This window comes from Mixophyes fleayi, chromosome 5 (assembly GCF_038048845.1).
Source record: "Mixophyes fleayi isolate aMixFle1 chromosome 5, aMixFle1.hap1, whole genome shotgun sequence".
NCBI classification, from domain to species: domain Eukaryota; kingdom Metazoa; phylum Chordata; class Amphibia; order Anura; family Limnodynastidae; genus Mixophyes; species Mixophyes fleayi.
The window spans coordinates 221,802,359-221,874,447 of record NC_134406.1 but is presented as its reverse complement, the minus strand read 5'-3'; the positions used below and the strand labels follow the sequence as shown (position 1 = coordinate 221,874,447).

The following is a 72,089-nucleotide window of genomic DNA, read 5'->3' as shown; positions in this document are numbered from 1 at the left end:
AATATTTTGCCAGGTGTCCTATTTTATTGCATTGAAAACACTTCCTCAACTCATGTTGTTTCTTTTCTTTAACCCAGGTGTTATTACACTGTGGTCGTGTGTGCAGTCTAATGCTGGGATACTCACCATCATTAACCTATTACTCTGTGTTTTTTCCTTCTTACATTCTCTTGCTAAATGGCCTTCTTCTTTACACTTGAAACACCTGATTATTCTATGTTTCTTATTATGTGGGTTGTATGCTGGTGGTCGGGTGTGCAGACCCTCTAGTGCTGGGATACTTACCATCATTACCCTATCACTTAGTGTCTCTTTCTGTTTATTCATACTTCTATCATGTCCTATAGCTGACTCCCTGAGAGCACTTACAGTGATTCCTTTCCAGTTTGGTAATGAAGTTTGCACCCTTCTTTTCAAGTTTTCCCTGAGGCCATCCATTAGAACTGAAATAGCAACCTCCCTGTAGAATACATTATCTTTTATGTCTGATACCCCAGTATATTTGACCATCTCTATCAGAGCCCTGCAAAAATAGTCTGTTGCATTTTCACTATCCTCTTGCTTGATAGTAAAAATTTTACTCCAGTCCACAATCACTGGAAAATATATGGCCAACTGTGTGATTATATGTCTAATATTGTCCTGATTATCATCCTCGGTTAAGGATTCATCCTCCTCCAACATACAATCCTTAATGAACATTTGTATATCAGTATTAAGAGGAAGACAGGTCTTCAATAATATTCGCCAATCGTTATTAGTTGGCTCGTACACATAACCATAATATCTAATAAACTTCTGACATTTGGTCAAATCTTTCCTAGGATCAGGGAAATCAGACAAAATTTAAAATGTTTCAGACCTAGTGCATGGATCATGCTTTGCTACATGTTTTAAAGAAACTTCATCCTCTCTGTCTGCCTTCCCATTGGGAACTGCTGTTGTGCAGACAGGATGTAAGTCTACCAAATCATTATGTTCTGAACTAGTTGTTGAAATTGCTGCTGCGGTACAATGGATGTCTTCCATTGTGTTAACCTTTACAATATTCTCACCACTTTCAGCCGCTGCCCCTGCTGGTGGGATCGTTCCTCTTCTTTGTCCTGAAACATTACTTTTAACATTACTTAAAACAACATACAAGTTACTAGTTACAGTTTTCACATTTTTGGTATTGTCTGTACTATCCGCCCTGACCGAATTTGTCAGGGGCGTGTTTGCGCTCAGTTCGCCACGCTTTGCAACGCACACTTCCGGTACGCTCATTTCCGCTGTGCACGTGTTTTTCGCCACACTTACTTCCGCTGTGCATTCGCTGCTCTGCCAAGTGTTACCTTCCATTTGCCACGATTTTAAACAGTCATTATGTGCATTTCTCACTTTCGTTTACTTAATCAACAGTACTTTATCTTTTACGTTATTTAGTACCTCTGCATTAAAACTCCCTATTGTTGGGAAAGGCCTATCACAATCTTTGGTCATTTCGACCCACGTGTCACAATACACATTTGCGTATGCACCATATTTTTTACACATGACAAATCTCGCTGAATCAATAAGGCCTTCTTTAGGCAGTACATTGGCCATCTCTAGCGTATGCTTAGCACCCATGTTGAACAGTATCTTCTATGCGGAACACAGATACACCGCAATGCTCTGTTCCTTCCAGCAAACAATACCTTCTATGCGGAACACAGATATACCACAATACTCTGTTCCTTCCAGCAAACAATCTCAACCTTGTTGCTATAATCACCGCTAGAGATCTCTAATGCCCAGTGGATGTATTTCCATTAGCCGCGTCCACTGGCTTCTTTTTCGCACCAGGCGAGGACCCCTAATACAGAAATATCACTGTGGGCCCCAAGGGCTATCAGCACCTCGATACCCTGGCTCACCACAAAATCTGCTGAGTTTATTATCGCTGGGAGCGCAAGTTGATACAATCAACCTACCTTTCCAGTATAATTCATCCTAGCTGCTTCACCAATTCGCACTAACGGTTGTTGTGCGGTTAGATTGCACTACCTACCAATACTAGTTATTAGCAAACCTTGCAATCTATTGGTAGCGCTTTGCGAAAATCCAGTTTTCGCATTCAGTATACCTGCCCTGTATACCGTCCTTCAGTTGGGCAACCCGCCTCGTCAGACAGCAACTGAGCACAATGAATAATAAACAGTGTATCTATGTTACAAAATCACACACTATACACCTTTTCTGCGCAGAAAATTAAAAGTTCCCAACAATAGTAATAATGTCTCAGAGGCTTTCACAAGTAATTATACTATGCACATATAATAACTATCAAAACGATTGTTTAACCACGTGGAAATATTACCGGAAGTTCACATACGCAAGGCAGGAAGTACACATACCCTATGCAATGCAATACACTTTAAAACGTAAAACAACAATAAAAAGAAATATTTTTCTTTCTTGTCCCTAGATTCTAGTTAGCGTTCCTTCAGTTTACGCAACTGCGGACATTCGGCTTCTCAACACAAAATGGACAACAGGTTTTGAACACATTGAGTTCTTTCCCATATGAGTCGCGTCCGTCAATATCCACCCTTTGTTGAGCGACCGAAGTCCGCAAGCGTTGCGTACCTTCAGATAACGTAACCTCCTAAACTCACGAGCCCCCAAATTATTAAAGTAATTTTATTGTTTTCAAATAAGCATTGCCCAATCAATTGTATGTGTTTCCAAAGCACAAAGTGATTTATTTTAGCAGATGTAAATAGTCAACAATTCAATACATTATTATATTATGATACAGTACAGTACAGTCAATACCAAAAGATAAATACATACCGCTTGCGCTAACCACGGGCACCCCTGGACAGTGATTCACCTTAGAATACTGTGAACAGTGAAGTTTGAGAGCTGGGTGCACAGATATGATCATATATACACAGTCAGTGTTACAGAGAACAATAGAGATGACGTAGATTGTTTCTATAGGTCCAGACGTTGGGTGGGTCCAGGGTAAACAGGTCATAGGCTGATTCAATCTAAGGAATCCAAAGGTGGGGGGTAATCTCTCCAGGGGATCTGCTCCTTTCTTCCCGCCAATGCTCCAGTTACAACTAAGTCAATTGGCATTTCATTGCCAACATCATACAAAGGTTTATTCCCTAATATCAATAACTAAAGTATGCAATGTGCGATCTCTTCGCCGACTGCACCGGACAGCTGCTGATGAATAGGGCTTTAATATGACACTAGGCATGATACCTTTCCTATAACCTGAACCTTGAATATCACTGAAGTGTACGTATAATCATTATATATATATATATATATATATATATATATATATATATATATACTACTAATAAACCAAATACTATCTGCTCATAAATTACAGTGTAACGGAACCAATATGAATATGAATTATATAAATAACTAAATGTTGTAATGCGAGTGTGTGCGTGCGTATTTTACCGTGCGATCGCACCACGCCACGTGTTACATGGCGTACGGATCGCAATCGCACGGCAAAACGATATTAAACCAATATACTTTCGTTCATCCAATTATACGACTTAGACAGCTAAAACAAAGCAGGAAGGGGTACATACACACAACTAGAACATATTCCCACATTAAAAGTAAAATCTAATATAATAATAAAGCATATCAGATTTATTTATTAATAATGTAAAAACTTTATGATGAGATGAGTGCTCATATCAGCAAATACATATAGACATAGATGTTATCCATTCTCATAGAAAATGAAGGAACCAAATCAGTCCCTCTCGGGTGAAAGTGAAAGGTCCTCCATAGGACAAGGTCTTATAGCAAAATTAACCAGCCAGTTTATTAACTGGTACTGGTGGTCAAACTTCAGTTATGCACTAGTAATTACTAAATCCTGAATATGGGGCCAAATCTCTGAACATTCACAAATCAGGCTCTAGTATGTGGCACCAAGTTTACATACACGCTTAAATAAATTACCATCCATAAATCAGGACTGAGTGGGATGGATGTGGGGATTATCTTTTGTTCTACATAGCTGCTCAAACCTTCAGTTGCATAGACTGCATGTTTGTATTCTGTGAATTAGCAGCTCCACCATTTTGTGACTGACAGCAACGTCACTCCATGATAGTGCTGAATCTACAGCTAACCACAGGATGTTATGTCTTACCATGTCTGCATTGCGCAAGGAACCATTAAGGCTTTTGCCTTAATCAACATAATTTGCTTATTGTAATTTAAATTTAAGAGTTTCAATAGTTTTCTTAAATTTTAGACTGTGTGTAAGTGTAAGGAACCTTAAACAGACATGTTAACCATAAGGTTTTTTGTCTAATGAATAATACTATAATGTTATATAGTATTATTATTATTATTATTATTATTATTAATAATAATATTTTTAGTATACTATTTAAACATATTAATATTATAACACTATAATATTTTATGGTATTATTATACTATTATGTTTAGTGATAGGCCATTTTATACAATTGTAAATAAATGTTGTAGGTTTGCAAGTGAGAAGGCTCTGACTTTAGGCAATTTGCTATTTATGGATTGTACAGTGGCACCTACTTGGTTAAATTAGAAGGATTCATATTTACTACAGCTTTGACATCAATTATGCAATTGTTTAGAAGGAATAAAATAATGTAAATCATTTGGGTATGGTGTAGAGCTATGACTAAAGGCTTTAACAAGCCTGAAACACGCATATGTATATGATGTGCTTTAATAGAAAAATGGTTTAATGAATATTGAAGATTTTAAGTGCTGTTTCAGGAAGTGGATTATTAACTGGTTGTGTAAAAAAACTACATATGGTATATATCCTGTCACTTAAAAAGGGGGAAGTATCACTCAAGCATGAGGTAAGGGTTCCTTAAAAGCTAGAAATAAGTGATAAAGTTATGTTTGTTTGAATACCATGTGACTTTGGCAGCTTCCTCATTGTACTGAGGATGGTAACAGAACCTCTGCCATTATAAGAAAAAGTACATCTTGTGCAGTTGAAATCCTTCAGAGAAAGTGGTTTAAGTGTGCACTAGAAAAAGACTATTCTCTATTAATGTATAGAGTATCTAATTGATACTTTAAATTCTAATAAAGTGGGTGCTCTTCCAACGTTATAATATAACCACTAGACTAGAGTTGAGCAAAAATAAGGCACTCTTGTCCACTAAAGTATTTAAATATTATACACGTCTCTACATTTATTAGATCTATGACGGCAAAATATAAAAAGCAGATTAAGAATTAAGTGAAAAGAAAGAAAAATCTGCTCAATTACTAGAAGATAGGTATAAGCAGTTTAAATCCTATGTCTGTCTTCTTTATCTTGCTAGTATCTGTGCCTTTTGCTACAATAAGGAGGTGAAACATGGCCAACAGTGTATTTGAATCGGAACAAATGCATAAAAAAATAAAGGGAGTGCGATGAACCCAATTCGGGAACTAGACAGCAAAATTAAGTGGTCCCACATTGACATACAGCCCTACAGGGCCTGACTGGAACTAAAAATCAGCCCTGGCATTTAAAGTACACATGCCCACCTCAATTAAAGCAGGCAGGAAATTGTGTGCCTCCACGGAGCGGCATTGCCAAACAGGGCGTGACCACATTTTGTTGTGGGCGTGGCCAACATGGGGCATTGATACATACATTATAATAAAACATTACATTTATCACGTCTTCCCAGCCACATGACGCCATATTCCCAGGAACATTATGACACCCTCAGCCCACTGTACTTATCTATGCTTGTGGTGCTGCTGACATCCATCAGTGTGGGAACTTCCTGTAGAGTGAGCAGGGAATCTCTTAGTCTCACAAGATTACCAAATCTTGTGAGACTTAGAGCTCCTCGGCTTGCTCTGCAAGCTGTGTCCTATTCAGGGACTGGAAGCAGCTATTCGCTCCCTCCTGCTAACCAGAGCTGGATTAACGCTTGGGGGCCCTGTGGTATTTAAGACAGGAGTCCCCTATTATGTAACATGATTATCATTTTAGACAAATGTTAGACAAATACACAGGCAATACTGTGTGCACTACTGTTAGTTGCACGCAGCTCTGCCTTCACAAACAGTACAGTGTGAAGTGGGACATACCTCTCAACTATCCTTGTAGTGTGACCAAATCTCACTAAACGAAATAGTCACCAAAATTTGAGACTTCCCCACCAGATTATGGACAGTTGACAGACCATCCTGCTCTATCCTACCTGTGCTTGTCACTCACCACCTGTGGCTGCTGGTGTCTTTAGTTGCTGTTTGTCTGGATCCTGGAATGTTGGAGGCCCTATTTTGAAAAAAAATTGTTACAAGTAATTTAGAAAACTCCAACCAGCCCTGCTGCTTAATCAATACAACCCATATTTTATAATTAGGCCTCCCTCCAGCCTCAACATTAAAATACTAGTATTCAAATTTAAAAAATAAACCTATTTCCCTCCCTCTAAACAACCCCATTAATAAATTAAATAGCATTTACGTTTAAGAAATATAGCTATTTCCCACGACCATCACTGCCATTAAATAATTTATATTCACATTTAATAAATAAATGTTATTTTTTCCCAAACTGCCCCACTTTCAATTAATAGCCCCCAAAACAACCCCAGCATTCAATTAAAGATCCAATCACCCCTTATTAAATTGCTAGGCCCCAATATTAAATTAAAGTGACCCACATCACCCAACAAAAAAAATAGAACTAATTAAATAATTTGCCCCCACCTAAACTCTACCATTAAATTAATAGCCTACCTCCCACATTATATTAACACTCTTCCCCTTTCCTCATGCCTGACTACGTGCCCCCAATTGATATTAAGCCACCATAGAGCACACAAATCATATTATGCATACAGTAGTGCCTCCAAATCATATTATGTCACAATAGTGCCCAGTTCATATTATAACACAATAGTGCCCCCAAATCATATCATGCCACAATAGTGCCCCCAAATCATATTATATACAATACTGCCCAAGTTGATATTATGCCACAATAGTGCCCGCAAATCATATTATGCCATACAGTAGTGAAACAAATCATATTATGCCACACAGTAGTGCTCCAAATCATATTATGCCATACAGTAGTTCCCCCAAATCATATTATGCTATACAGTAGTGCCCCCAAATCATATTATGCTATACAGTAGTGCCCCCAAATCATATTATGCTATACAGTAGTGCCCCCAAATCATATTATGGGATACAGTAGTGCCCCCAAATCATATTATGCCACAATAGTGCCCCAGATCATATTATAACACAATAGTGCCCCCAAATCATATTATATACAATACTGCCCAAGTTGATATTATGCCACAATAGTGTCCGCAAATCATATTATCCCATACAGTAGTGCCCCAAAATCATATTATACAGTAGTGCCCCAGTTCATATTATGCCACAATAGTGCCCCCAAATCATATTATGCCACAATAGTGCCCGCAAATCCTATTATGCCATACAGTAGTGAAACAAATCATATTATGCCACACAGTAGTGCTCCAAATCATATTATGCCATACAGTAGTGCCCCCAAAACATGTTATGCCACAGAGTGAACATATTAACACCACTAAATTATATTTGCAACTGTGAGTTTATATAAATATTCATTAGGAAAATTATGGACTATACAACAGCCTTCCACTCTTACCCTCCCCCTCCATGTGGCATCCTTTTTCTTCTCGACCTGTGTGCAGGGGAGGGCTGGCAAATTTTAGCCCGGGGGCAAGACTCAACTCAGCAGCCTATTTTAATGGGTAAAAAATGCAGGTGGTCCAGTGACCCAGCCTATGATAGCGCACTATGGGACTGAACCAGGGGGCAGGTGCCCGGCTGCCCCCCAGCCCAGCCTGCCCCTGCCCATGTGGCATCCTTTCTCTTCTCCCCCCCTCCTGTGTGGCATCCTTACTCTTCTCCCCCCGCCTCCTGTGTGGCATCCTTTCTCTTCTCTCACCCTCCTGTGTGGCATCCTTTCTCTTCTCTCCCCCTCCTGTGTGGCATCCTTTCTCTTCTCCCCCCCTGTGTGGCATCCTTTCTCCTGCCCCCTCCCCCCCCCGTGTGGCATCCTTTCTCTTCTGCCCACCCCAGTGTGGCATCCTATCTCTCCCCCCCCCGTGTGGCATCCTCTCTCCCCCCCCACCTTGTGGCATTCTTTCTCTCCCCTCACCCTTTTTGGGCATCCTTCCTCTTCACTGTCACAGGATACCTGCACGTCTTTGCCAAAAAGTTTCACTGTTTCATGGAACCAATGTATTCATCTGTCTGTAGCCACTTATTCATATGCCACTCTGCACCTAGTGAAGTGGTAAACCTCACAATTAGAATTTGTTGGTTCAGGATTCAGGATAGTCCAGTGTAATGCAGGTCATAGGTCAGTTCAAAGGATTTCTCTGGGAAGAGGTGATCACCTTCCCCCAACAGCTGAAAACATGTGCTTCTCAAGGAAACTGATCCAAACCAGTCTAAACAACTTAAAACACAATGCCATTTTGATCATTCAATCTTTTATCTTCCATAACTATTGACTGCAGGGAGCGATCACAAAGCTGAAATTAGCAGATGAGAGATGGTAATGTGCAGATCAAAATGACACTAAACATACATTTCCTAAATCCTGAGCCATAGATACTTTTAAAGTGCTTTTAACATTATTATATTTAACTGTAAACTCTATTACATTTGATTATAAACAACTGTGTGTTGGAACTATTTTAATGTGAACTATTTACAAGTGAATGTGTAAGTGTATGTGTGCGTTATTTATTGTGCGATTGCGTCATAATACTTGGCGTACTGATCGCAATCGCACGGTAAAACAATATCAATCAATATAGTTTATTTCATCCAATTATTCAACTTTGGCAATAACAATACACATTCATAAGCAATAATGCAATGATACTTGTACAAATGCAATGTAATAACAGTAAGTGACAACCTGTATCAAAATAAAACTAACAGTGCAGCGTGTCTGAGAATGTCTTTGAGAATATTTAAAACATGGAAATTAAGAAGACTTCACAATTGTGGTTTATTTGCTGACAAAATTGAGAAATGTGATTTTGCTAAGCTGACGCCATCTTGTTGCCTAATAGCCATTTTGTTCTCTTATAGCTTAAAGACAGATTAGATACAGCAAATTTGTCTGAGTTATTCATTGTTTGCAAGAAATTATGCCCATGACCTTGGATATAGCAGAAGGAGATAAAATAACTCCCCCCTGGGGAGTATTCCTGTGTGAAGATGTAGCAAGATCTGTTTAAAGGAAGCATAAGTGGTTAAAACTATTTGGGCCGTAGTTTTCTGTAATACGTGATTTTGTGCTATATAGATATGGACTTGAAACTAATAAAGCAGAGCTAATTGTTTGAGGTGGCACAGGAAGTTAAAAGATCTGAAAAGTCGCAATATATGTGGATATGCTAAATGTATCACAAGTTAAATCATATAATGACTAAAATAATGACTCAAGTAGGTTGTGTACTAAAAATGTATGTTTGATGCTGCGCAGCTGAAAGAGTGAATTGTGCCCCTCCCTTATTCTATGTAGAAGACTTCAGTGTGTTGAGATAAAAAGACTCTGTATTTTGTTATCTGGCAATGTATGTAACATTGAAAAAAAGGTTCTTCAAGTATGCTTCAATATTTCAAGAGTAAAAAATATGTCTGGAGTGCTGAGTAATAATAGCATATTGAAGCCGAATTGTATTTAATTTAATGCTGGGAATTGTAGTTCCACAGCAGTAGGCTGGAAGATACCAGTTAATTATTCTCTCTCTGTATGTGAGTTTTGCCTCCGTCTTACTACGTGTGAGAGATATCCGTGTTTGTCTGTCATGACCGTTTTACAAGAGACATGTTTCAAGGTCGGAAAAGTTGTATATTTGTAAATGTAATGCCTGCATTGCTTAATTGTAAGCTTTTGAAGAGATGCAAAATAAGTTTTAAAATCTTTGGTTCGTCACTGCACAATTCAGTGGACAGCCAAGACTGTAAATAATGTACAAATGTTAGAAGAAAACTGGCTGGGGTCCAACAAGCCGTTTCTGTATTTGAACAAAATAATTTTGTTTCTGAAGTTGAGAAAAATAACTTTCTCTTTAATGAAGTTGAGAATTGTGGGAGTGAGCTTTTATAAGTAGATATAACAAGCGGTTTTAATCTGTGTAAAAATGGCGCTGATGAACGATTTTAGAAATCAGGAGGGTTTGTTATGCCGATAAAGAAATGTTACGAGATAAAATGCCGTCAGTGAACGAGACTTGCGTAAATGAATACATTTGTACTTTCAACATGGAAATCACAGAATCTGGAAATATGTGTGAATATTTGGTGACGGGAGATTTTGTTGAGTGATTTGCAGACACAATTTGAGGTTGATTTATGAGAGGAGCAGTGTTGCTTTCAAATGGCAGAAAGCCTGGAACCAAGATTACAGACTGAATGTTTGTAAACCCGGAAACATATTAGTGTCATTCAAGGGGGCTGTACTAGGTGATGATGAGAAAGGAGTGGCTTTGAACACTTGCCCAGGTCACTTCACTTTGACATCCCCTGTTTGTGATATTGGGGACTGCCCCTTTGAGGAAATCATGTTTTCATGGCATGGAATGCATAGCGTCACAGTTAAGTTACACAGAGAAACATTTATACAAGTGTCTTATTAGCAGCTGTTCACTGCACAAAAATGTTTACTGGTTATCTGATAACGGTGTACTGATACTGACATGATGGTTACTGTAATCTCTAATGAATCAATGTTAATCTCTATGCAAAAGTTTTTTTTCTTCACAGAAGGTCTCCAGCTACCGACAAATCCAGATTGAATTTATCCAACTTCCAATGAATAGAAGTTTGCAATATATTTTAGGCCACAGCCACAACAAACATAAGTAAAAACTTAAATAATGTAGACTCTGCTGAGCAATGACTACTGTGTTTTTAAAGAGAAAAGGAGAAATGGACTAATGAAATAATGTTTGGATTTGTTTTTGCTTTTTTTAACCAAATTTTATATCAGATGGTTTGAAAGAAAGTAATGCAATGTAATGTCAAATTATGGTAGATAACGAAAGGTTTATATTTTTATCCTCATAATAGTTTTGAGTTAATCAGTGTTATAAAGACATTCTCTGCCCTTATTTACTGTGCTATAATTGTCATATACTGTAAACACCTCTTTATATGATGGGTATGGTTATGCATTGACGGGAATTCAATGTTTGTACATAAATGAAAAAGCCTTAAGACTTTATGAGCTATTATCTGTGCTCCTGCATTAGCACTTCTGGATGATAGCAAGCCATTTATACTCTCCTCTGAGGAGAATCAAATGTTTAACCAATTTTAAGCTGAAGTAACTTCATCTCCAGCACTGACTTTGCCAGATGACAAGTCTTTCACATTAATTTGTCATGAAGTCGGTGCACACACACAGGGAGTACTGACACAGATACATCATCATCATCAATTTAGATAGCTCCACTAATTCAGCAGCACTGTACATGTAAATGTAACTGTTGTCCTTAGAAGTGACGTAAATTTCACTGCCGGTATGTTTCTTTCTCTGAATGTTTTTTATTTTTTTTACAAATTATAGTAAATCATCATCAGCTATTTAAATAGCGCCACTAACTCCGCAACGCTGTACAGAGAACTGACTCACATCAGTCCCTGCCCCATTGGGGATTACAGTCTAAATTCCCTAACATACACACACACACAGACAGACAGACACACAGACTACGGTCAATTTGATAGCAGCCAATTAACCTACCAGTATGTTTTTGGAGTGTGGGAGACCAGAGCACCCGGAGGAAACCGACACAAACACGGGGAGAACATACAAACTCCTTACACATAAGGCTTTGGTTGGGAATTGAACTCATGAACCCAGTTCTGTAGGGCAGAAGTGCTAATCACTACGCCACTGTGCTGCCCCAAGATACATGGTCGTAAGCTAAGGTCACTTGCATACTACTCTGCACAATTAGACCCAGTCATATGAGCAGCACCTACATGTATTAAAGCAGTGGCTGCATCGCCCAAAGTACAGATATTGTGCTAGGGCACCCAGTAACCCTAATGGTGCCACATGCCGTACACTTCTCAGCAGCCAGACTTACCAAATATGAAGTAGCACTGCTAACACCCTGTAACGTTACACTTAAGTTGTGTACAATGTTGAATCCTGCTGCCTTATTGCAGCGAGTTTCAAAAGATGGGAGAAGTACATGTATATATCAGGGTTCCCCTAGGGGTTTAGGGGAATCCCATCCCAGCTTGAACAGGAAGAAAAAAATGCAAACACACATATTTCTGAATATGATTGTGTAGAACTAATGAGACAAGGATCTTTGGTTTTATCTGACATTAAAGATACACCGCTACCAAATGCAGACATCTTACGCTACCACATAGATGGTGTTTCTTATACAGGGTGTGCTGTAACCACACACACACAGAAAGAGTGATTCAACTGACTCTACCGAGTCACATGTCAACGCAAGAAGCTGAATTAAAGGCCCTGACACTTGCATGTATATATGCAGAAGGACAAAGAGTAAACATTTACACTGATTCAAGTTATGATTATGGCCCTATATAGAAAAGTGGGGACTTTATGGGTTCAGCAAGCAAACCAGTCAACATCCTGCACATACCAGGGCACTGTTCATTGCATTCCAGCTGCCGCAAAACTCAGTGATAAAGGTGAAGGCACACACAGAGACACTACCCCCGAAGCCAGGGGCGGGCTGGCCGGGGGGCAGGGGTCCCCCGGGCCGCTCTGTCAGTCCGCTATTAGGGCTGGGGGGTAGGCCGGCCGGCCGCCCCCCGGATGCAACATTACAACATTTTCCCCTGGCCGCATCCCCTGTCATGTGATGCGGCCGCCTGTGTGCCCCCCGGGCTTCCCTCTCCCAGCCCGCGCCTGCCCGAAGCTAAGGGAAATAGACTGGTAGACCAGGCTGCACGAGAAGCCGCGAGAGCCCCAGTACCACAAGGGGAGTCTATTTACACAGTGACCCCCTGACCGTAAGTTTGACCGTACCACACTCCAACTTATGCAGAGACAAGCAACAGAAAATGAGAAAAAGACTTGGGTAAAACAGGGAGTACTATAAGTGCAAGGAGAGTGGTATAAAGGTCAGTGTCTGTGTCTGCCAAAAGCACTTTATCCCATTATGGCCAATATAGCACACAGGAAGATGCATCTGGGGAAAGATGCTATGGAGGGTAAGGATAGCCCAAGAAGCACAGGCATTAGTGGCAGGATGCCTAATCTGTGCACAGAATAACCTGGGTAAGTCTGTCCCAACTCTATGTAAAAGCACACCCCAGAGACAGTGTCCCTATAAGATGATACAGATAGACTTTATACAACTTCCCAAATGCTCAGGATTTGAGAATGTGCTAGTCTGTATCGACTTCTTTAGTCACTGGCTGGAAGCATGGCTGTATAGGAAAGCAAATGCTAAAACAGGAGCCAAGAAAATTACGAGTGAGTAATCTGCTGATATGGGGTACCAGAGGTCATTGAAATTGACAGAGGGACACACTTTATGGGGCAAGGATTCCAGGAACTGTTAAAAGACATGGGAATCATATCTGCCATTCACACCCCTTACAGACCCAAAAGTTTGGGATGTGTGGAGCACCTTAATGGTACTCTGAAATTGAAAATGCAGAAAATAATGGCTGAAACAGGTCTGCCATGGATCTCATGTTTACCTATGGCCCTGCACTCAGTAAGAAACACTCCTAGGAAAGACACAGGTTTAGCATCAAATGAGATACTATTTGGCACAGAACAGGCTATTACTTTCCATAACAGCTACAGCATGTACATGGTGATTTGTTGAACTATGTTGCTTTATTATAGAAACAACTAACTGAAATACATAGTCAAGTGTTCTCTTCCATTCCAGGCACTAATTTTGATGCAGGTACTCATAAACTGCAACCAGGAGACTGGGTGGTCGTGACAAAGCACGTCAGGAAGAGTTTTGAACCCAGATATGAGAGTCCTTTCCAGGTCTATTGACGACTCCCATGGCAGTGGAAGTACAGGAAAATGACACCTGAATACATGCGTCCCACTGCAAGATTTTCAGACAAGGGGAGTCTGAGTAAAATGTATTTTACAAGTTTTTTAAAGGTCCAAGGGACACCAGAGAGTGGTGTTCATTGATATTAGCAGGAGGAATATTGATTACACGTTATTTTACTTTGCTGTAGGCTGTAGATGTGTACTAGTCTAGAAAGGAAAGCTAGGTCTGGAAGAACCAGACTCACGCCATTAGTAATGTAGAGATCATTATATATAATGAGAAACATTCTAATGTGAAAGTTTAAAACAACCGAATAAAGAAAAGAGCAACCCATGACTGTAGGGGTTTACACCCAATACAGAAATGTATGTGTGAGTATTGTTGCCCAACACATTACATTTACACAAAACAACAGGTTAATATTGGACTACCTGACAGCTTAGTCTGGAGGGTACTGCCTGACCCTAAATATTTAAATTGAAGCCCAGGGTTGCACCTTTTTAACTAGTCACGCAGGTGATCCAGAGAAAAAGAAGACATGAAATATAAATTTTTAGAGGAGCACACTGGACATGCTTATCTAGAAGGAATATTTTTCATGGCTGTACCTGGCCGATTGGTTCAAGGGTATAGGAGGATGGTTATCAGGTTTTATACATGTTGTACTTCAAGGACTGTTACTAATCATTATTATTATATATATGCTAATAAAACTGATGTTGTGGCTTATTAAAATGTGTATTAAAGCTAAGTGTTTCTCTTCCAGAAAAATTAAAGTTACCACACCTGTCTTAACCGCTGTACTGTACACCCCATCTAATGAGTGTGAACCTTGTGGAACTCTCAGTACTACTGCCATCTGTGATCAGTGCAGAAACCAATAACCTTTTCCTTGGAATCCACATACTCGTTACTGAAGCTTATCCTTATGAAGATATACAGCACAATGGACAATCCCTTCTATTGTGAAATAAATGACATATAACATTTGCCGAGCGCACTGTGTATTTTCTCCTTCCCTTTCCTTTTTCCTTCCCTAAGAAATCCATAGTTAGAAGACAAAAGGGAAGCACAAGAGGCCCCAGAGCCTCTCATGTTCACTGATATATGTGAAGATCTGACATCAGGACATGTAGCGGGTGCAAGATGGTTGTCGACTCATTGACCATCTATTAATATCAGCTAGAAGAGGGATCATGGACTTGCTACTGGTAGGGGATGAGTTGTTATGTGTATCCAGTTCCTCTATTCATATGTTCTGTTAGAAGGGTATGTGTGTATAAGTACCCATTAAAAGCGACAGCAAGAATGTGATCTCTGATAGGTAGTGTTAGGGCAAATAATGAATAAAAAGATGGGAAATGAGAAATGTAATTTTGCTAAGCTGACACCATCTTGTTGCCTTATATCCATTTTGTTCTCCTATAGCTTAAAGACAGAATAGATACAGCAAGTTTGTCTGAGTTATTCATTGTTTGCAAGAAACTATGCCCATGACTTTGGATAGAGCAGAAGGAGATAAAACAACTCCCTCCTGGGGAGTATTCCTGTGAGAAAATGAGAGAATGTAGCAAGATCTGTTTAAAGGAAGCATGAGTGGTTAAAACATTTTGGAATGTAGTTTTCTGTAATACATGTGTAACTGGATCACTATTAAATAACTTTTGGCAAAAATGTATTTTAAAGCAAATAGCGCAGGGCACTTATTTATGTAATTGCACATGCACTTATTTTTGATATTATGTATATTGTGAGATAGGAAATCGTTATTTCTGAGACCAGGGGAAGAAATTTGTCTCTTGTTTAACCTTGTTATAGGATATGCCTATTTCTGATGTATATATCTGAAACAATGAGCCTTTCTTTACAAAGCCTCTTGTGTATTGTGATGTGGGAAACTAGCTTGTTTTTGGCTTTTGTTGTTCTGTGTGAATATGTATTCCGAACGGTCTGATGAAAGGCCACATGTTAATTAGATCTTTTGATGTGTGAAGGTCCAACATTGAAAGCAGGAACTTTTAATTAAGACTGGCTCCTGGATCCTCTGCATCTGAAAACCAGGTTTAGGACATCACAGCGTTTCTAGAATTTCATAGATAAGTGTAAATTTTGTTAGCCTTGAAATGGATGTAAATCTATGTTTTGGGAAGCAAGGTACTTCCTGATTCTAAAAATAGACTATTTCTGAACGGTATAAAAGATGGGCTGTATGAGCATGTAAGTGTTCTTCTGATTTCAACATCTGACTTGATCACTGATACCTCAAACCAGTGTGAGCAAATAAACCATCTTGCTTCAAAGACCTGCTTGGAAATATCTTCAATATTGCTGTATTCCTGTGATCTACAGATTAGACCCTAAATCTAATCTGTTCTCCGGCTGTCTCTGAGGTTTGGACGCAAGCGTTTCCAGTACCACCGCTCTGCCTGCTACCCAGCAGCCCTGGTCAATGTGATAAGCCAGGGGGGGGGATCCATTCACAGCAACCCGGATCCATAGTAAGAGGTTTGGAGTTCCAGCCCAGGTACACCAGCAACGAGATACGCTAGCAGCGTCATTTACCCAGAAGAAACCCGGCACTGGATGCCTGTAAGGAGACCAGTGGTGGCAGCTCATGTAAGCCCCCCCCTACTGCAGCAAGAGGGCGCATTTGTGATAACGAAAGGGAACTGTAAAAGTAAGCCCAGCCGGTTCCCAGCAACAACAGACAGGGTGGCATAGGCGGTCCATCCTGTCACAACGTCATTTTATATATAAAGATATGAAATTGTAACTAATAAAGCAGAGCTAATCGTACACGCAAAACATGCAGTGCATTTAATTCTCTCCAGCTGATGAGCTCATAACTGATAAACTGACACTTACAGGTGAACAATCTGATTTAGATTCGACAAAGTCGAAAAGTACATTAATCCATTTCATCCAATCAATAAATAGCTTTTAACCATCGAGTGTGTTATCCAGAGAAAGCAAATGTCTGTATCCTATAGGTTAATGTACCTTTTATCTTCATTATTAAATAACCCTCACTGTGTATTCCCCCAAGACCATCCCTCCAAACTTAAACTTCATTTGAGCTATGTCACAAGCAGCCGGAAGTGACAGGAGAGCCATGTAGAACAATAGCAGTCAGTAGTGTATAACATAATACACAAGGGTTCCAGCACACACGATGTATTATATATGCTGCCAGATGTGATATACAGTGTACATGTTACATGTACACTTTCCAGACCTCCCCTCCAACGTCACTAACTATAGACCTTAAATACATCATTACATAAAGTCACCTCCTACATCACTGACGTGCAGCATTCAGACGATTCTGATTGGTCAGCGCTGTAGCCGGTCACGTTGCTACACTGTTTACATCCTCTCAGCTGTTCACCCCCCATCTTCTCCCAGAATGCACCGCATACATCAAAACAAATAACGAGTCCGGGCACACAGGCCTGTCTGTGCGCTGAAGTACCGTGCTCCTTGTCCCCTGTCCCGCACCGCCACTCAGCCGCTGCTAGAAAACAGGCCGCACAAGGACACGGCGTGCTGCAGTCTGCTGCCACGTTGCCCGGCCTCTCATGGTGAGTTGGTGGGGGAGTCGTTGGGTCGATCCCGAATTAGGAGGATAAAGAGGTGTTTATAACCCCTTGCTGGCCCGGTCATCGTTCTCTCAGCCGCACCTTACACGGCCGTTATTGTTAGCGTCATAACACGCAGTTTGCGCCGTGTCCATGCACATACCACACAGGCAGAGTGATGCCACCTCCCCATACCCGCACATAGACCCAACTGTCACTAACTCCATATGGTACAGTGATGGCCTCTTTATGGCCAAGTCTTTAATAACCGCTGTTCAAATAAAATGACCGTCGCCCTGGTTGTGGCTTTATTACGTAGGCTCCTTGGTGTTAGCAGTCTTACCACGGTGTGGGCCGCTCTGACGTAGCATGTAATACAATCACATACGTCTCCACAAAGACTGACACCCGGATGAAAGAAAGTCGTACGGTTTTGGGTCACATAACTTTCTTCTTTCCAGTGTTACTTTTTCTGCTCCTGTCTTTGTAATTATGCAATTTGTCGCCATGTACTGTACACACATATAAATATATATATATAGATATATATATATCTATATCTATATATAGATATATATCTATATCGTACGTCACGAAATAAGAGTATACCCCAAATACAAGAGATGCTGGAACACTGACAGAGTCATGCGCTGTAATAGGACGACATTAGAGCACAAAGTAAGCAGTCTTTTGTTTGAGCAGGAAGGGGAACAGTGAATGATTGGAAAAGAACATTTCAGAGCTCCATCTGCTGGCAGAATAGCTGTAAGAAAGATAAATTATAAATTGAGCTGTAAATAGTGAAATATACATTACATTTCATTATACAGGATAGGTGGTAGAGCCCCCTTTATGCTACTCTCAGGTAAGCCCTACCTTGATACCTCTTGGAGGCTATATTGTAAGATGCTGAAAACCAGGTGTGTCCTAAAATTGTTATGGATGTTTCACATTTTAGATATAGCTGACTTTAATTTTTACATTGACCACACAGAAGATCATACATAGGTACATAGGTAGGTAGGTACACAATTGTCTTTCTCAAACCATGTTCTGACAGCTGATGATTTCCAAAGTTTCTTGTGATAATATTTAATATAAAGTATGGTAGTTTATCAGGCGCCATAATGAATTTCCTAGACTGTTTTTTGTTTAGAAATGTATTATACAAAGTGCATTTGCTTTACTAAACAGTAAAACATGTTGGTAAATATCGCTTCCTTTTTATTTGACTGATGAACTGCAAAACATGGAAAGGAGTTAACTGTTGGCTACTATGACATACATCATCATCACCATCAACATTTATTTATATAGTGCCAGCAAATTCCGTAGCGCTTCATACATTGGATTTATTTTTATAAATCCATTTCATTCTGGGCATAGGGCTCCACCGGAACCCCTCCCCTCCGCGAAGATCTGGGGCTAAACCGTGCCCCTACATAGCGGCACTGTACTGTACAGCAGCTGCGGCGCTGTCAAAGAAGCGTCTTGTAGTACAATACAGCACCGCCACGGACGCTTCTATGACAGCGTATTCTACAATGCTGCCGAAATGGAGCAGCTCTCTCTTTATTTATTTTTTCAGGGGGGGAACCCCCCTTTTAAAATCCTGCGTGCAACCCTGCTCCATGTGTTTTTTTTTCCCCCATACCTTTCCTCATTTTTCCCATGCAAAATTTTAGCAATACAAATTTTTGATAATCATCATCATCAACATTTATTTATATAGCGCCAGCAAATTCCGTAGCGCTTTACAATTGGGAACTCCTGAAGAACCCATATTAAAGCAACACTGCTAGAAAAAGTGGTGAACGTTTTCATTCACTACTTTAAATATAGCTGCAGGAGTGGTAAGATCAATGAGAAGCTTTAGTGTCCATTATTTTGGTTTGTCACTGGTATTCCAATTCACAACTTAGTCCAAACCTGACATAGGAATGTTTTTTAGCCAGAGCTCTGATATTAACCACGGAGACCTGGGAAAGAATAGCTGCACGGAGCAACGGCATACTTGCCAACTCTCCCGGAATGTCCGGTAGACTCCTGCATTTCGCGCAAGTCTCCCGGACGCCCGGGAGAGTGTGGAATTCTCCCTGATCTGCCCACTTCCTAGTGAAGTGGGCAGAATTCGGTTCAAACGCCGCAATTCACCCAGAATCGCAGCGTTTGGCTGTAAAATGATGCGTTTTGCGTCATTACGTCACGGGGGCGGGGCCAAAATGACACGATTTTCGGAGCCCTGCCCCATGCACGCCCACCTCCTCCCGGCAGCTCCCGGAAGCCCAGTCGAAAATGTTGGTAAGTATGAGCAACAGTCGTGCCATCGGCTATAATGCTCCAGCTTTAGCAGTACAAGTTTAAATAGGTTCCTGTAACTGTTTTAACTTTTTATGGACTTAAAATACAGAGTGGATTTTATCACATTGCAAACTTGGTCACTTAAGTGTCCCAATTTTTATTTCAAAATTATGGGAGGCCTCACCCTGTGATACTTGGTGGAGGCTGCTTTCCCTATGACAGTTCAGTGTCATGATGTGAGAAAGGGAATTGAAGCATACGGGAGCCTACAGACTGGGAGCTAAAGGAATAGGGTTCCAGAAAAACAGTGTAGGAATGACCGCCGTCAAATTGATACAGAAAGAGTGTTGTGCAAAACATACTTCTATATAAAAAAAAGTTCATTCATCCAACTTGTTCTTTCCTGAGGTTAAGCACAACATAAATGTTTTGAGAATTGTGAATGAATGTCAACATCCATATATGAGATTTAAAAATAATAAAAAAAAATAAATGTGGCATAGTTTCCCTTTAATTATTCATATTTCCGCAAGGACAACTTCATTTAGGTGATTATATATAGTATTATATAGGTTGTTTGTACAGATTATATGTTGTTTGTGTACACACACAAGTCTGGGCACTTTTAGGGTTCTACTATCAATAGGATGCGGTGCACCTAAATATGCATCGCTAAGTTGCATCATGCCGGGGCAACTCTAGGATGCCATCCTGAGATTTCGTCAGTGGCGGATCAGGGGGGCGATTTCCCCCCCCCCCCCCCCCCCCCTTACCAGGGGCTTGCTGCCAACAGCTGCACACTGTGCAGGTCCGTTCAGCAGTGACAATGTGCTGCCTGGCAGCTCTGATTGTGTTTTAAACACAATCAGAGCAGCGGGACAGCACACTGCCACTGCTGAACGGACCTGCACATACTGTCCAGCCGCCGGCAGCATTAGACATCACAAAGGGGGTGGGGCCTAAATCGCCCCGGGTAGGACAAATGTCCAGATCCGCCCCTGGATGGTGTTACCTGTCTGCACAATGTAAAGCTTCATGCATTGCAGAACATCGCAGTCCCCATAGTAATTTATGGGGACTGCGATGCTGAACGGTATTTGCCTAAATGGAGGAGATTTCTGTGAAATCTTCTCCGATGGTCAGTTAATGCATAGCAAACATACTTAAAAGACGCGGAAACAGTAGTTTCCGCTTCTTTTAAGTGTCAAAAAAGGTTGATGCATAGACCCCTTAGTAGGAGTTTTTATGGTTAATTCTGTTTATTAAATTAAGATGTGTTGCCTAGAAATAACCCATCACCGGGACTCTGCACATCTAACAATGAATATCACCTCTGGTGTTCTAATCATGTTATTGTGGAATGTGATGTATCTGCACTATGTAGTCGTACAAGCGTATATATGTTTAAAAAAATTCGCACAAGCACTCCTCTTCTTTTGAAATTGAAACTCAAAAATTCTTAAAAAACTCATCCTGTGTTTTAGATGTGATGCACACAAATTTTCTCACAGTGGAGCGTGTTTTATGGATTTTCGCAGTACTGCTATTATATCGCACCATGACTCAGAGGAGTTCTGTAGCACCATTCCTTGCTTTCAATCTGTAACCAATCAGATTATCAGAATTCTTATAGCAACACATAGTATTTCAGGAGATGAGTGATTGTGTAATTATGCTAGTGAAGGCAGCGCTGCATGTGACAGGGTAAGTGTTATGATGTGTGAAGGGGAATGGAGGCAAGCCGGAAGCCATAGACCTAGAATTATATATGTGTGTGCTTGTGTTAGGGTTATTTAGACTGTAAGCTTCAATGGAGCAGGGACTGATGTGAGTGAGTTCTCTCTACAGCGCTGCGGTATTAGTGGCACTATATAAATAAATGGTGATGATAATATAGTGCAAGTTGCAAGGTTATCCAACAGTACAGTAGTAATTTTGTGAGGCTCTGATCAAACGGATGCACGAAGATTGTGTGGTTGTATTATCTTTCATAAATAACAAAACATTTGTATACAAATATGTTAAAATAATATGAAAATAATGCATTTTTAATTTAATTACTAGAAAAAGGTCTTCTAATAAGGTTTTCCAATAAAAATGGTACCCCATGTTTGTGTTTCTGGCACATCCTACGGTCTTGCCACTTTCTTTTGTGATTTTGTTTTATTTTTGTTTTTTTCAGATATGAGTGCAATGTAACTGGGGAAAGGCATACCATTTAGGAAAGTAGACTACATACAGCACCAAAGGAGGGGTGAATTATTCCTATGATTCAGAGCATGACTCTCAACTGTTATTTGAAAACAGGTGAATTTGGAAGAGTTTCTAGTAGCTTTTTAAACCCATCCTCAAAAATCCAAGGGGTAAATTTATCAAGCTGCGTATTTGAAGAAGTGGAGAAGTTGCCTATAGTAACCAATCAGATTCTAGTTATCATTTATTTAGTACATTCCACAAAATGACAGCTAGAATCTGGTTACTATAAGCAACATCTCCACTTTTTAAAACCCGCAGCTTGATAAATTTACCCCCAGGTTTTTTCGGCCAGGCAGGGGCTATGGTAGACAAATTGAAAGAGGCTATTTTAGACAAAATTTGAAAGCTAATAGAACTTGATTATGTATATGTGTTATGTTTGTGCTGGTATTTAATACACTTCTGTAATTTTACTAATATTACTTGTTACCATGTATTAGCTTGTAACTGGTTATTTGTATTTTGTATATTCATTCTTTTTAGTCATTAAAAGCTTTAAAAGCTAGCTTTGTTTAACTAAATAATATATGTCAACTTGAATTTAGGTTCACAGATTTTTTTATTAAAGTTCTTGTCCTCTGTTTTATTTTACTGCTGTTCTATTTATATCATTGAAACTCAAAGCCTTTGCACTTTGTTTCTTCCACAGGATGTATGTATTGCGGGTGAACTGATGACCTGCTAGAAGTGAACAGACCCCAGTTGGTGAAATTTTGTTACTTTCTATTTTCCTTGGCGAATGTATTACCAAATAGTTTAAAACCTTTCACATATCATGGGAGGAGCAGTGAGTGCTGGGGAAGACAATGATGATTTAATTGATAATCTAAAGGAGGCACAATACATTCGTACTGAAAAGGTAGAACAGGCATTCAGAGCAATTGATCGAGGGGAATATTACCTGGAAGGATACAGGGACAATGCCTATAAAGACTTGGCTTGGAAACATGGGAATATACATTTGTCTGCACCTTGCATCTATTCAGAAGTTATGGAGGCATTAAAACTTCAACCAGGATTGTCTTTTCTTAATCTTGGAAGCGGAACAGGATATTTAAGTACAATGGTGGGCTTAATTTTAGGTAAATAATTTGTTTCTTTAAATGTATAAGGCAAACATTGTGCTGTGATTGTTATCTGGCTATTTGTCACAAACTTATAGTAGAGCATTTTATAGAGACTGTTTCAAAAACAATAGTCTATTATATTATTGAAATACAGTTGTGTTGTTTAAATTAATAACAAAGCCGTATTTAATGTAAACCCTAGTAAATGTTTGTTTACTTTGTGTATATGTTTACATATTCTATTTAATTAAGGGTGGCGTAAATGTTCTTAACAAGGTGCACACCTACTTTCTGCATTTGGAAGTGCCTTCGAGCATACACTTTGGGATTAAGTAAAGACCGGAATGCACAAGTTGGAAAATGTGAACTCATTTCAACAGCCTGCTTATTAACACTTTTGATCACCCGGTTACAACTTAATTATCCCCCTAAAATAGTGCTTGATGAACCCCCATTTATGTCTTAAATAATTCATGACAGGTTACACCTGGGCTCTTTTGTTTCATTGATCAGATTCGTACTTTTAATGGTTACATTGGTATCCAGAGCCACCAAGAGGAGTTTTGGGCCTTAGTACAGCAACTTCTTGCCCCTTTCATAGCTGCCAGAGGGGGCATGGCCACACCAGGTTGATGACACCTCCAATTACAAAGGCACGTCAGGGCTCCCAGGAGGGCCCGGCCTCATATTTTTTTTTTCTTCCTTTCTGGGATAAGTGCGAGTCTAGAAGGACAGGCTGCCACGAATCGCGTCGTCTTAGTCCCACTCTCAGGACACAATGATGCATTGCATAAGTTTGTCACGGGCGGCAGGGCCAAAAGGATATGATTTGCTACCGAATCGCGTCATGGTGGTCTCCATCCCACCACTCCATGCCCCACTCTAGATAGCGGGGCATTCAGGGAAAGTGGGCAATTATGAATATATATATATATATATATATATATATATATATATATATATATATATACATACACACACACACACTGTATGTATTATACATTTCCTATAATTTTGTAAGGGCAAAAAGACTTTGTGGCTACTTGCTAGAGTGGAAATACATCTTTTAATATTTTGAGCTTATTTTATTCTCTCGCCAAGTAACGTGAGTTTTGTGTGTGTGTGTGTGTGTGTGTGTGTGTGTGTGTGTGTAAAACACCTTTCTGTGGCTAGACTGATTTGCAACCTTTTGCACTCACACAGTTGATGCCATCTTGATGCACAAAGCCGTGTTCCCCTCCCATACAAGCATGCACATAAATATATGCAATACATCTTCTCACTGCAGGCCCACATTGTTCTGCAGCATCAAAAATGACCCTTGAAATAGCCTAAAAAAAAACCTCTACAGCAATCCACTTCTTAACACTTCTTCCAGCACTAAATATTTCAGATCTAAACATACACTGGTTTAGTACATATACAGAAATGCAAAACAAAGTTAGAAATTCCTTCAAGCGCAATCAATATCCCCTTATTGGATCGAAAAAAAGAAATAAGGAATATACTTATATTTAGATATGATGGTTTCTCTTATAGTAATGGCGTTTCTCTTAATAGATGTCACCTCCAGTCCGATTCACATGTAAAATAAAAAAGAATTTATTGATTTTATTTTTTTTATATGTCAATCGGATTGGAGGTGACATCTATTAAGAGAAACACCATAGCGGTAATAGAAACCATCATATCTGAATATAAGTATAATTCATATTTCTTTTTATGCTATAATAAGGGGATATTTATTGCGCTTGAAGGAATTTCTAATTTTGTTTTGCAAAAGACCCTTAGTTTAATAATAAAAAAAAAATATATATACACATGACCGAAAAGAGGTGTTATTTGGAAGGAAAGAGGGACTAGATTTTCAGTTTTGGGTGGATTTATGTTTTAAGAGCCGGAGAATCATCATTTATTTATATAGTGCCAACATTTTCCTTAGCGCTTTACAATTGGGGATACAAAATAGTAATAAACAAACTGGGTAAAACAGACAACGTGGTGAGAGAGCCCTGCTCGCAAGCTTATAATATATGGGACAATGGGAGTTGGATACATGAGGTTAAGTCTACATATTGAATTATGGGCCAGCCAGATTGCAAAGGTAAAAAAAAGACAAAAAGGGATTAGTATGCTATATGATCCAGTCACACAGCAATGTTTGTCAGAGGATTGTTGTCTTGTGTGAATTGTGTTAGGTGGTAATAGGGTAATCTAGTGAGGTTAAGAGGGTAGTTGAGGAATATTATAAGATTGTCTGAAGAGGTGGGTTTTCAGAGAACACTTGAAAGTTTGTAGACCAGAGGAAAGTCTTATTGCGCGAGGAAGGAATTTCATAGAGTGGGTGCAGCCTGAACAAAATCCTGGGAATGGGAGGATGTAATGAGAGTGGATGAGAGATGCAGATCTTGTGCAGAACGGAGTTGTCGAATTGGGAGATATTTTGAGACAAGTGAGGAGATGTATGTTGGTGCAGCTTTGTTGATGGCCTTGTAGGTAAGTAAAAGTATTTTGTTCTGGATTCGGTAGAAAACAGGCAACCAGTGTAGAGAGAGTGTTTCAGCAGAGGAATAATGATTTGCAAGAAGTATCAATCTAGCAGCTGAGTAAGCGGTGGAAGCGATCTGTGGCAGCGTGATTATTTGTATCTCAAGGATTTTTTCTAATTTATACTGGCATAGATTGCTCCATTGACTGTTTGTAGTTCCCTAAGTGGTTTATTTTATTAGAGAAGTATGAAGTCGCTGAAGCCACTTGATCAAGGGCTGTTACTATGGGAAAAATTAGGTACTGCCATCTTAGGGGAGGAGAATGTAGAGGGAAGGTGTTGGGGAGAGGTGGAAAACTGTAGAAGATTAATAGAGTTAGGATTTCTGCAGGTATAAGGAGGGTTGGTGAATCAATAAATTTAAGTGAAAAAATAAGCAAACTGGATTCTGGCATGTGATCAGGGTTCAGGAGTAGGAGAAACAAACATATTTTATTTCATTTTTGACTTCCCCATAAGTCTTTAAAGTAGTGTTTTTTGATTTGTGAAAGTCACTAACTGGTCCCAAATTTGTGTTAAACATTTAATATGTAGGAAAGTGTTAAATAATGTAGTATACAGCATATGAAAATTACATTTTTGGGGGGTGGAAGAGAAGGAATAGGAATTTAAAATTCTCTTACCTTGAGCTCACACGAAATGCTACATGTCGACTTTAAGACACTCTAATTTTCAAGCAGCTAAATCATTTAACTGAATTCCACATATTTCAAAGGACAGAATACGTTTTATTATAGCTACAGCAGACTGACATATGAATTAGTATTGCACCACAGGGTTGTGTTTTGTATTACAGAAAGCTGTATGTTCTGTTTACTACCATTGAACCTACTGATACAGATGGACTGACCTATTAATTCAGATAATTGCAACAAATGCTACAGAATACCAATGTGTTTGTAACATCCCTATATTCTGGCTTATGACTGATAGTGCAGGCACATAAGAGAACACGGAGGCTCCAACAGAACTAGAGTGCACACATGAAGTGTTGAGTCCTACACAAAACTGCTATTTCACTGTTACTATTTCCACACAACACCCTAGTAATGTCCCCCACCAGAAATACATTTCTATACCTGACAGCACTATACTTAGTAGTATAGGTATAGAGGATGTCTAAGTCCTCATTGAAGTATAGTATCCTGTACTTTCTATTGTAAATGCATACCTGCTAATAGTGCTGATTTTCACAGTTGAAAGGGGGCCCTGATACTTAAAAAGGTTTGTGGCATCATAAAATTGAGCTGGAGATGGACTAATTTGACCTGATTTTCCAATCCTATAATCCACTGCTTGTGGGAGGACTTATGGCTCCAGTAGTGTTATATTCAAGAAGATAAATAGAGTCAGCCTCAGTGTGAAATCCAGTCTACCCAGATACAATTAAATTTGTTTGGTAATTCATGAATAATATTGGTAATACGTTCAAAATGGTGGACTGACTTTATAAATAACTGTTGATCGAGGTAGGGGGTCCCTCTTTTTCATGGATTTTCTATTGAGCATCTATCTGCCTGCAAGATATGAGTAACAAGTGCCATTGTGTTTTGGGATGGCTGGAATGTCACATGAAAGGAGGGAAAAAAAAAAATCGTATATCGGAAGTCTGTTACTTCCAGACTTAGTTTATGAACCTCACGCCTTAGAATGCAGTAACTACACTCCCATTGCTGCATCCTCTCCAGCAATCACCAGATGTTTTGTAGTAAATCTTGTGGAGGTGGGAGTGGTCGAAATACCACCTATAAAGCAATTTGTATGAATTTTCTTTTACCCGCACATTTATGCATGTTTTGGCTGCATTCCCCCTTGTTTGGTTCTAGGGTCTACCCCATGTCTTTTTCCCAGTTAGTTTGGGTAGGTCTTTTGGGGTCTGGCCATGGGAAACCAGAAATATGTAAAGGGACAAGATTAGGTTCTTTGAGTCTGCTTGAGAGTGGCGAAAGGTTTCCAGTAGGGAGGATGGGGTTGAGGCATGCATCGGCACCAACGCATGTATCGTGTTTAAGTGTCTACTTTATTGAAACTTGTGAAATCTGCTATCTTTGAATCTGGAAGTGGTCTTGTATTTCAGCAAAAACTGGAACTATGCAAGCAGCTTGAGGATTACATTCAAAAGCAAGATTGGTGTGTAGCTGGTGCAGATTGACGGGTCACGGCCTTCTTTGGCAATATCTAGTATATCTGTCTTGGTAGTAGACCTGTCAACCTTTTTGTCCTATAGTATAATGTGCTACAACCCTAGGGGCATAGATGTCAGGCAGATGAATATTGTTGTAGAATGTCGCTGTTTATCCATCAGGCCCAGGTGCTGATGCATTTTTAAGAGACTTAACTGTTTGGGGCAATTCTTTAACCACAATTTCTTTAAGACAGCCATCTGCGCTTTGGAGAGGCGTGGTTGGTGACACAAGCTAAAATTTTAGCCGTAAGTTGTGAGGAACTTAGGTCATACAGCTCAGCGTAGTAATCTCTAAAACGTTCCACTATTTTCTTCTGGTGAAACAGAGCTCCAGTAGACTTCTATGTATTCACCTCTTTTGACATAACCTACTTCCTAGCAGATTAGGTCACCTTAATCCACGCAAGCCACGACCCTGTGACCATGTCATGCCCACTTCGCATGAAGACTCACCACTTATGACATTCAAAAGCACTCCTGCTGGAAGGTATGATACCACAGCATTTATTGATCAGTGCAGAAGGTTTAGTAGTCTAAATATATAGTATGGCAATTGTTAAAGGGTTACTCTGCTCACCCCTAACTCTGTTTTGAAAGGCCATTGAAAAAGTGCAGATATCTGTCTTGTATACCACAAATGCCGCTTATTTAGTTCACATTTGTCCAATTATAGGTAATGCACATGAAATTTGCATATGAAAAGGACTGCATCTGGTAGGGTGCAAAGTTTTCATATTCTTATCGTAAGAGCTTGGCAGATTGGGGTCACTGACATTTATGTGTGGCTAGGTGCACTTGTGCATTTTATTTTACACAGATGCAAAAAAAAAAAAAAGATTGTGTTCTATAGGAGAGAGATAATTATGAGATATCAGTGGTGGGTAGAGAGCATTTAATGTGGCTCTTCCTGGCTTTGGTATTCACCCAGTCCCTTCTACCACAAAAGGACTTGGTTTTTCCTTTGTCCTTTGAATTGAACACATTTTATGGTGCAATTAAAATAGAAAATTTAATTTCTAATAAATGGATATATTTAATAAAAACATTCAAATATAAATAGTGAAACATACTAAAGACAGTCACGTTGTCCCCTGTTTCTCATCAGTTGTTTAAGACCTGAGGCTGGTGTTCATTGTTGCTTTTGCCACTTCTAAAATATTCTAACTACTGTTATTAAATGGAAAATATGTCCTTCATTAATGAACTGGCTTCTACATTTCAATGACATTTGTCAAAGCCTGTAATATGAGAATTAGACACTTAAAAAGATTGGTTATATGTGGTTATATAAAAAGATTTATATAATAACTTCAGTATACTTGAGGATGCTGTTCATCTTACTTTTAGGCTACATACAGATCAGTGTATTTTTTAAAAAAAAAAAAATATATATATATATATATATATATATATATATATATATATATATATATATATATATATATATATATATATATATATATATATATATATATATATATATATATATAATTTTTTTTTTTTTTTTTTTTTTTTTTTTTTTTCTTCATGTCGCCATATGCATCAGTGTGTAAAATAATGTAGTCCCATTTTCCACACTTGTACCCAATAGTGTCTCTGAAACACACTCCACATAAGCATCTAAGGTATTGGGGTGTTCAAATATATCTCAAGTATGAAAATGCTTCACATATGCTAAAACAATGCTGGTGTGAATGTGAAAATGTCAATTAAATATGCTGTAATGCTTTTGGCTGCTGCTTCTAGACTACCCTGTGTTAACCCGACTGTTTCTTTTTATTTTAGGTCCATTTGGCATAAATCATGGAGTTGAGCTTCATTCTGATGTGGTGGAATATGCCAAAGAGAAATTGGAGGCATTCATTAAGTATAGTGATAGCTTTGACAAGTGAGTTTAATTAAACTCAAGCAATTTAATAATGTATCCCTGTTGCCCCAAGGAACTACCGGCCTTTGTTCACATGACCTCACTCGTTTATAGGGATCCAGTGATCTCTGATTGCTCTTAAGTACTGTAGAGTGTCTATAAACTGAACCAATATAGAATAGTGCCTCCACTCAATTGATTCACCAGAGTATTGTCTCTCTTTGCCCTCAGACATACAGTATAGTTGGCTTTATAGAAAATATTTTGGGGAAAGAAATAACATTAAACATGGGCATAAATTGAGTAACCAGCAACATTTCAGCTGTATATCATAACTGTATTTATAATTCTCCAAAGTACCTTCTTTCAAAAATTCTAATCCCGTAATTTATCTTGTCGGACAGATACTCTTTCAGGTTCTCTTTGCAGCAGAGCAGGACCAAGGATGCAACAGCAAACATATGTGACATACCTTCACTTCCACATTCCTTGAAAGTAGCAGCTTTTTGAGCTGTGATCTTGGTTTACCTACTGGAATAAATCAGTATTGGCAACTTCCTGTACTTCTGGAATGCCCAAAATGTATTTAGATGCATTTTAGATATTCGGTAAATTACTAAAATCTACTGAGATTAGTACTCAAAATGGTGTAGACCGTTCCACAGTACATTTTAATTACATGGCCAACTGGTGCCTGAATGGGTTGCATAGCCTCCCAACAAGTGCATCTAGTGATATTTAAGCCTATTAGACCACTTTCCTTTATATCCACAGACTACTTTTCTCAGCTTTCCTGTTCCAATTCATTTTCATTCTATTTAAAGACAAAGTAGACTATGGGTAGGTTTGAAGATGCAGAGGACCTCTTTACCCTGACCTAGGAGACTGACTTACAGCATTTGGTGTTGCTTGGCAAAACCGTCCTTTTTAGTTTTGGTATGACAGCCAGTATATGTTTGTTTTTCTCAAGGCTATCATTCTGGATGCAAGAACAAACATTTTTGCTCTGGCTGGTCATAAAAGGAAGCATTTATTTCTATGGAGAAATGCAGGGAAAGTGCACATGACCTACTTGCTAACACTGTTGATGAACAGGCATGGGGGAAATAGCACATGCTTTACTAGACTGAATACAGGATGCCTATGGGCACATAGCCCATGAAGGAAATATACCATAAGAACCCAAAGTGAGGCTGTAAATAAAAATAAAATACAGCACAATTTTGGATACAGACTTCTATTCTTTCTATATTTTTATCATAATGTAGGCCATTTTTACAGATTGGACCACCTGTTTATCTTTTTTTGTAGTTTATTATGCTTCAGTTACATTAGTCTTTCAAAGGCAAATACATGAGATAATTTGGTCATAGCTAAGGTGAACTTTTACTCTAACTCTGGAGACCACAACAGTGTGTGTGTGTGTGTGTGTGTGTGTGTGTGTGTGTGTGTGTGTATATATATATATATATATATATATGTATGTATATATGATGGGGACAACGATAAATAAAATTCATGAATTGCACCTTCCTTGCTGAGTTTGAAAATAAATATATTCTTTTTTTTGCAAACCTTCATATGGAGAGTGCCATTCATCAATCTTGTCTGTATGTATATGTGTGTGTATATGTATGTGTGTGTGTATGTGTGTGTATAATTATATATATATATATATATATATATATATATATATATATATATATATATATATATATATAATTATACACACACATACACACACTATATGGACAAACATAATTGGCCACACCTGTCATTGAATTGGGGTGTTTCAATTGGACCTGTTGCCAGAGGTGTATAACATTAAGCACCTAGCCATGTAGTCTCCATTTGCAAACATTTGTGACACAAAATGGGTCGTTCTGAAGAGCTCAGTGACTACAAGCGTGGTACTGTGATAGGATGCCACCTTTGCAAGAAGACGGTTAGTGAAATTTCATCCCTGCTGGATACTTCACGCTCAACTGTAAGTGATATTATTAGAAAGTGGAAGTGTTTAGGAACAAGTGCAACTCCGCCACAAAGTGGAAGACCAAGTAAAATCACAGAGCGGAAGGTCAACAACTGCTAAGACGCATGGTACGTAAAAGTTGCCATTGCTCTGCTGATTCCATAGCTTAAGTGGTCCCACCTTCCACTGGCATTAATGTAAGCACAAAAACAGTGCGGAGAGAGCTTAATGGAATGGGTTTCCGTGGCTGAACAGCTGCATGCAAACCTCACATCACCAAGACCAATGCCAATCGTCCGATGGAGTGGTGTAAAGCACACCGACACTGGACTGTGGAGCAGTGGAAACGTGTTCATTGGAGTGACGAATTGGGCATTTCTGGCAGTCAGATGTATGAGTCTGGGTTTGGCGGATGCCAGGAGAATGTTACCTGCCTGACTGCATTATGCCAACTATGAAATTTGGTGGATGGGGATAATGGTTTGGGCTAGGCCCCTTCTCTCCAGTAAAGGGCACAGAGCCCTGACCTCAACCCTATCAACCTTTGGGATGAACTGGAACGGAGATTGCGAGCCAGGCCTTCTCATCCAACACCAATTCCTGATCTCATAAATGCTGTACAGAATGAATGGGCACAAATTTCAGCAGAAACACTCCAAAATTTTGTGCAAAGCCTTCCAAGAAGAGTGGAAGCTGTTATCGTTGTAAAGGGGGGACCCACTCTATATTAAAGTATATGTATTTGAATACAATGTCATTACAGTCCCTGTTGGTGTAATGGTCAAGCGTCCAAATACTTTTATCCATATAGTGTGTGTGTGTGTAGCTGTTTAAATAAATGCTTAATGCAGATACCTTTGTACAATAGCTTGAGTGCCACTTCATTTGGACCTGTATGTATTTTATCTGTGTGTGTGTGTGTGTGTGTGTGTGTGTGTGTTTGTGTGTGTTTATACCAAATCTGGCTGAACATTGTATTTGTTAATTTGTCAAATGCAATTTTGTTTTTCAGATTTGAATTTTGTGAGCCTGCTTTCGTAGTTGGCAATTGTTTGGAGATAGCATCAGACAGTCCGCAATATGATCGGATTTATTGTGGTGCTGGCGTACAGAAGGACCATGAAAACTACATGAAAATTTTACTGAAAATTGGGGGGCTTTTAGTAATGCCTATTGAAGACCAGGTGATAATTTGTTGATTTCTGCAATATATTTATATATAATATATATCTTGAAATATATATATTCAAACATAAAACGAAAACAATTATAGATATTTACCTTGTATAAAGGCACATACTACCATTATATTTATTCTGAATTCTGAGTGGATTATGTTAAATGCTTCCACATTAGGATCAAGGAGGCAGATGCTGGGAATTGGAGACCGGTGCATAGCACTGGGAATAAGAGACAGAAATGTTATAAAGAATTCCATGGTCAGTTGAGAGCAGAGTTCAAGAAGTGGTGCAAGGCACATGAAGCAGGAGAACTGGCTCCAGGAGCAATGTCAGGGTCACTAAGAAATAACAAAGTCTAGACAGGCCTTGGTCATTGTTACAGGAAACAAGCAGATTCTGAGAAGCAAGCTGAAGTTGGTATCAGAAATGCAGATCCGATGCTCAGTGTTCAGCTTCACAAAGTTCACTTTGTCTTCCCCAGCAAAGAGACAGTGAAAACCATATTCTAAAGATGGTCACACACTGAGAAATTGCTGGTGAAATGGTCTGATGTTGCTGCAGGTGTAGCACCAAAACATGCTGATGTCTTAAGGGTGCTGGGAATTGTTCTGCACATATTTACAAATGCATTTGTGTACTATACATATGGATGGGCATGAATTCGCACATTCACATTGTGGAAATGTAGAAGAACCCGGCTTCTGTGAATAAATCTTATTGTTAAATAATGGTTATATTTATCACGAATAGTAGGTGGTACAGTTTAAATGAAGTTATGTTGTAATTTTAAACCGTTAAAATGTATTCTTGTACATCAGTGAACGGCAACCTGATACATTTCATGGACTGCATGGGTGGCCCTCGAACCTTCAAAAGGGCCACACATTACCTTTTAATCTCAGTAAACAGTTAAAACAATACATTTCATTAAAGAAAGAGACACTTTGTAAAAGGGTATCTATTTTGCCTCTAAAAGAGTTGCTATTTCCCTCTGTTTTTATCAGGAGGGTCATTGATGAGGCAAATATACTATTAATGCTAATATCGTAATGACCATTTAATAACTACCTTCGTTATCACAAACAAAGTGTAGGTTCCAGTTTAAACCCAGATTTTAGAAAGATCTTTCTGTTTTATTGTCTGCTCTATTTACTCTATTACTATAGTATAATACAGGCGATAATGATAATCATATCAAGAAAGGATTTCCACAAAGTCTCATGTAAGATATGTATTCTTCTTAACATTAGGTATTTTCAGTATCAGTCTTTACACATATAATAGTGTAGAAAGCATAATACATTTTACTTAAAATACAATGCATTCCCTACTTCAGCTGTACACAGGAGCCATTTTGTCCACTCAATTTATCCAGCACTAAACTATATGTGCAGAACTTAGTACAAAATCTCCTTTATCTCAACTATTTCACTTTATCATCTTCTATTCAACAGTCTTTCTAATCTAAGTCCTAATCTCAGCTATATTCTTTAACAAACAATTTATGCAAAACTTTCCCAAAATCACACAATATGTTTCTATGTAGTCACTTTCTGCAAAACTTCCTCAAAACAACCATTCTAATCTTCCAGGTCAGATACTTTCTAAGTCACTTTCTAAGTACACTAACAATATCACATACATCATGTTACAACAATTACAGTTTATTCCTATTTATGCAACATAATCTAAACTGTACTTATCATTCTTACTCAACCTAACTTTTGCAAACTTAAGCCTTTTCATTCAAACACAAGCTCCATACTATCTGCACTCAAAAGCCACTTCCATTCAATCTCCACATCATTCCTGACCAAATGTGATATCTCCAAGATACCAGCCTCCTATGCCGTCCCAATACAGCTCTCATAGTTTACAGACCTAACATCAAAACACTGAACATGAACACTGGGTCTAAACACTGTACATATTTAACCAGTATATATTCCCACATGATCACATATTAAAACAGTGCAGGATGGGCCCATGTATACTTCTCTTTTCCTGTGTCCAAATGGGAAATCCTATGTGTGGCTGTTTCTCAGTCCAGAAAGCAAGAGAGAAAAGAAACGTGTTTCTCTTACTCGAACCCCAATTGTGGGTGGAGTCCCAGTATAGGAATACGTAGGCATGTTAATTACCTGAGGCTTGACCTAAGCAGTTCCAAATTCTACACTAGAAATCAGGTTTCTGAAGAGGAGGGGCAAGTACAGTTTTGCTGTTGTCCTCGAAATCTGTGATGCCTCGTACCCAGACAGATACTATTGCCGCACCTTTAGTACTGTGTAGGTACAATCTTGGTCTAAACACAGTGGGCATCATGTAATTAGCTACTGTGTGCGTGTCAATGTGCGCAGCAATTCCCCCGCCCCGCAATTACATCATCGCACCGCAATGACATCGATCGCTCCTTCACAGTCCCCCTGTTTGTCAATGTCTGATATTACTGTTGAGCTGCCCAAATCCATCATTTTCCATGTTGGTGTAATACTGTTTCAGAGTGTGTTTGTGTATGTGAACAGGTGGTACGGTATTCAGTTTGGAATTATTATTGCAATGCAGTTTCTAGTACAAAGTATCAAGTAATAAAGAGGAGAGGTGCTAAGGGACCTCAAATTGCTATGGCAGGCAGGATGAAAAAACCTGTGTCTCTTACTGACTGCACAATGTCAGCAAAACCTCATTTTAAATCATCCCTCAACAATTAAATATAATATCTGAGCGTTGTTTCGTCTTTGCTATATCTTCATGATGTCATCATCTTCGCCAAATAGGATGGGGGATAATCTTGTGAGATACAATCATCTTTTACATCTGGTTTGGGTTTTATCTGTGTCCAGGTCCTGCCATTCTGTGTTCTTAGCGACCATCTTAGGATCTCTTGTGTCATCTGTCAAGGATATCATCTGCTTTAATTCTCATTTTCTAGTATGGAAGAAAAAAAAAATATCGTCATTTTGAAATTTTTACTTTCCCTCACCCATCTGTCTCCATTGCTGCCGCTTGTAGAGTTCTGATATTCTGTCGTTGTCCACTTCTGGCTACTAATATGAGAGAATAAAAGCATCCTCTGGAAACACTCCCTTCTGAGCGTAATTAATTGTCCCATCCTGCCCTCTCTGTTTGTTATAATTCCAGGTGTTAGCACCATTCTGGAATTGTAAAATCATATTTTACTATCCTTTGCGAGTATTAAGTACTGAACTTCACATAATTCCAACTAAGTACAATACCATAACATTTTTTCCAAAGTTTTCCTGTATCTGGGAAATTCTCTAACCAGTTGAGGAGGAGAAAATAGAGGAATCTTGTTCTGTGTAACCTGTGGAGACAGAAGGAAATGTTAGTATACCTAATACTTGTATTCACATAATGTCATCTCACCAACTCATATCTCCAAGGACACACAATGTTTAGAGAATTACCCATTTAGTATATTGTTAAGAACAGTTTCCCCCTGAAGAACCTGTTTAAACTTAGTGAAAAACATTAGTACTTTTTAATTTTGTGCATTACCGCCTTTGCGGATCGGTATATCCACTACTGATTCTTCTAAAATCCTAATTTATTCATACTAGTGGTCAACAAAGGTTAATACAACAAAACCACTAAACTGAGATTTTGTTTTATTTATTTAGTTCTTAAAAACTTGTATTGCAGCTGTTTCAACTATTACTGTTACAGATTAAAATAATTTGATCCACATCTGTCCCCCTGATCCTGGTGAATAAAAACATCACACCAGGGGTTATTTTTTATTTAATTTTTAATTATTTCAGTTTAATTAGGTTTTACAGGTATTTATAAACACAAACTATGAACATTTATGTCTGCTATCAACAAACATTATTTTACTACACTGGGGTTTTCCATGACTCTAATTAACCATGTTACATACAATTGTGGGATTTTCTGCTTTTCTATCCATGTGTAGTGTTTCAACAGTTCTGATGGCATTTATCAGATCCTGTGTAACCTTACTCAAGTGGGAATTTCCATGTCCTATTTCTGTGTGACATATTCCATTGTCCTTTATTATCCCCATTTATAAACTCATTACCAATTTCCAGGGGTTTCATTAATTATAATGCTACATGAAATCAAACATCTCCAAAATAATGACATGCAGAGTTACCAGATCTATATTATCCTCCCCATTTCAGGATTACCCAAAATTTGATCAAGGGGCTGCAATACATACCTGTGACCACTAGGCAGCTTTCCTGTTACTATTGTTAATACTTCCCTCACAATATACCATTTTAAAATTACCTGTATATACCTGGGTTTTTAAAAGGAGTAGGATTTTGAATACCATCTCTCCATTTATACAATATCCTTTATATGCATTTTTAAAATGACAAAAACTAGATTAATATTTACCTGTTCCATGTTCTGAATACATATATTACATTATTTGTTAATATGTATAATTTATGTGTATAGCTGTCTAAAATCATGTATTTTTGCAGTCATGTATACTAAAATACAAAACTGCGATCTGCTTTACCAAAGAACCCTGATTTAGACATACTAACATTTGTGACATCTTGAATAATATAATATAATCATATTTTCCTGCATTTGATAAAGGACTCATCGCTATCCTGCGATCCGGTCTTCTTAATTACATCCAGCCAATTAATACATAACCTGATTATAAGCTCTCTAATGGTGATTATTATAAATTTTAGCAGAACTTACATGACTGTGTCAAACATTGAATTTTTTTAAAAATATTTCAGAACATCAATTTTTTCCTGTAAAGTTATGATTTCTTGACTGTGTCAACAACCTATGTTAATATCTTCACTGTCTGTTGCATGGGAATGAAGTCTATAATCCTTTAAGGTTTGGCGTATTCTTCTTGCAGGCCTGATTCCACTAAGCCAAAATCGCTAAAATTCGCTTTCCCAGGCGACCAGTGCCCCTGGCCGACTCAAAATTCTTAATGCGTTATCTGCTAGACAGCTCTCAAAGACGTGTTTCTGGGTTGTGGATGTATTAGCATACAGCATCGCCCACTAATTCTCAAGTTAGAAGGAGTCAAACGCCATCTACTCCTCAATGTAGGGCTCCTTTCCTCCAGAGTAACCAACTGCCTAATGGAAGTGACCCCACTGGCATTATGGGGGTCTTTTCAAGGTGGCTCTACACAGGGTCTCATCAACATACCCTCCAATTGTGAGTTTCTTACCACTCACTAAAAAAAAATTCCAGTCTATACCCACCATAGGCAGATTGTCACTAGCTTTCCTCTTGAGGATATATTTTAATCTCATTAATTATGGATTATACAATTTGCAATATATAGCTAATACAGTAAATATCTAACCCATGACCCCTCAGCTCCTTTCTTCAGTACCTTAACACTTTATTACTCATGACATCTCATAGGCAATTCCGTCAATATCTAAGGAATACCCATGACCCTAGGTCATTTCGTCAATATCTAATAATTCGTTGTACATCTTATGACCATTTTTGGCAATATCTATGTGCTACCCAAGATATCTCTGATGTTAGGTGGCATCTCTATACAACTCCATAAACTTTCATCTTGTACAATGACCAATCGTAGATGGTGTAGTTCCAGCTATAAAGCTACTGCATTCTAGCTAAAAATCCGGGAGCACTATTCTGCGCAATTCTTTTGTTTGACTGGCCCCTCACCCAGATATAAACACATGCTTGTACATTCCTGCCAAGTAATCCACAAATACGGGTCAAATCGTTATTCTAATACGAGCCTTATCAATATCTTCATCACAGTATAATAAGTATAGACAAAACTATACACTTATTCTTTCTCTGTTATCATGATTTAATTTTGAGATCGTATATACCTTGCAAATTATTACATACAACCTATAATACACTATGATTGAACAGGTATTATTACATCACCAAAGAAAAAAGATTTTTCAGATATTAAACATCACTGTGCAGACTGGTTTGATTAAAGCGTTTTGTAGTGACTTATGCTGGAGCAATATTTTATGGCATTTTGTTGCCTTAACTTTGCCCCTAGCAAAATTGAGGACTATTCTAGGAAGATTAGAAATGATCCACATTAGCCTCATAGCATACACATATGCCCTATTATTCCCTTATAAAAAATCTAAATGCATATTGTCTGCAATACAAAACAAGCTAATCGAATCCCAAAAAATCTTAAACAAATCACACTTGTTTACAGCTGCTAGATAACTTTTCTTAGAATCTAGACGGTCAGCCTAAAAACGTAGGCATATTTTTAAACATTTTTATATGGTATATACCATTTGGTAGTAGACCATACACTTAGTCCACACCCTTTTTACACACACCTCTTAGATACACTTCACCCCTTTCAATCAACTTCATAACCCTACGCCCATACCAATCCTCTTCCTCTTACTCCAGTATTCCCCTAATATTCATTCTAAGTTTCCCTTCCACTCCTCAAACCCATTCACATCTCTCCTTAGCATCATCACTGTCCATTCAATCCCCTTCAATCCATTGCACCAGCATTATCATCCTCTTTGCATAATGCCCCTACCAAAATGTTCCATTAATCACTATTGCCATTCTGTCCCGTTTACCAACATCACCCAGCCCCCAACATGTCCCCTTTATCGTTGTAATCATAATAATCTTCAACCCCTTAATCCTCATTCATCATTAACCCCTACTTCTTGCATCATCATTAAATCAAATCATCTGCCATTGACACCTACATCCACTTGGCATCATTATTAACCCTTATTAATCTGTTATCCTATCATTAATTTCCTAACCCTTCCATCATGAGCCCCTAACTTATGATGTTCTTCCTTGTTTTCCCAGAGAGAAACTGTGTGAATCCGTTTCCCTATGAGAGCTTGCAAAGTGAAAAATAGGAAAGAAAACCAGTTATTGCAGGGTTGTTAAACCACCACATTGGGCATTGATTGTTGACAGGCAGCCCTAATTCCAGCTCCTACCTGCTTTATTGACAGATTTGTTTGTTATAGCTTGTAACACTTCTTTACAATGCCTGCTAATGTGTTATTACAGATGTGTCTCTTTCTTTGATTAAATGTATTGTTTTAATTTATTACTGAGATTAAGAGTTGTGTGTAACTCTTTTGAAAGTTAGAGGGCCACACCATGCAACCACTGAAGTGTATCAGGTTGTCTACCCATGATCTAGGATGATATGTAATGAATGATCTTCATCAGTTGTCACGGAATGGGCTTTCTCTGTCACCCTGCTCCACCAATTTTATAGGGTTTTGGTGGGTGTCCGCAACAAGTCATCAGTGGCTACTTCTACTGGCACTGCTTTATCATATTAGCCAATTACCGACTGTGAGTGTCAACTGCGCACCAACCTGTTGCCTCCAATTTAAAGAGGATAATTGCTCCACAGGCACCATGAGCTGCTTATGCTTCTAAGGTAATATGTTGCTGCAAGTGAATAATTTCTGATTACTTGCTATGCATCAGGATCGTTGGTGGAGCACTGATGCAGGATGCTGAGCTTAAAACAGGACAGCTGGAGGCTTGATTAAAAGAGCGTTTTTATCTTTTGGTCATAGGAACACAACTGGGACAGGCGTTTCATAGGAGCAAACAGGATTTTGGTAGTAATGATGTTTATTGAGTTTATATAACTTATCCTTTAAGTACATACACTATTATAAGGTAGTGATTCTAAGCCCTTTTATACAGTTATAAACATGTCTTGGGGGCGGAGGGGATTAAAGCAGCTCTCAAGCCTTTTAACCAATCCCGGCTGACCCCCTTATCGGGGCGCAATGTTGAGCCTGGTCACTTTATATTTACTTTCGAGATAGTGTGGCATGTGCCTGCCTTCCTGTCCACATGTAGGCAGCTTGTATGTGTCTGCCCCACTCTTGGCACTGATTAAGTATGAAACTCTAAATCTACCAATTTCACCCTTCCAAAAATTTGTCTCAATGAAATTCTGCTCTAGACATCCTCTGAGTTCCACTACAGAGCTTAGTCTCCTGGCACACCCAGGCATCAATGCTCCTTCTGGGTTTCTTAGAACCCTTCCACAGTTGCTGCAGGGCCTTCCTTCCCTACCCCCTTCATACCTAGGCAGTGTTGTTCCTTGTGTGTGTTACACAGTGTAACGAAAAAGGTGCGAATGTCAGTGTGATCAATACCCCCAAATTATGCCAGCACCCCAATATTTGTCTTTCTAATGCCAATTCAGTCCCAACTTTCCCCAAAATAATTTGTGTGTTCATACCCATGTGTATATTGTAGGGATAAAAAAATTAAGCCCAATAACTGTGTTAAACCTCATATAAAGTACTCATACAGCAGGCTTCAAATGGGTGATTCTGCTGCTATTGCACAATCTGTGCAATTTCATTTCTACACATGTAATGTTAATAAAAAACCTCTCATACGTTTTACTTGCACTAACATGCCTTGCTAAATGGTTGCTGTTGAATCATTGAAATATATACGTTTGCGATGAGAACCTCAGTTCGAATGACAGATGCTGAAGATAATAATTAAAGCACTTCATTTTAAATGAATGGATCAGCAGCATCTGTCTTTTGAGCAGAGGTAACAGCGAGTCAGAGGCCACAAAATACATGGTGAAAAGTGCCGGAACTCACCCCCAACCCCCTTCGGCCCCTCAGTGATGCCAGTATAATGGACGAGGCTGCCCATTCTACCAAAAGGCTAAATATATAATAAACATAATTGAAAAATCACTGCTCTCTAAAACCATTGGCCACAACAAATATAAAATAAAATCCCTCTTTCTGGATCTGACACATTACAAATCAGGGTGGGTGGAGATCCCCATAAGAAAAGCCTCTCATCATGCTAAGTGGATAGCACTTTTGCCTCACAGCGCTGGGGCCATGAGTTCAATTCCCGACCATGGCCTTATCTGTGTGGAGTTTGTATGTTCTCCCCGTGTTTGCGTGGGTTTCCTCCCACACTCCAAAAACATACTAGTAGGTTAATTGGCTGCTATCAAAATTGACCCTAGTCTCTCTCTCTCTGTGTGTGTGTCTGTCTGTGTGTGTATGTTAGGGAATTTAGACTGTAAGCTCCAATAGGGCAGGGACTGATGAGTGACTGAATGAGTTCTCTGTACAGCGCTGCGGAATCATTGGCGCTATATAAATAAATGGTGATGATGATGATGAGAGTTGCAAAATAACTGAGGATGTGCTGTCATTTATTTAAATTTTTCCTATTAAGCAGTGTAGTATTTATTTTCTGTGTGGAGGCAACTCAAATATTTGTTTGTGACAGTAATTTGACAGTTACCTTTGCTTAGACCACAGAAGCTGGAAAGTCACTAATTTAAGCGGACATACGATATTAATAGTTTTTTTTTAACAAAACACAGTATGCATGTGCTGTGTGATTTTCATCCACCTGCCATGCGTACTACAGTTCTGTCAAGGTGCCATATGATGTGAGAATAATGTATTGCAGGGAGTTTTAGTATTGCACTTTGGGAAACATATTTGCCACAAACAAGGTATTTCCTTAGAGTCAATGCTCTTTGCAAGTTCTGTCATGTTGATTGATTTGCGTTACCTGTATTGGGTATACCTATATCCAAAATAATTAGTTGATCAAATCTTAGGGTGAATATCAAGAGTTTTTGTAATTATGTGAAATTAACTATGGCAGATTTGTAGAAAATAACATACATATTTGAACTCATTTTTCCCTATACAATGCCCATACAATAGAAATATATTTTACTATTAAAAGAAAGCACTATTTGTCTTACAGAAAAAAAGTAATATTTACTTGTGTGGGCTAAGTAATAACAAAAATTGTGACAATTTGAATCACCATAAAGCCTAACAGTCTTGAAGATGTTAAAATGTGTAATAGCAGCAATCTGTTCTGTTTCACTGCTTTAGCTTACTCAGATCCAGAGAACAGGACAAAATACATGGGAAAGCAAGAACATCTTAGCTGTTTCCTTTGCCCCCTTGATGCAACCAAGTAAGAATGACAACCACAAATCTGAAATTGTGAGATTGCGTAAGTATTTATATGTACTTTGTATTCTGTGTGTGTTCTCCTCATAGCATATTTTGAATTGCCTATACAATTGCTTGTTACTTATACAGAGATGATCAACACTAGAGAAAATGCTGTTTAGTTATAAATCAATAGTCTACAATTTACCTGAATGTATACAATAACTCAAAGTATGTTTGTACTTGTGATCTATAGCTTATAAAATGCTTGTATCAAAGACAAGTTCTCACTAGGGGTTAATTTATCAAGCTGCTGGTTTGAAAAGGTGGAGATGTTGCCTATAGCAACCAATCAGATTCTAGGGGGCATATTCATTTGGCCGCATTACTGTCAAAAGTAACATGGCTTGCGCACTATTACCGTTATTACTGTAATAGTGCGCGGAATTACCGTTATTACGGTACCTTTAACACCGGGTTTCTGCTCGCAGCTCAGGGAGCTGCAAGCTGACATCCGGGTTAGAATTACCGTAATAACGGTAATACTTTTAATGCCACGTTACTTTTGCAAGTAACGTGGCTAATTGAATATGCCCCAAGTGTCATTTTGTAGAATGTACTAAATAAATGATAGATAGAATCTGATTGGTTGTTATAGGTAACATCTCCACTTTTTCAAACCCGCAATTTAGTAAATATACCCCCATGTCTCGTTTCCAGACATGTTAAGATTATCTAAGTAGGACTTGGTTGCAGGCTAAAACTAGTTAGATCACAATGAAGCATCTTACCACTAACTTTGCAAGATCTGATTGCAAGCTCTATTTAAGGTAGTAAATTGCTGCATGTACTGGGCTAAAAGACAGCAAATTGCAGTCCTCATTTGGTCAGTATCTTTCACATGGCGGTCAAGGCTTGTTCGTAGTCTAACTAAGAGAACTGTGTATCCAAAATTGACAGGCTCTTGGCACTCAGGCAGCCAGACCTGCCTAATAATGGGCATTAAAAGGTCCCCGTCAGGCAAAGCCATTAGCCAAGAAAGATTTCATTTAACCTTTTACTAGCCTTTGTCTTTTCTAAATAACTGTCTCTCAGTACCAGTAAGAGTTTTTTTTGTTTTCTTTGTTTTGAATTGTTTTTTTGTCAGAATAAAGCGCTCTGTTATGTCAGACTTTTCTGACACTAAATAATTTTTACAGCCATTTTCTCAAATAAAATAGATTTCCTTACTGCTCAACAGCTTAAGTATTTCCATTATTAACTCAATATAACTCTTTCTTTATCCAGCACCATATTTTACTGGTTATCGATCTATCTATTTATCATAACATTCCTATGTAGTCTCTGACAAATAATACATGCACAATGGTGCTTTCACACTTTTTCTGTCAGGTTAATTGTTTCTCTAACACCTTGGCTTTGCTGGTTACTGGCATAACTGTTTCTATAGTCATTGAAATATAACATAATAGTATATGATGCATTATAATACAGTGTTCCTGTCAAATGGGGAGTAACACAAATGGCCGAATTTTACTGGTTATTTAAGTATTTGTGTGGACATATATTGTGAAGCATCGCCACAGAATACAGCTTAATTTAACTATTGGAACTTGGCACAGACACAATAGCACACTCTTTCCTTCAAACCTTTGTGATGTCAGCCACATATGCCCTAAGCTATGACGCTATTAACACTGGGTGAGCCACTTCACTACTCTCTTCACAAGTTTCATATCTGGCACACACATCTTATACAAATAAAGTACAGTATATACATCTTATGATTTTGTTGTTACTGGACTCCCACTTTCCATAATAACTAGGGGTCCAGTGATGGATTTGAGAACGGTTTTGTTAATTTACTGGTCGCTTAAAAAGGTCACTCACTGTTCAGATACTTGCATTAAAGGAAACCCTTTCTGTTCTGATAAAGTTATTCCCAGTGAAATGCAAAAATAACTATTGTGGTAATTTGTTTTTTTTTTTTTTTTACAACATTTTATTGCTGCCCTGATCAATGGTTAAGTTTCTCCACCCGTTTGTAAGAATTATTTTGCTCATCTCTACATTTTAAAAATTAATTTCTAGCCTGAAATAAACAAGAGGAAAAATGTATGGTTTGCTAGATCCATGTAAATTCTGCAACCCCTTAAGAAAAAGCCATCCAAAACTTTAGATCAGCTCTTGATACAGAATACTTCACAAAATAAAATTTGTAGTGCTAGGTGATTACCCGATATTAAGTGATTAGAAAAATGAAATTAATAAACAAATAAAATTAATAGCATACAGTAGGCTGCTCTTTCCTTAGACACCTGTTATAGGTATACATCTACAAAAACCATGCAAGAAAAAGCTCCAGACACAGTGTACTATTATCAAACAAATTTGAGTAATCAGTGAGGTGGTTTAATCAATATCCCCGTACCAAGTTTCTCTTCATAAACATGTTTTTCACTCGCAAAAAAATATAATTTCATACTGTATATATTTAAAAATATGATGAATATTCAAATTTTGCAGTTTATACAAAATAAACTGTATAATGAAACATTATCAATCTGTGGTCCACATCCCAATACTTCAAATATATTAAATAAGCATAAAATAATAGTACTTTAAGCGTACATTCAAGTTAAACCATCAAGCTTATCTGCAAGGAGTCCAAGCAAGATCTTATGAACAATGGTCTAGCCAGATTCAATGTGGAGACCTCCAAACAAGCAGCAAAGTTTCAAGTATGGGCCAAATGTGTTTCATTGGATGACTTCCTAACGGAGAGCATTCCAAATGACTGAAAATTGTGGTTATATCCTGGCACTAGGCGTATCCAATCCACTTCCTGTATCAGAAAACACTATTATGGAGGGTATCCATCACTTCCACCTTTCATGATGTCATTTCGCTTTTTTATGACGTAATTTCTGCCCTGCACAGATGCGGAAATGGAGCATTGAAATTCACAAAATAGGAACAAATATTAGATACAAGAGGATTATACAGAGCAATCAAATGTAGCTATTAATATAGACAATGTGACATTTGTTTAGCTTTTTATCTTGTATGACTTTTTTGCTTCAATCAGAATATTTAAATGTATGCCCTAAAAGATGTCAAATACCAATGTGCTACTTTAGCAAACTTATCTCAAATATAAAAAAAAAAATCTATAGTATAAATTTAGATCTAATATGAACTGCCAATAATATATAGCTGTTTAAATGATATTCCAAAAGTTACATTTTATCTATAAGTGTCATAACTCTATAGTGTCTGCTCTCATAGTGAGACCTACATAAATTAATTTAACATCTCATATCCAAATCCCTAAGTTATACAGTTGTAACGTGTAGTTATTAGATACTCAGGTATTCTCTCATGAAAGTCTTAGTGTGCAAAAATAAACTGTAAAGTCTTATTTATAATGAAAAACAAATAATTCAATAAACTGTTTCTTAATTCCGATATATAGGCAGAAACCGAACGTTATTCATAAAATGTCCTAATGTACACAAAACTGTGATTAATATATGCCCTATCTGGAACAAATCCGTGTTCATAAATAAGTTAGTATTAATACACGTAACGATGACCATTAATTCTATTTCACAAAGCTACAAGATAAGGTTTAGAAAAAAAAAAAAAACTTGGTAATTAAAATCCATAAACAAGTTGTTTAGTTAATATATTATCAGACTTATATCAGAGAGAGTCATGCTGATATATAGGGCATATTGTGACTTCAGTGGCCTTGATAGTTTGAGCTTACCATGATTATCTGAATCTAAGCCATGAAGGCTATAGGGAATCTTCTCTCCAAGCTGCACATTGTTCCCGATTTGTAGACCTTTAGTCTCTTCTTGATTTGTCCATATAAGTACAATATAATATACCCTTCTGGCAAAACTTTCTTTGGGGAGGGAAACACTTCATATAATTTGTATCAGTATGTCATCTGAGACATTTTTACATTGCTGGAATATACTCTCATTGTTTATGTCAGTATTGTTTTTCTTCAGAAGAAATCACACTGAGTGGATAAACATGTCAGTTGGTCACAATAATGCGATTCTTTCTGATACAAGTGCATTATGGATTTTAACCACAAAGCTTTTCTTGAAACCTCATCTGGTATCTTTGGGAAAGTGATACTTTTTACACTACTGGAATACACATTTTCACTTTTACTTATATCAATATTATTTTATGCATGAACAACGATACATTCCAGATAAGGTATATATGAATCACAATTTACTCCTGTGCATATTAGGACTTTTATGAATAACATACTGTTTCTGAATATTTGTGAATTAAGGTACTGTTTGTTGAATTACTTATTTTCAGTTATAAGTAAGATATTATGTACAATTTCTGCATATAGGGTCTTTTCATGAGAGAATACCTGAGAGTTTCTAATTATTTAAAGTTTCAGCTGTATGACTTACGGATTTAAATATGGGATTCTAAATTAGTTTATGTATGTCTTACTATGTGAACTGATATTATGGAATTATGAAAAGTAAAGACAGATTTTAACCTTGTGAATATAATTTAAAAAACTGTATTATTGATGGTTTATTTTAACATATAAATGTGTATAAATATCATTTTTATGTTCAAGGCAAGTTTGTTATAGTTGTGCATTTCCATTAAACACCTTATATCGTATATATTTAAATATTCTGGCTAAATCGCTGATCTATTGTTTTGATTAGATTAGTCTGCAATATAGTCCTTACCTTATCTTTTGATTTTATTTAATTTATATATTTGACAAATAAAACCCATCTGATAAGACAACTGATTTTAATAATCGGTGCTTTACTAAATGGTATTTAATTATTATTAGTTGTACAACTACATAACTACATAGTTTAAAAAGTTAACTTGAAAATAATTTAATTTGTTTACATTCATAGTATACAGCTTTGTGTTTAATTCAGGACACAACAGTTTAAATATTTTTTTGGGAAATGCTGAAAGTTCTGTACTAAAATGTGGGGGAAATTTTAAACTTCCTACTGTACTTTTTCTTTTTAACAGCTCCCTGTACTGTAAGGAGCCTTCAGGACTTGGCTCGCATCTATATACGCCGCACGCTTAGGAACTGCATAAATGATGAGATGCAGGCCAAAGGTGTTCCTCCCAAACCACCTCAGAAGCGGAAAAGAAGGCGATGTCGTAGACGACGCATTAACACCTATGTATTTGTAGGAAACCAACTAATTCCTCAAGCCTTAGATAGTGATGATGAAGAAAAAAATGAGGAGGACAGCAAAGAAGAAGAGAAAGAGCATAATGAAGCTTTGAAAGCTGAGGAGCCTCCACAGAACCTTCTTCGAGAGAAAATTTTGAGCTTACCTCTTCCTGAATCTTTAAAGGCATACTTGACCTATTACAGAGAAAAATGATGATGCACTTGAATCTGAAACTTTATTGCCTGCTGATATTTCATTTTTTTCTTGGAAATGTAGCATTTGTTAATTGGAAAAAAAAAGTCAGTTATAACTTTCATCAACAGGCCAGGGGACACCTACAATTGTCTTAACTCCATTTATCAGTTGAGTTTATTTTGTAAAACCTGTATATTTTCTCTCCATTTTGAGATACAAAGTACACAAGTTTTTAGCTGTAATAAGTTACCACTTGACGGTATAACTTGCAGTTTGGAAAATATAGTTCTAAGTCTATATAATATAATATATATATATATATATATATATATATATATATATATATATATATATATATATATATATATATATATATATATATATATTATAATTACAGGCCACAGCATATTTGAGACTGCTCTAGATGAATAACTGTTGTATTATTAAAGTCCATTTCAATCATTCAGTCACAATGGAACATTCCATTCTGTTTTTCATTTCTAGTTTATATATACCAGTTCGAAGGAATGAAAAGTGCAAGGGTAGCATTTTGTGATATCTAAGAAACGGTTTTTAAATATAGATCATGTTGAGCTTAGAAGAAATGTTGCTTTGTTACAATCCTATTTAAAATCTTCAAACTTGTATGTGTTCTGTGTTATACCTGATGTGTTTAAAAGTGTTTGAATCTGTTGGATATCTAAAAAAAAACTGCTTTATAGTGATAAAATCTGAGCAATTCACTGTAATTGAGGAGCCTTTCATAATCACAAGAGAAGATAATGATGTGCTCCGTCGAAATTATAATTTGTTGGTATTCCATACAGTTGTTATACTACCTTTGTTATTTTATTATCATGTTTTGGAATACCTATGTTAATGAAGTACCATATATGCCTGTACTTCATTTCCACTCACTATTCCATTGAACAGCCAGCTTGTAGATCATTGGATCCTTTGTACTAATGACACTTTTTTCTGTTTTACAATAGAATACCCCCAAAAAAACAAAACAACTAACTAATGCATTCTTTAAACATTTGTTCAGTTACATTCATTTTTAACTTCTATATATGGTAGCACAATTGCTGCTTTTCTGCAGTTGGTGTTTCTTTCTTATGTGTGTGGCTATATTACGGTAGGCAATTTACCATAATACAAGTTGCAAATTTGAGGTCTCTTCATACAAAAATGTTAGCCATCTCCTGTTATCAAATCACCAGCGTAATATCTATTACTGGATGGTTATTCTTATTAGGAATGTGAAGACATCACCATCCCATCTTGGATTACTTAACTACGAAAGCTGTATTAATTCACCTTGGACTTTCTTAAGTCACAATTAGTTTAAAGACTGTATAAAAGTTCCACCTGACATCATCCAGTTATATAACCTAATATTGACTTGCTTTATAGCCCAGAATTAATTGTTAAATGGTCTCTAAACAACTAAACTAAATAGTCACCTTCCAAAATAGGTTACTTTGTTCTCAAATGTTTTGCACTTGATGAAAGTGGCATCCATTTAATTTAGTGTATGAAATAAGCACGTATAATTAAGAGTGTATTTGATTTTCAGGTACAAACATGGACTTTGGTAAAGGCTTTTTTTGCTGGGCACAAATGTCAAACATTCCTTCTAAAATAGCATCACCAGCTAAGATAAGATAGATAATCGTTCTAATTCTGCAGAAGAAATAGAAACTGTTAGATAAAATATTTTGACAAAATTATCAGAAAAAATATATTTCATACATTAAAGAAAAATGCATGAAGCAATATTTGTCAATTCATCATATATTTTGAGATGATTTTAACTGTAAATACCCATTGTTTCCAACACCCCTGTGGCCCATTTTGAATAAAAACACTATTGTGGAGAAAAAAAAATCTATTTAAAAGTTTTACAGCATCTAAAATAGAGCTTCATTTAAAGTCACTTTTATAATGTATGGTGTGCAGAGGTCTGCATAGCTGCTATAGGTTCCTTATTACCTATATTATTATGTTATTTGATATTTCTGCAGAAAAAAATTGTAAAGGTTAAAGACAGACTCAGTTGTTAAGTGTGAGTTGTGTTATATATATTTTTTTTTTTATCAAGCATTTTCAAAAACTAGTGATGTTTCTAATGTGTGGTTCTTTTGGCCTATTGGACATCTGAGGTAGTTGGTAAATTGTACATGTAAAATGCTTTTGTAGAAAGACTGAATGAAATTTTTGATTGTACTCTTTGGAAGCGGTTAATAGATATGTTTGGTTTATATATGTATTTTCATGAAATGCTTGTCCCATGTTTTTCATCAACTAGATGGTTACAGTAACTGAAAATAGAAAAGCAAGTAAAAAAAGTTATTTGAACATTTTGCATATGCTGTTGACAGGGATTATTGCAATAAAAAAATAAAAAAAATGTTTTTCTTTATTGTAAGGCTATAGGTACAAATGAATACATATTATAGTCTCCCAAATCATATACCTGTGTATGTACATTATGTTTGGAAAATATATTTTCTCAAACCATCTACATCATTCTACTTCACCTGTATATCTGATGCTTATTCCCCCTCACACCACCACAACGTGTTTTCGGGCCTCATTCAGACAGTGTTTTGGCAGAATTCATGGGAACACTATGGAAGCAAACTGCTGTAACAATAATGCAGGTACACTGGTGATCGATCCTGGTGCCAGTGTCCTCAGTGGGAAAAGTAGGATTTTCCTATGCCTCTGATGGGAACAGTGGAGGTGAGCAGATGCCAAGATTAATAATCCCAGTCTCAGAGCCCAGCAGGATTTTTAGACTTGTCTGCTCTTGTTGCATTACATTTGGAAATCAATGTGTCTAATTTATATCCGCTGCATTTGAATGAGCCCTTATACTGGTGGCTTTATACTTTGTTGATGGCTGCTTTTGACAGAAGTTTGAAAAAGTTTTAGGACTGGTCAGTGCAATAAAGCGAGCAATCTCTTTAATGGCACATAATATAAGGAAGCCGCATCAGCTTTCATCTGGAACAAAAGTCAACTATTTTTACTTGCAATCTGCCCCAACAATTACTGAAGACCAGAAATGTAAATGTGTATGGAGAGACTGGGGAAAAATGAGAGAAAAGGGGACTGATATAAGATAATAATTAAATATATATATTCTAAAAAATACTCCTGCATATAACACATGGCATTGATTGCGGAGATTAAACGTGTTGCTCATTCTGATGTAATGGATGGGGCAGCTCAGAGTGTTTCTTGCTTGTTGAATGCAGGATACCAACTGTAGAGAGCTCTGCAATGCACCTACATGATAGACTAATTTATGTGGCACAGTATTTGATATTTATATGAACTTCACTAGATGGAGATGGCTTATGTAGGGGGATGTTCCTGGATGAATGCATTGACCATTTGTACAATCAAAACTCAATTTCTATGGGAAGGAAAATGCATAGGTGCACAAATAAAAACGTAATAAAAGCATTAAACTGTACAGATGTAAATGAAACATATTAAGTAGTACTTGCGGTAACCCACTATTTGTGATTTTGCTAGGAAGTTATCCAAGCATTTTTTGAGTCTGTCTACAGTGTTTGTCATATCCCTTTAATATCTTTTCCTCTAGTGTATATAAACCTAGTTCAATAATGACATCTGCCACAATTGTTTTTTTTATTTTGTTGTCCTCTAAAATTGTACTGTATATTAAAAATAGGGCCACACCAGGGCTTTATGCAGGATTAGATTTACACTTTTCTCTGAAGTCTCTTTTAATGCAACTTAATATCCAGCTGCCCCTAGATGCCACAGTTTGCCATCTTGTGACCATCTTTATCCTTTTTTTTAGTTGCTCATTTTTCAGATAATCTATTCTTCAAATTTACTTGTACAAGAGAAATAATTTAATTCTTCGTACAGTGACATTTATAGCCATGAATCAGCTGTAAGTCAATAATACAATATCCTTTCAGGTGTAGCTCAAAGCTGGACAACTTGTAATAATATTAGGGCTGTTCCTGACTTAGAGCAATAAACATTTGTAGTTAGATTTGGTATTCTAAAATGTAACTAGATTTTGTATTTGCCTAAAAGAAGGCATAAGGATCATTTTCTTTCATAGTTGGTATAAGGTATATTTAAAAAATTTGAATCACACCTGTGATATTTATTATAGTGAAACATGACATGACTAAAAGACAAGTTTGCCAATAATAATAAAAAAAATTACCCCAGTTTGTATAATGTAAACTAAACTGAAAAGGATATTAAACGTTAAAGGTAAAAACTGTAGAAAATTATATATTAAGGTACAAGGTTCTGTTAACCTAAATAAAGGAGTTGACCATGTGTGCCTGAATGTTTGAAACACATTTTGCCAGTGTCTCTGGCTCCTTCTGTGGGCAAATGTCGTATTTGAGGTGACAGCTCTAAGAAACTCAAAACCAACCAGCTATGCCGAAGCTACAGACTGAAGAGCCGCTTGCCTGGTATTGTTTGGTCTCTGTTGTTCACTACATAAAGGATGTATTTTTCAATCAATATTTATCCTAAATGGATTACTACAAATTCAGTGACATAGTTCTGAAATTTGTTGGCTACTCTCAGCTCTTGATGCATGATATGAATTTGAGGCTCAACCATGTGGCATAATATAAAGTGGGGGCACTAATCTCTGTGGCATAACATGAGCGTTTGTACCATTACTATTAATATATTTTAGCATCATAACATAAGACATAATAAATGTATGTGTGTGTATATATATATATATACACACACACACACACACACACACACACACACACACACACACACACACACACACACACGCCCAACTGGCACACCTGGGTTTGACTAGATTTTAGCCGACCCACTGATAGAGAAAGGTTGCCAACCCCTGATCTAAACCAAGGAAGTTTATTCTGCGTAATATTAAATCTGTAAAGAATTGCATTATGACACTCTCTAAAGTAAAATATATTTCTTATGTTCTAAAACATTACTGTAATGTCCAACATCTACATTATTGTTATCATTTATAAACCACCAATATATTAGGTAATGCTGTACATTGAGAGGATCAGAATACAAGTAAATAACATGAAACGGAAGGTAATGATGTCCCTGCCCAAATGAGCATACATATCTAAGAGTTGTGGGGAATTGCTGCAGAAGATAGGGGCATAACACTTGTAGCTGTTGTTGGGGAGAGTGTGTGGCTAATGTAAAGTAGAAGTATTGTCAGACACCAATATTTAAGTTGCTATTGACAGCTACAAATGGTGCGGTATGGGTGGAATGAAGAGAGACAGTGACTCCCCTTCCCTCTTTTCTTGGGTGTTCAGTTACCTCTCTACCATCTCCTCCTGGATGTCCTTACGCTTAATAAAACTTTACATGGCCAAACCTGATCACAGTGACTTCCCTCCATCAACAGTCTCCTGCCCTCCCATCCTCTCTATCAGTTTTAACAACACCACTATCTCTTCTGTTCCCCAACCATTACCTGCATATTATATGGGATTACTCTCTCTCGTTCGGCCATCACATTCAATCTCTTGCCAATCCTAACACTTCTAGCTCCGCAACATTGCCCGTATGCGACCCTTCCTCTCCCAGGGTGTCACCAAAACTCCTAGCCACTCAGTGAAAATAAAAAATAAATTGTAGATTAGGGAAAGTCTTACAGCCTGCATTATATATCTCTTGCTAAAATTTAGTAACTAGATAGCATTTTAAGAGGGAAAGTCGCTGTGGTTACTTGGTCATCTTGGGAAAGGAGTCTACCAGGCTACAGCACATAAAAACTGTATATGTCTGCCCATGACAGGTACATTTTAAGGGCATGATCACATCTTCTATTTATATTTAGTTTTTTTGCTTTGATTTGAATTTGAAAATAATTATTGTGTACGGGCCAGATAATATGTCATTGCTGAAATTTACTTGTGTGTCTCTATAGTTTATTTACACACTGCTTGCTGCAGTTTTGAGCTAATATGTGCTTTTCCATTTATTCATTTAAAGAGATCTGCTAGCTGCATGTCTGCATATTTGTTAATGCGTTTCTGGTGTGGTTTTTTTTAAATACAAATTGCATGGATGTCAACAAGTCTTAAATCGTTTTTGAGTATATAATTTACCCACTAGATGGCAGCATAGTATCACATCTAATAGAGTTTCCAGCTTTATGTCTTCTTTTAATTGCATTAGAGTATAGTTCAGTCACTTCTGTTGCTGTGTTACTAAATTTCTTTCTGCCATTTTTTCTTGGATGTCCTCTCAGCACCTTAAATTCAATCTTTCAGAAACTGAGCTAATAATATTCCCACCAGTCAAGTAGAAGCTGCCTACCTGATATCTCTCTCCGTTGACAACATGAAAATAAACACTACCTCTCAAGTTCTTTACATAGATGTCATCCTAAGCTCAGAACTGTCCTTTGTTCCCCACAACAAGACTATATCCAAATCCTGTTGCATGCAAGTAAGAAACATTTACAGAATACACACATTTCTCACACACTTTACTGCAAAAACTGTAATTCATTCATTCATAGGAGGGAATTCAATTAGCTGCACCTTGATGTTGTCAAATCTCCGCTCATTTTCCCTCATGTCCCATGAAGATGTGAGGAGAATATGAACGGAGATTCTGTGCTGTATTGGCCAGCAATATAACATTACGGCAATGTCCGGCATCAGGGGCGAACGGAGGATTGTCGGGGGGGGGGGGGTTCCCCCCCGACCCCTCAAAAAAAACACCCCCGGCGAGAGCTGCTGCAGCAGCTCTGTTTCTTCAACGCTGTCCTATACAGCAGCCGCGGCGCTGTCTAAGAAGCGTCCGCGGCGGTGCTGTATACACTACAGCACCGCCGTGGACGCTTCTTTGACAGCGCCGCGGCTGCTGTATAGGACAGTGCAGCTATAGCGGCCACTTAGTTAGCGCAGGGGGGGGGGGGTTTCTGGAGACTCAGAAACCCCCCCTGCGTGCGCCACTGGGCATACCTCACGACTAATCAAATTCCAACCATAATCTTCCAAATTGATTATTGCAATTCTCTTCATACTGGTCTTCTCCTAACCAGACTTTTACTCCTACAATCTATTGTGAATGCAGCTGCTTGTCTAATTTTCCTTGCAAAACGCTTTTCTACTGCTGCTCTGGTCTGTCAATCTCTATATCGGTTGCCTGTATTTTATTGAATCCAATATAAAATACTTTTACTAACATGTTTTTATCTCAAACTATCTCCCAACACAACTCTGCTCTGCCAAACATCTGTGCTTCTTATCCACACTTATTACCTGCTCCCTTTCCTGGTTGCAAGACTTTTTTTGGGCTGCACCCACTCTGTGGCATTTCCTCCCTTGTACAACAATAATTTTCTCTAGCCTCCAAACCTATTTAGGCAAAGTTATTAAATTACCAAGCCATTGCCTTAAGCTTCCTAGACCATTCTTTAGAGTATTATGAGTCTGTGAGAGATCAGCAGCGCTTAATTCTTTTTTTTTAAATCTTTATTGTTATTGCTATTCTATCAACTTATGCATAGTTGTTATAAGGTTGTTCTTCAAAACCCATCTTTGCATTTGAATATGTGGCGCTTAACCTCATGTATCAAACTTCTATTTTCCTACACATTGTAAGGTCGTGAGCAGGGCCCTCTTACTACTTTATCTGTCTTTTTAAAAAATAATGAAAATGTTTCATAAAAAGATACAGAAACATAAACTGTTAGGTTAACAAGAAAATATCTAATTCTGTTTACATTATCAAATAAAGCAGAATATTTATTATTAAGCATCAATAGGACTAGTCTTATATAACTGCTTATCACAATTTATCAATCAATTAAAGCGCCAGCATATTCTGTTGCACTTTACAAATGGGATCAAACATAGTAATAAAACAAGACTGGGTATTACAGACAAACAGAGAGGTAAGAAGACCCTGCTAGCAAGTTTACAAAATGTATTCCTAAAACCTTGTAGAGTTAATGTACAGCTTTGTATGCGTGCGTGACCAAGCTGACGAGTTCATAAATGCCATTGCAGTAGGAATAGTATTAAGAATTACTTCACAAATGGTTTCTTCATTACTATACTCAAACAGTGAATCCTAAGGGGGTGCTCTTTCCAAATATCAGACGGAAAATAGAAAAAGAAAAAGAATGGAGAGAAACGAGCACTTTTATTGAAATTTAATTAAAACGTTTGTAGTGTCCGATACCTCTTCAAGGCAAATGGTGAAATATAAAAACAAAGTGTTATATGTGAAGTGATAAACTGACATAAAACAACATAAATTATTTTTGTTTGTTTTTTTGTATATATATATATATATATATATAATGATTTTAAAACAAAAGGTTGGGACCCGGCTTGTAGAAAATATATAGGCATAAGTTATAACTAGTGTAACCCAAAATAAGGTATTCACTTTATTCCATCACTTTGACGGAATAACTGGAATAAGAGTATTTATTCTCACATCAGTCTCTGCCCCATTGGAGCTTGCAATCTAAATTTCCTACCACACACATTTGTCAGAAGTCAATTAGTCTACCATTATGTTTTTGGACTGTAGGAGGAAACCAGAGCCCCCCAACACAAACATACAAACTCCTTACAGATAGGGCCCTGGAATCAAACTGATGACCCCAGGGCTGTGAGGCATCAGTGCTTTCCTGGATGTAATTATGTAAAGTTACAATTGGAATTGTTTTTAAAATGATTTTATCTGTCAATTCTGGAAATACAAATAATGGCATGTATTCCATTTTTTAAACTGACATACTGAAAAATTGTTAATTTTAAGAACAATATGCATTTTTATATCAGTCTTGCACAGAAAAACGTGTAACATCCATTCATAGATATGCTTCTTACAAAAGTTATTGCTTAGAAATGCTAATTTTTCATGACCAATTGGCCACGGCTGTGGTACTCTTATTAATCTGTATTAGTGAATCGTTTTACCTAGGCAACATAAGTAATATACGATTCACGGCACTGTAATTAATGTGAGATTCAAGTAGGTTTATCTGTTGAGAATAAATTGCGGACATATATAAACATTTAGCAGACTAATTAAATGGGATGCACACCTTCCCTCTCTTAAATGCCAATCCCTGTCTTTAATCAATGGCAGAACTTTAAAAGGCCATAGAGGGATGCATAAAATTGGTTTTGAGCTGCTCACAATCAATTATATGCCACCCTCTGCAACAATGAATGTTCTCTTTCCCTTTTCAAAGCTCTGCCGCTGATCTCTGTTAAAAGCAAACACCAGTGTATACAGAGGGGAAGATGTACAAACCCTTTAAGGTGTAAATGCATTCTACTATTACATAAGACACACCAAGGGTCATTTTTTTTTATTTTTCATACCTGAAAATAATTTATTGAAATTAAATGTTCACCATACAGCTTATGGTTTAGGGTAAGGAGGCAGCCCACATGGAATCAAAGGGTTATCTCACAATCCTTTAGTATCAAGTCTTTACATAAGTCCCACATTAGCTACTGTTAGTGTTCTGGAAGTAATTTGGCCAGATTGTTAATTAGTATAACATTATAACTGTTTTGTACTGCGGGTCTGGACCTGCCAGCATTACTAGTCTAATGTCAGCATTGTGACAGATACAATGTCTACATTTAAAGCATGTGAACAGAATGAAGCTGTTGACATTTACCCTATCACCATTGTGATGTCGACAGTATAAGTGTCGACAGATTCACCCCTGGAAAATACCCAACCCAAATAAATGTACATTTATAATTTAATTTTAATTATGTAGACTTTCACTTTAATCTCTGCAACTGGTAAAGATAACCTCCTGGCACTGTAGACTGCGCTGAAGAGGTATCGCTCACTGGGCCCGGTTACAGCTATCAACTACTGTCTGGAGCACATAGTGGGGCTGCAGGTATTCATTCCTCCCAGGACACACTCTAAATACAGTAGTCCATGTCCTAATCTGCACAGGCCATGCTCCTGATCAGACAGCCACCCCCACATTTGACAGCAGCCTAATCCACAAGTTTTTTTTTATCACACAGCAATTTCAAGTTGTAATGAACTGCAGAAGTAGGTGACATAAATACACGTGTTCAACTGCCATCATGGGCTTTTCTGGCAGTACCAGCATCATGGAAAAGGCTGGTAGAAAAAGGGAGAGTCTGTCCTATTGGCCAAGAAACCAGGAAAGCCACAGTAGGCTAAACTACAATGCTAGCTAGTCCAGTTTGTCAGGCTAGTATGTGTCTTCAGCACAAAGCTCCAGGACTTAGTGAATGCAGAGAGGAGCTGTTAGCAGTCCGCCGCGACTCTCTGTTCCCTCCTTTGGGCGTCCCGGTCGTCGCTATGATGACCGGGACGTCACTTCCTGCATCTTCGTCCCGGTTGCCTGGGCATGCGCATAGTGTAAGACAGGGCCAGTCGTTCAAGGCTGGGTTTGATCAGCCAATCAAGTCTGATTAAGGGATTAAGTTTACCGCTGGTACTCTGTGTATTCCATTGGCTGCAGGCTCTGCATATTTATTATACTGCAGCTGGGGACACATTCTGGACTGTGTCCTGATAGGCCATCTCTACTATTTAAGGCAGTGAGGACTGAGCCTCACTGCCGGTTATAGCGTCCTGTACCAGTACTGCTGCCTGCTATTTGTTCCTGTGTTTGGTGTTTAACCTGAGATTGATTACCCGTGTATGACCTTTGCCTGTTCCTGGACTCTGAACCTGTGCTTCTGACCCTGATCTATTCCCTGAACCCGGATTCTGAAACTCTGCTAGTGACCCTGATCTTACGCCTGTGCCTGGATCCTGAACCTGTGCCTGTGACCTTGACCTTTCTGCATATACCTGACATATACTCTGGTGCCCTGCCCAGTCCACTGACATCTGGCCTGTCGCTACTCCGTGTGCAACCTCCTATACCTGTGCGCCACCGTGTAAGCATAAACTCATACTACTCTGAGCATAAGACCTGGGGGCATCTGAGTACCTGTGAGCACAACCAGTCTCTACGGGAAAGGCGGCTGCTAAAGGTGAAGACCTCTTCTTCCTGTTCTATGAGTTTTTGCCGCACTGGTGGCCATAAGAGGAGCAGGATCAAACAATTGGAGAACCTACAGATTCCAGCAGTATGGCACTAAAGCAATGGGTTGTGAATAAAGCTGATTCCTGTATCTATTATGCAGAGTTTCACAGTATCAGTTACTCAGGAGAGATAAACTGTCACTTGTTACATTTAATACAAGCTGGTTACATAATGAGGAAAGACTGAGTTAAGAAAAGTATTACTTGCAAATTGCATCAAGACATGCAATTCAGACACACCATATTACTACCACTATAGTGCACCAACGAAAGAATGGTTATAACGTTAGGAACTGCATAAATTTCTAGTTAGGGAGAGTTACACTATTAGTAATAAGCCATTGTAAGCGTGAGATAAGGCATACTGGAAGAGTTATATTGAGAAGAGTATTAGATTTGAATTTGTTTACTGATTACATTTTGCAACAACTATGCTAGTTGATTATACTTAGAAACATTGTTTCAAACCAATAATGTAATCATAGCGCACAGGATTGTGTTTACATTTTTTTTACCCTGATACCTTCCAAGTCCATTCCTACATCACTCCTCCACATTACCCTTTACCAAGAAATAATGTGCCCCATTGGCTTTTCCCCTGCTTACACATTTGAGCTTTCATGCAACATAAGATCAAAATACATTATTATTATGAAATACCATCAAACCTATGTTAAAAAGTAAAACTTAAATAAGCGTCCTAGGATTAGCTTCATTAAACTCCAACAATCCAAAACAAATGGGGGTATAAATTTCCCTGATATAGTGCTATGTAGCCATGCAGCTCACCTGCGCTATCTTAAGGACTAGCTGATGGATCAGAGTACATACACTAACCTAGCAGTGGAGAAACAATTCCTTCCTTATATCCATATAAAGGCCTTCCTTCATTTGCATGACCAGGAATTACCTTCCCATATTCTTGAAAATCCCCTTGTCCTTTCTGTAAGGAAAATTTGGCATATATTACGACATAAATTTCACCTTAACCCATATAAATCTATACATTTACCGTTTGTTAAAAATCCTAACGGCATGGCGACTCGCCCCTTCACTGTGTGGGAGTGGAAGGGACTGCGCACAGTTGGACAACTATTGGATAAGACCAGGAAAAAACCACACTGCCACATTGTGGCGCAGATGTTATTCCCCTTTTTAGGGCCACGTGTCCTTTCTTTTATCCAAGCCCAACATTATGCCTGAGATGTGATATCCCTTTTCACAGCAGTCGACTGGGAAAACCTCCTTGATGTTTTATTACTAGCCACTCCTTCTAAGCAAGGAGCCATATCCTCTAACTATGCCTTTCTGAGAACTATTATAGATCACACTAAAATTAGTTCTGGTCTGAGTGGGTGGTTACGTCATTTCCCTCGATTAACAGAACAGATGTTGTTGAAGGAATTGGCTACCTCGATAAAACATTTTCCAGCTTCCATGTAAGCCGAAATGTTCCTCAACATCGTTCACAGAGGCTATCTCTCATACCATTGGTCATTGGTCTCTCAGTTGACTCTAGATGCCACAAGTGTGGTGACCCCCAGGCGGATTTATATCATTGTCTATGGGCTTGTCCCGTAATTAAGACCTTCTGGACCCGTGTATGGAGATTCGCAGCTGCAGATTTAGTAAATTACTTACTATTCACTCCTGAGTGGGCAATTTTGGGCACTCTGCCTCCCGATACGCGGACCTCCGCGCGGGGGGGGGGAGAAGGTTACTTATGGTAATATCTGCCGCGGCTAGGAAGTCCGTTCTTCATATGTGGGTTCAGAATTCTCCTCCAACACTCGATTTGTTTAAGGAGAAAATGTATTTCCTCCTACGGATGGATTGGCTGGAGGCTTCCTACCAGAAGGGTACATTAACTTGTAAGTTTTTTGAAACCTGTTATATTAATATCCGACCCAACCCGCTGTGAGTACAGCTCCGTGATTGTTTCTACCAGACGCTTTGGTTTGAAACTAGAGTATTTCTCCAAGACTCTCCAATCTCCATATAGGAGATTAATGTAAGCCTATCTTTTTTCTCTGGTTCTCTGCACCTTGATGTCTGATGTTTTTTTTTTGGTAGTTATTTGGTATGGGACGAAGAAAAATGTTTTTATTTGTCTGTTTTCGTCCCTGGGGGATACTACAATTACAATGTCCTTTAAGTTAATTTTTCAAAAAAATGTATAACTTATTTATGCTGGGAATATTTGTATTTGAGAACGTTAAGATGTTATCTATGTAGACAAGAACTAGACCCAACATCGATGAGTCTCCCTGACCATGCTCACAAAATATGTAATACTATATATGTACAAGTCTGTTGATCGTACCTGAAATGATTGTCAATATATAATATATAACAGCTAGTACTATGTTATATGTATCCGAACTTCTACAATAAAAACGTTTTTTTTTAAAAAAAAGTAAAACTTAATAGAGTGTTGCCCACTCCATTACAGACAGATGAAGCCACATCCTGCAGGTTTAGAGCACTATCCTAATTGGACCTAGTGCAAGTAAAAAAAAAATGCAGATATCTGCAACATCACTTCCTTTGCATTGTGTATTAATACAGTGTATTTCTGCAGAACCCATCGCTCACACTCTGCTGGATGAGATGAGATAAACACCCTCCTCTTAATGTGATAACCTACTGCAAAATGATACAAGAGCACATGAGTATATTAAGCTATATGTAAACACTTTAGATATTTCAAGCATTCAGCTCAGTAATACCATGTGTAACATAAACAATAACCACTTAGTAATTTCCTTTAACAAGTAATATGACCACTTTTGTGGTTCTCCAGTCAGCATGAAGCTGCAGGGCCAGAACTCATGAGAACAGGCAATATTCTCATGAATACCAGCACGGTGGCGTAGTGGTTAGCACTTCTGCCTCACAGCACTGGGGTCATGGGTTCAATTCCCAACCATGGCCTTATCTGTGAGGAGTTGGTATGTTTGCGTGGGTTTCCTCCGGGTGCTCTGGTTTCCTCCCACACTCCAAAAACATACTGGTAGGTTAATTGACTGCTATCAAATTTGACCCTAGTCTCTCTCTCTCTCTGTCTGTCTGTGTGTGTGTGTGTTAGGGAATTTAGACTGTAAACTCCAATGGGGCAGGGACTGATGTGAGTGAGTTCTCTGTACAGCGCTGCGGAATTAGTGGTGCTATATAAATAAATGATGATGATGATGATATTTTACTATATTTCCCATTGATTGGCTTCCTTAGCTCATTGTATCTTCTGTTTTTTGCTGTTTGAGGTCACCACTGTTGTACTAAGCTGCAACGTAATTGACAGTAGATCATATGTTATACTCCACAGTGTTTGTCAGTCTTGTCATGCTGTTGTAATGCCAGACAGTGAAAGGATAAGCTGGATCAGCCATGAATAATCAGAGTATGACTAGAGCAGGAAGTTAGTTGACGGACTTAGCTAAGGTCAGGGATCAATTTGCAGAATGCGTTTCTCGACAACAGATTTCTCAATAAAAGATGCTCATACCCATGTGTGTGTGTATTATAAAAATAATATTAAGTTTATATTTTGCTACACTACTGTGTCATTACTAGTTAGTAGAGACATGATAGCTTTCATTCTCATGTATTATTGTATCAATCTGTGGTTCTTTAAAACCACCACCATTTCCCGGCATTATTTAAAAGGGCAATTTTATTAAAGGCAAAAACCAACGGGTTTTGTCTTTAATAAAATTGCCATTTTAAATACCAGCTGCAAATTGCCAAAAATTGGCGGTTTTAAATAACTGCAGATTGACACTCTTACCCCAGATTTCCTTTACCCTTTTCACCAATACCTTTCTCACATCTAGGTGACAAACAATATAAATTGACTGCACCCAATCCTCATTTTGTATTGCTTTGCATAGAATTTTTTTAATGAATTGACATAATGACATAATGTTTAAATTGTCTAATGCACTTTTTTAATTTTAATAAGTTTAAGTTGTACACTTATTATATTTATGGTAGTGATCCTATTAGCCACTAGATGGCAGTATTACCTTAATGACATTCTTCTTTAAAACAGTCTCTTTCTACAGTCTTTTTTTCCTATTAGTTGTTTGTGGACATTCTATATTTCTACTTAGGAATTAGGCTGCAGAATGTCGCTTGGATATTACAATGATGGAATATTCTATTGAAAGACTACAGCTCTGTGCTTCAGTTATGTTAGATTTTTTTTTCAGAAAAGCTATATTTTTTATGTGCTTTTCATTTTAATAACATTTACTATTTCTTTTTAACCTAACAATAAAAGAGGTTGTATCCAGAGTGCACTGTATGTTTATTTTGTTATATTGGAATACTATAAAAATGAGCCAAATGAAACAATTGAGTGTGGTCTTTTTCTGGATTACATTTAAATGATAAATAGATTAAGTCCAAATGATAGCTAAAAAACCTACAGTGAATGAACATAAATCCATCAATTCATATATAGATTCATAAATGGGGAACAAGGAGAAGGGTTTATAGAGACACAAAGTTCAAACCAATTTTCTGTCAAATTAATTGAACAACATAAAATAATGAACTGAGAAATGTTGATAATCCAATTGAAAGGTCAAAATTGACAGATATACCATAAACATCTGTATGCATTATCTAGTGGAGATGGGAATAGCAAAATTTACCATTTTCAACTATGAGGGAATGGAAATAGGTTGTAAAGTATAATAAACATTGTGCTTGAAATGATTTGATCAGTTGTGGAAAATATAATTAAATACACTAAATATGCAATGGCATCAGACAGTAGTTTTAACAAACATCTCCTCCAGTTGGTTTCATTAAAATTATTTTAGTAAGCACAAATTAATAGTATTTCTCACAATTCTCTCCTGAGCTGCGGGCAGCAATAACATAATTAAACACTATATATTATATGACTGATAAATTATTTAGAACATTCATATCATCCCAATTCCATATCTGGGAACTTTCAGGGCATGAGGCATCTTCAGAACGTAGTCAGTTGTGTGTCAGTGCAGGAGCAATTGACTAATATAAACGCAAATAATTTTCTAACCTGTTAATCGCTAGCATCTAACATTCTCATCTAACACCACCCTAATCCACCTGTGTAATTTTGTATATGCTTATTGAAGAATTTGTGATGTATTACCAGTCTATGACACTAGGTGGCGATATAGAAAAGAGCAGTAATCTCCTATGAAAAAGAAATTAGGTCTTGACTGCTGCTGCTGTAAGGTGATCTTTATGCTGAATAAACTGAGTGTATGATATTACTGAGCTCCTCTCTGTATCCTGACTACACAACAGCATTTTATACTTTTTTATTTTTCATATATATATATAGATATTTTTATTAGACATAGTTATTTATTAAATTGTAGACTTCCTCATGTAAAACATTTCAGGGTGATGATGGAGCAGACCCCAGCATAATTTGCCACTCAGTTTATTTTCCATACCATGTTGAGTATAGCTAATAGAAACTTTTTCTCAGCATTGGAAATATTTATTTAACCATCAAAATTTTATGTGCATTCCAGAAAAAAGAATGTTGTGAACATAGTTGCTGTTTGTATGTTCATGACATCCATTTCCCATGCTTGCTGTATTGTATCAAATCAAAATGGTAAATTATTTCCATATATTAAACAGAGCAAAAACTAAAGCATCTTTTAAAAAGCATTTGTTTTAATTGTTAGAGTAAGTAGAACTGCAAACTACAATGAATGGGGTAAGGAACCTTGGCCACCATCAAGTACTTAGAGACAGTTGCGCTTTAGAACAAGCCATCTGCCATCTCTCCCACATTGTCATCTTCTCACAAATATAAAACAGTTATAAGTTTGTGAAGTCAGTGGAAAATTGTAAAGTAATGGCAAAGAGTGTCATCATACCAAGGACATGGTTGTTCCTTCGAGGATCTACTAGAATACCATCTCAGTTCATCTGCTGGACCCAATTCCAGCTATAATTGTTATTCCACTGCCTTATGTATCAACCTTTCACCATAATCATAGATTGCAAGCTCATTTGAGCAGGACAATCTTTTCCTTTTAATTTCATGTCATTCTAAGGCATGTATACAGGGCTGCCAAGAGGAATTCAGGGCCCCGGTACAACAAATTAATGGGGCCCCCCTTATAGTCGAGTATGGTAAAAAAAATTGCGCCGCCAAATGTAAGGTCATGCATTTGGGGGCGTGGCAAATGTGCCATTGGGGCGTGGCTAACACATCAAAATCAATAGGCTCTTTTTTAACCCCTCTATGACAGACCCCCGCTTGTTTTTTAACCCTTCTATGACAGCCCCCCTCATTTTTTTAACCTCTCTATGACAGGCCCCCTTAGTTTTTTTAACCCCTCTATGACAGGCCCCCCCTCATTTTTTAACCCCTCTATGACAGCCCCCCTCGTTTTTTAACCCCTCTATGACATGCCCCCCATTTTTCTCCCTTCACTTACCTTTTCTTCTCTCTTGGTCCTCTCTGCTGCTCTGTGCTCCATTACTCCAGACTGACTGAATGCTGGGCGTGACATGATGACATCACACCCGGCATTCAGACAGTATGAATGGAGCACAGAGCAGCAGAGAGGAGGGGCGCCAGCGCCGCGATCAGGTGAGTATGAATATTTTTTTTTTTACTACCCTGCTCCCCTCACCAACGTCGAGCCCCCCCCCTCCCTCCGCAAAGAAAAAAGTTTTGAAAAAAACCCTAAAAAAAACAAAAACGTTGGCGCGGGTAATTAGTAGGGTCAAGAGGAGTGGCTGCGAATGCTGTGACGCACGCACGCACGCACACACACACACACACACACACACACACACACACACACACACACACACACAAACTACAGAGGAGAGACAACAAACTGTGAATTAATAGCATGTCTCAACTGCAAGAAACAATGAAACAATAAAAGGCAGAATTGAGAAGTCCAAATTCCCATCTCAGTTGGTCAATGGATTTAAATAGTCCATTACAATAAAGATGACCCAGCATGGACACACCAAGCTTATGCCAAATATTATCCTTATTCAATTTCTGCAGTTCATGGAGATTACGATTGTTCCATAAAGGTGTGAGCTGCATTCCATACCTCAATCACATGCATAATGATAGGGCTATCTTTTATCCGTTCCCACCTACCGGAAGAACCTGAAGTAGGTTAGAGAACCCCATTAGAGCACTATTCCCAGAATTCTTCACCCGCTTAATTAAATGAGACAATTGTGCCACCAAATAACACTGTTTGAGGTTAGGAGAGGCCAATCTGCCAGAAGTTTTGTATCTGCAGAGCATGTTTAATTTGAATCTGGCCCATTTATTACCCTAAATAAATGAAGAGATATATTTATTGATGGATTGAAATACAATATTAGAGATAGGTATAGAAGAATGTTGAAAAAGGTATTTAGGTTGCACAATCATTTTAACAAGATTAATTTTCCTTGAAGTGGTAAGAGGAAGCCTCTTCCACAAATGTTACTTCAGATTAAAATAGTCTGTTATGGGATCAATATTCAGTTTAAAGAAATCCATGGGTATATGAGAACTCTAGATTCCCAGGTACTTAAAACGCAGTGTGAACTGCAGGGAATGACGTGGGGTTATCTCAACAGGGATGGGACCATGAAGTGGGAAGATACTGTATTGTCAGCTGAATTTGAGACCCAAGAAGTGGCCAAAGTTATCCACCACATCAAGAAGGCTAGTCAGTGGGACAGCAGGCACCCCTGCCTAGTGCCCATTCCAAGACCAAATGGAGCAGTTGTGTATACGTTAATGCATACCCTCGCCACTGGGGAGGAATATAACAATTAATCCATTGAATCATTTTTGTACCAAGTCCAAACCACCTCAGCAACTCCTTAAGAAAATCTACTCAACCGAGTCAAAGGCATTGGCAGTGCCGAGAGACAGCCCCACTGTCCCGACTCGACTCCATGGATCATGTGAGGTGCGTAAGCAGGTGGCATAGGTTAGTCTTATTACACTTGCCCAGCTTAAACCTCATCTGGTCTGGGTGCACAATTTGAGTAATTATGGCATTACGCATAATGGCAAAGATTTTGGCTAATCTCATTACATCAAAATCCAACATGGAGATAGGACAGTAGGAGTCAGGGTGAAGGGGATACTTCCCAGGCTTAGGTAATGCAATGATCAAGGCTTACGACTTAGAATGACGTACAGTGCCCAAGTCTAACAAAAACAACAACACTAATACCAGGCGCTAATGATATAAAACAAGGGTGCTAAATCTATCCGCTGCTCACACATAAACAGGTACTGCAGGGGCAAAGACAGGATTTGTAGAGAGGGGTTTCCACGCCACGCCACCAGTTGGCATGAGCAGCATGAATGGGGGTGTGGCTAAAATTTTAGACAGTGCTTGGCTGCTCTCCCATTCCCCATCATATACACAAGCAATGCTGCATGCACTACTGTTAGGTGCATGCAGCTTTCCTTTTTTGAGCAGAGCCGTGTGACGCAGAACATACCTCCTAACTGTGCCTACAGTCAGGATAAAGTCCTGAGTGAGTGTGTCAGAACAGTTGGCAGACTGTTCTGCTCTCTCCTACCTGTTCTTGCTGCTTTCAATACTTGTTGCTGGTGCTCGTGTTCCAAGCTCAATTGCTGTTTGTCTGGATCCTGGAATGTTGGGTCCCTGTTTGGAAAAAGAACAGGTACATGATATAGAAATCCACCCACTTTAATATATAGGCCTCCCAGCAACCAACCGGGAAAGTAAATTAATGTCATTCACCTTTAATAAAAAGATCCATTTCCCCCAAACAACCCCAACATTAAATTAATAGTATTTACATTTAATAAATAAACCTATTTCCTCCCAAACATTAAATAATTAGCATTCACTTTTAAGAAATAGCTCTCCTTCTCCCCAAACGCAGCCACACATTCAATTAATAGCACCCAAACCACCCCAGCATTAAATGAATAGTTGCATCATCCCACTCTTAATAGGTCCACCATAACTGCACTATTAAATGAAATATCCCCGACCTTCACCCCACAAATAAATTAAAAGCTCCCATTTTCAACCTACTATGAAATTAATATTTCACACCACAACGATCTGCACACAAGCTGCAAAGTGGCTGGTCCTGGAAGCAGTGTCCAACCACCTCAAGCATACAGTGCCACAGGCTTGGAGGGAGGGGGGTTTCAAGGCACTAGGAAACCCTCTGGGTTGTCTATGTACTGTACCTATTCTTTCTAAGAACAACCAAAATAACAAATATGACAGCGCTGGTGTAGATGTTAATTCTTGATTTATTATTGTTATTAAAAATCAGTTAAAACACATAAAAATACAATTAATATAAATATGTTGTTCTTATAAAGAATAGGTACAGTACCTGTTTATGTGTGAGCAGTGGGTAGATTTAATTAGCAAATAATTGACAAAAGACTAGAGATAGATTAGTATTTAGATATAATATTAGCGGCCATTAAATGGGTACTTAATTAACTAGGCTAATGTCTGAAGTCTGGGTTGCAACTGTAATCTGATCACGATGTTTAAATTGACTTATGATCACCAAAAGTAAAGAAAAGAAAATGTGTTTTATATCTAGTACTAATTAAACTCCTTTTTCTCAGACACAGGGATGGTCAGATATATATTAACTTCTTCTCTAAATTTGTTTCTCACTAGGGGAACCATTCTAACTGTGGGGTACAGGAAAAGTTATATTTCTTAATTTCAGCTACTCTTTTAATAAGTGTAAAGCTTTAAAGCCATCCCATAGGAGTGCCTGGTTATGTACCTGGTCGTTGTCACCAAATTAAGATTCCTATATATGGATTAAGTATGAACCAGCAGCCATTGGGTGGAGCAAAGCTGGGTTTAGTTTCAAAAAACATATACCCTTGTCTGCAGCAATATCAACAGTAGCCATCAGTGGGGAATGATCTGAGATCTCTCCCATCAAGTACTCTATATCTGACACTAGGGGAGCCACCCTATATGATAGAAGAAGAAGGTGTATTCAAGAATTGCTCTATGTGGGTGTGCCTAAGGATCCAGATGTCAACAAAACCCATTTGTTTATGAGATTTTAGAATGGGGTAGACTGAGAAGGTAATTGGGCCATGTACTCACTCCACTTGTAAAGGGTCCATGACATTATCAAAATCACCCAAACACAGCACAGTGGTTTCCAGTCAGAGGGCCTTAAAGGTTACCACTTTTTTAAGTATGTCAGTACTACAAGGAGGTGGAGTGTAAAGTGAGAGAACTATAAGGTGCAGGAACTCAAGAACCGCTTTCCGAAACATGAATCTCCCATATGTGTCAATTTTATGTGCTCCAGCATGAAGTATGTTTTCTAACTAGGATAGAAACACCTCTATCATTTGGGGAATGCATTGAATGATATGTCCATCCCACCGATGGTCATTTAAGAGCCAACACCCTGATACCATATAGATGAGTTTCAAATAAACTTGTGATATACTGTGTCAAATCCAACGTATGCTATCCGTGGATTGATGCAGAGCTTATACAGAATCAAAGGAAATCTTCCTGCATACATGCATTACGATCGATCGGAGAACAGAATATACACAACACCATCTCTTCTGTATAGAATCTGCTCTGATTTTAATGCATACCAGGTTATACATTTATAGTACTTTTGAGGAACTTGCTGATGTGCAAAAACAGTTGATGAATAACAAGATCAGTTTCCTGACAAGCCTGTGGTTGTACTTGTTCTAGCGTTATGGTGCAATTTTCCAAGAAGCCTTAAGGTAGTACAATATTTTTAATCAGCTACTTCTGCAAATGCCATTTTTACTTCTGCTTCTAACATTCTCTGCAAAACTTCTTACAAATTCTAGAATATATCCCTGAGGATATTAAAATGTAAAGCATTCTTAAAGGTACACTACATTTCGTATAAACTACATTATCACTTGATTCAATTTCTTACTTTGGGACAGTACTAATGAATGCTTGTCTTTGTCAACATTCCAGGTGAGCAGACGCAGCCCCCCCACAACAGAACTACTTACTGCCATGGTGAATCAGAGTGTTAAGGAATGCATCAGGAGAAAGTGGAAAATGGGGGACCTTTGTCTAAGGGAAGGGCCCTGGTACTTTTCCCTCTTAGCAAAGTATGAAAAGAACGCAATAAGTTAAATATACATAGATAGCTGTCACAAAAAATGCAGAAAAACACAAGCCATACTGAACAGAGGAATACATAAAAATAGTGATTCCTGTAACTAAAACCAACCCACCCCATATACCCTGCATAACATTAAACAGTTAGCATATACTTGTTTCCCAAAACTAATCTTAACCTACACCTAACCGATATTACTACTATACAAATTACATAAGTTAAGAGTAAGTTATATAAAGTTTATCAAATCTAGCTTGCAAAAAGAACTCTCCCGTAATATACATCTTCCTGTAGAACAAGAAGGAGGCAAATAACAATAAAGAAAATGCAACATGATACGTCACATCAAAAGTAGTTCAAAGACATCAACGTTGCGTCTGGGCAGCAACAAGAGGTCTATCATCAAACCGTTCCATTGCATCCCCAGATGTACATAAGAAATGGGAATGGCGATCTTAGGGAATGTAGGCCTTCTAAGCCTTCTTTTAATTTGGAGAAATTGAGCCCTACTTTTTTGGACTTCCACAGCAAAATCTGTGAAAGGGGAAACAATATGATTTTCAAACCTAAGAGTGCCTTTTACTCTACCCAGTCTCACAATCATATCTCCATCCATATAGTGAAGCAACTTGGTAATAAATGTGCAGGCCAGAGCCCCTTGATGAAGAGGCTGCGGCAGAAGGCGATGAGCTTGTTCACCTGCAAATTGTGGTATAAAAGCATCTTTCCCGAACTCACGACCAAGCCAAGTTTCCAGAAAAGATTCAGGATTGGAGCCTTCAGCTCTCTCAGGCAGCCTTACAAATCTCAGGTTGTTTCTTCTAAGTCTACCTTGCAACATATTTTGTTTGCAGACATTGACCTGGCTTGTCAAATTAGCAACATCACCTTTCATGGGAAAGGTTTCACCTACCCTCTCTCTCATCTATTATAAATTTTGTTGGATAACAGATAAGTATGATTGCACCCTTCTAATATAGCCGACCCACCAAAGGGCTTCCCCATTCAGAGCAACTGTGAACTGAGAGGGAGGATAAGCTAGTGCAGCAGCATCATCAAATGGAGTGATGTTAAATATATTGACGGCCACGCTGATGATGACAACCCTGTAGACAGCCTCCTCCGTTCTCCCTCACAACTCAGGCAGTGCCGGAGGGAAACTGTTTTGTAACTCAGAGTTGTCCAGATGAGGGTGACACTGTCCCAACCTATAGACACAACCTGTGTCTTAGGCAATAAAGGACGGCAGGGCCGCAATTCAGGTAGGTGGATTCACAGAAACAGGATAAATGCAAAGATTAATGAGGAAGAGCATGAGACACACAGCCTACCCCATGCTGATCTAACATTGTCAGTCACACTTTAATTTGCATATAAAAAGAAAATCTATTGCTTTTATGAATTGGAGGACTTGTTGATTTGCACTGTGTTCTTCAATGGTATTTTCAAT

At 38.0% G+C, this 72,089-nt stretch overlaps 1 protein-coding gene across 4 annotated transcripts; it reads left to right on the top strand.

Annotated features, from left to right (window-relative positions):
* The first annotated feature begins 17,455 nt into the window (after positions 1–17,455).
* Positions 17,456–48,688, top strand: PCMTD1 (protein-L-isoaspartate (D-aspartate) O-methyltransferase domain containing 1). 4 transcript variants are annotated; one of them, XM_075213506.1, is made up of 7 exons: positions 17,456–17,650; positions 22,131–22,255; positions 22,854–22,905; positions 29,790–29,892; positions 32,856–33,027; positions 42,927–43,050; positions 48,039–48,688. In XM_075213506.1, the coding sequence occupies exons 5-7, from the start codon at positions 32,974–32,976 to the stop codon at positions 48,404–48,406; spliced, it is 546 nt and encodes a 181-aa protein (XP_075069607.1). In that variant the 5' UTR covers positions 17,456–17,650; positions 22,131–22,255; positions 22,854–22,905; positions 29,790–29,892; positions 32,856–32,973; the 3' UTR covers positions 48,407–48,688. The 4 variants fall into 4 exon arrangements, with proteins under 4 accessions (XP_075069607.1, XP_075069604.1, XP_075069608.1 ...); XM_075213503.1 differs by having other exon boundaries at positions 22,854–23,286; XM_075213507.1 differs by lacking the exon at positions 22,131–22,255.
* The last annotated feature ends 23,401 nt before the right edge of the window (positions 48,689–72,089 follow it).

Excerpts from the sequence above, each read along its gene's own strand:
- PCMTD1 (XM_075213504.1), top strand. The coding sequence starts at position 22,980 with ATGGGAGGAGCAGTGAGTGCTGGGGAAGACAATGATGATTTAATTGAT. Across the intron at positions 23,287-29,789 it reads AATGGTGGGCTTAATTTTAG|GTCCATTTGGCATAAATCAT; the intron begins GTAAATAATTTG and ends TTTTTATTTTAG. Across the intron at positions 29,893-32,855 it reads TATAGTGATAGCTTTGACAA|ATTTGAATTTTGTGAGCCTG; the intron begins GTGAGTTTAATT and ends TTTGTTTTTCAG.